Genomic DNA, 64,670 nt, shown 5'->3' with positions numbered 1-64,670 from the left:
CAAAACAAAGAAGAACAAAAATCACGGGTGGGTTTCTATAGAGACCGCGGGTGGTTTAGGCCGGTGGGCGGGGCGAAGAGAGCCTATGGTCCAGAAGGGCCAGAATCCTGAGCCTGGAGACATCAGTGCAGAGGTTTGGTGAACACCCAGGGGACACTGGGCGGACCGAGGAAAAGGACATGAAAAAACAAAAAAGGATGAGATTCGATTAAAACATCTTTTAGATGGAGGCCGGCCTAGTGGGATCATAATGATGATAGTGATGATAGCATCAATCACTTACATAGCGCTTTATACGTTCCAGACACTGTTCTGAGCTTACAACAATTCTCTGTAGTAGGTAACTGTTATGTCCATTTTACACATGATATTAATCATAATAATTGTTGCATGTCTCCTATGAGCACCATCTGCATGTGTGTTAGCTCATTTAATCTTTGCAAAAGTTTTGGAGCTTGGTTTTTCATTTTACACGTAATGAAACAAAAGCTTACAGTGTAGTGCTTCTGGCTACCTGGCACATGTATACCTAGGATGTGAGCTCTTGTGACTATAACAGAGGAATAATCACTATTCTTTCAGCCTCGCTTTCATTTACTTAACAAGTATTTATTGTTACAATGTCCTAAACGCAGCGGATACAGCAATGAACAAAACAGATGATAAACAAGGAAATAAATTTCTATCTCATTCCACGGAGGAAGGAAGAAGGCTACTTAGGGCAGAGAGAGGCCCTGCAAAGGTGAGGAGGAGGGATATTCCAACAAAGACAGCAGTTTCAAGGGAGTGAGGGTGGCATAATAGAGAGACTGAGACAAAGCCTGTTGGGCCAGAGTAGCAATGAGCAAGGAAAACAGACAAGGACTAGGAAGCATATAATAAGTGTATGGGGCTTGTAGGTAAGCAGGACATTTGGATTTTACTCTTAATATAAAGGAAAGCCTCCAGCCCTTGCTGGTGTGTCTCCGTGGACTGAGTGCCCGCCTGCAAACGAAGGGGTCTCCGCTTCGGTTTCCAGTCAGGGCCCGTGCCTGGGTTGCAGGTCAGGTCCCCAGTAGGGGGCGTGCAAGAGGCAACCACACACAGATGTTTCCTTTTCTTCCTCCCTTCCCATCTCTCTAAAAATAAATAAATAAAATCTTTTAAAAAATAAATAAAGGGAAACCTATAGAAGGTTTTTAGTAGAAGATGATGGAATGTGACATGAGATTTAAAAGAATATGTGTAGATCAAGTTTCTTGTGTAGATCTAATTCTCTGTTATTTTAATAGGACACGTTTATAAAAAAATATCTATTCCCCTCTTATGGGATGTTTTTATTTACTTACTCAATACATATTCATTGATCACAGAGTGAAGTTGTGAGCCATGTGGGGTGCAAGACAAGAGAGAATTTTCACTCTAATAAATGAGGTTGCTGGGAACCTCCTTGTACATATCTGTTGGAGGCTGTGTAAAAGTTTTCCCAGAAGACTAGATTGCTGGTTCTTGGGTATCACAAAGGGAGTAATACTCCAGATATTCCACTTGTTCCTTCCAATCCGCTTCCCCTCATGTCTCCATCCCTTGCGGTCAGGCAGGACCATGTGTCCAACCCTGGCCAGTGAAATGTCAGCAGGAGGCTTGTGAGGTACTTCCAGCTGGAAACACTGGGAGGCTGACTTGGGAATGTCCTGTCTCCTCTACTGCACCAGCAATTGTGGAGGCTGCTGCCGCCTCTGTCAAACTGGGTGACTATGGCTCAGAAGCCTTGCTGACCGGCTGGGATTCTATCATGTGGATGACCAACTCTAATGTTAGCCACTGACCTTTGGGGTCAAACATTATGCAGAATGATCTTGCCTGCCTAATACACATATGAAACAGATCCAGTAAGATATATACAGGTGGTCCCTGACTTATGATAATTCAACGTATGATTCTTCAACTTCACGATGGTATGAAAGTGATACGCATTCAGTAGAAACTGTCCTTCAGATTTGAATTTTGATCTTTTCCTGGGCTGGAGATATGTGGTATGACACTCTCTTCTGATGTGGAGCAGTCAGTGAGATGATTGTGCCCAACTGTAGATTAATGTAAGTGTTCTGAGCAAGTTTAAGGTCGGCTAGGCTAAACTATGGTGTTCAGCAGGTTATGTGTATTAAATACATCTTTGCCTTATAACATTTTCAACTTATGAGGAGTTTACTGTGATGTAATATGTCCTGACCTGCTGTCTGCAAGCTGGAAACCCAGGGAAGCTGGTGGTGTCATTCCAGCCCGAGCCTGAAGGCCTAAGGACCAGGAAGCCAATAACATAGATCCCAGTCTAATGGCAGGAGAAGACCAGTGTCCCAGCTCAGCAGGGGGGCAGGGAGAAATAAAAGGAGTGAATTTCTCCTTCCTCCACCTTTTGTTCTATTCAGGCTCTCAATGGATTGGATGATTTCCATCCACATTGAGGAGGACAGTCTACTGAATCTATCGATTCAAATGCTAATCTCATCCAGAAACAATCTCAGACACAGTCCAAAATTACAGTTAACCCTGTGACCCAAAATAATTTTATAACATAATCTTATTTCTGATCTATACAATTAACCATCCAAAGTCCATGGCAGACACATTTTCAGTTTTACCATACTTTTCAGGCTCCTTCTCTCTTTCTGACCCTCCATCTCCATGACCAATGCCTGGTTTTTTCCACCCACCCCTTGGGCATCAGCATTCCCTAAGGGTCTGTCTTTGTTTCCCTTCTCTCTTTATTCTATCCATTTTCCTTGACTAATATGATCTGTGCTGTGGCTTCAACTCTCACCTCTGTGACTATCCCCTGTATCCATTATGATTAGATCCAGTTTCAAAAACTAACAGGAAAAAAATTAAAAATAAAAGAGAAATGGTGGCTTAAACAAGAGAGATGTCAGATCAGATTTCTCTCATGTTCATGTGATGACTAGAGTTGAGTTGTATTGAAAAGCCTAAAATTCCATGTGCTTTGAGACTCACAGGGCCCCAAAGTCCTAACCATTAGTTCCTCTATTTTTGTCAATAGTTCCCCCCACCTAGTGGGAAAGTCTCCCCACCTGGCTAGTTCATCTATCACCCAATCTGGTCCTCAACCTAATGGTTTTTACCTCTCTGTCAACCTAAGAAATTATCCTAAAGAACCAATCACATCCTGCCATGGGAACCAGAGGTCACCCCACCCGTTTGTCATTACAAAGCTTGCCTCCCACAGTCCCTGCTTTTTGCCTTTGCTCCAGAGTGCACCGCCCCTGTATGCCTTTGCATGGGTGTAGTGTCCTTCTCTGAGCTGTGAATATATGTGACTGATACCTATTTCTTCTATCCAGTGTTAGGTGTCGTGTGTTTGACCATCTTGTACTACTTAGGGCATGTGATCCCCTCCTTCACCAATGGGGTAAATAGGTAGTGATCAAAACACTGGTTAAGCCAAGGATGGCACAGCCTTCCATGGTATGTGAGACTCAGGTTGCTTCTATTTTGTTGCTATACCATTCAATGCCTTTATTCTCAAGTTGACGTCATGGCCCCAAATGGCTGATTGAGTTCCAGCCATCACATCTGTGTTCTAACAGTAGGAAAGATAAAGGCCCCCCATTTTCCTCAAAGTTGTACATACACTTCTGCTTACATCCCATACCTAGCTGCAAGGGAGGCTGGAAGGTGTAGTTTATTTTATTCCAGGCAGCCTATGCCCAGCTAAATAGCAGTGATTTTATGGATTGGGTCCAGATCCTGAAAGGCCTGTGTCTTGAGGTTGGATGCCAATCAGAGGATGAAGAGAGGTGGGCCCAAGGTCAGCCTTAAGGTCATTAACTGGTTCTGAATTAAGACCCCTCCTTTTCTAATTGGAAGATTACACTTCCCATCAGCCTCTCACTCCCTCCCACATCAACCACACTCTCCTTGCCCATGGCAACCAAAATGTGACCAGATTCCTGCAATAACTGCTCACAGTGTTACTGCAACTGTCCCTGGTCCCCCTGACTCTATAGTCCTTCCTAGTCTGAGATCAGAGCCTCAGGGTAACTGAGAGACACCAACACTCCCTTCCCATGCAAATCTCACATGTAAGACAATTCTGCCTGCATTCCATACAGGTGTACTAAATGTTAATTGTGTCAGGATCAACATTGGTCAACCACAGTCCACCTCTGTCCTACAGAACTTCCTGCTTGGCTGGGCAAGGAAGGATAGGGCAGGACACATCGGGTTGGACTGGGAAGACCTGGGCTGGATTGGGTAAAGGAAGGGGAGTTTGTTGCAGGGAGATAAGGCAACTGGGTCATTTATAAGATTGATGGTTAGGTGCCTAGACAATCAGCACATTCTATCTCTCTGGCCACAGGGACTGGTTCCAGAGGACCATGTGACCAAAGCTAGGTCAATGAGATTCAAGCTTGGGGGTTTCAACTGGACTACAGCTGGAGATATCTTGGCACTGCACAGAGAGGCCTGCTGGTAGAACAGAGAGGTAGAGAGAAACTCCATTGTAGGATGTCACTTGAGCCCCTGGATTCAGCTATGCCTGAAAAACACCTCCCCCAATATTTTGTTCACAAGTTAACAAATGCTATTGTTTGCATTCATTAATTTGGTTTGGGTTCTCCATACTTTGCCAGTGAAGGAGCAGTACTGCCTGCCAAGAACTCAGGCAGCTTGGTTCTCATTGCTGCTTCTCTGGGGCTAGGATCCATGCAGTAATAGAACAATTTCCCGCTAGGACTGACCCCCTTATTCTTCTACACAATGTCCTAAGTAGTGGCCATCAGTACCACATGGAGAAGTTAGGGTGGGGCTTGTCATTGTTCTCTTCTGACCCAGGCTAAGACCGGCCTCCTGCCCCAGCCCTGAGGTGCTCTGAGGGCCATCCCCCTCACAAGACCACACGGTCCTGGAAAATGTGGGCAAATGATCACCCTTTGGGGCTAGGGTTCTACCTCTGTGGAATGGAGGTTAATAATACAGATATCTTGCTCCCTTCTTACCGCCCACCTCATGTACCTTACTGCCATCTCCCCATGGCTGGACCACATAGTCTCCTATAGCAGGGACTACCTGGGATCTTCCACGTCCCCTGGGCCTCACCATGAGGCACCTAAGTATATCTCCTTAGAACTAGGGTCTGCTCTACCCAAAGTGCACTGGAATTCAGGCCCCTTGGGGGCAGCCCTCAATCAGTGATTGATGGAGGGAGCTACAGGATCAATATCCCTGCTCCCTTGCCCCCCAGGTGAAAGACTGAGGTGTGCGTCCTACACAATCTCCTAGTGTTTCCCAGCACAACAGAGCCCCAGTTGCCTGTTGCAGGAATTGCTTTATAAGAGTAACCAATCCACCAAATTTGTCCAGGTCTAAAGGTTTTCTGGGAAACAGGATTCTGAGTGCTAAGACTGGCAAGTTGATAACCCCAGTGAAAGCTTATTGATTATTGACTGCTCCCTTCCTTCCTTCTGTCATTTCCCCACTTCCCTACAGCTTCTTTCTCCAAGACAAAATACACTCAATCCTTGTCTCTGCTCTGCTTTCAGGGGACCCTGACCCCCTTCATGCCCTTCATACAGCCCACCACCTCAGCCACTGAGCACTTGTGAGGGTCAGATGTGGTCTTAGAACATCCTGTCTGCTACTGATTTTGCCTTGGGACAACCCTTTGAGGAATGGTCTTCTGTCTTTCCCATTTTATATGTGGGAAATCTGAGGTTGGGGCGGAAAACTGATTTGTCTGAAGTCGCCCCACCAGTAAGTGGCATGTTTCAGGGATCAGATTGGTGGTGAAACAGCACCAGAATGTTATTGGTGATTGGACCTCGGTTCTACAACCTCAGTACTTAAGCTCTGGCTAAGAAAGCATTCAGAACTAAGACTCAAATACAAGCAAAAGTTTATTTAAAAAGTCACCGAAGTTGAAGAAGTGAGCCAGCTGGGCTGCATGGGCTCAGCGAACAAGTCAGAGAGGCAAATGGAGGGCCTTTGGAACCGAGTAGAAAGGCAAGGATATACATGCCTAGGATAAGGAAAGGGGAAAGGCATAGGCGTGCTCTAGATAGAGAACTGGAGAGACAGCTGAGCTGGGTCCTCCGTCCTGAGAGATTTTATCCCCTCTCTAAAGGTGGGGAATCTTAGGGGAGGTCCCAGGGGAGGATCTCCATAGAATACTCATTAGCTTTTCCAGGTGTTTCCTTTCAGGGCCATGGTCTCTACTGATTGGTCAGCACTAGGGGAGGGAGTCATTAGTCATTGCAGGGTGATCCTGATGTCAGCCATGTCCCCTCATCCTGGAATTGCTGCTTTTCTGGGCCTGGAGCTGAGACAGAACTGACGCCTACATGTTATCCCTAGGGATTAATGCTTAAGGAAGTGGTTGTGTAAGGGCCCGCATGGGAATCACATGAGGCTACTCTTTGGCCCGTTGTTCCTCCTCCAAGGGGGGCCTACCACATGACTAGTGACAAGCCAGGGGAGGAAGGATCAGAGGAGGGTCTGAGACACGTGCCCAGCTATGTGAAAGGTCAGGGGGTCTAAACTGCATAACTAGCAATATGCTAGGGTAGGAAAGGTTACCCTGAGGGTGAGGTCCTTGTTTTTCCAGTTTTGCCCGTTGCTAGGCACTCAGGGCTTTCTGCCTTGGTGACCTTCTGTACCTGGCCCATCATCCTTGCTCTGCTAAGGCTGTCTGCCTGTCACAAGACCAGGGGCAGATGGGCCCTGGTTTCTTCACCTGGTTTCTTCACCTGGTGGCACACGCTACATTGGCATTGAGGGCATTGAGGGCCTGGGATGTGTTGGGTACTGTCTTCCCGCTTCACAGGCATCATTTCATTTAATCCTCACACCCATCCCGGGAGATGAGACCCCCTTTCCCTTGCTTTGCAGAGTGGGAAACCGAGGCCCAGGGAAGCAGCTGAACCCAGGTTCATGCCCAGGCAGGCTGCTGCTGAGTGCACATCCTTAACCACCAAGCTGGTGCCTCCATACGTGTAATTTCCGTTCAGGCGGCAGCTGTGGCTATTTGGGGTGGGGGTGTGGCTGCCCCCCCCAAAGGGAGGCCAGCTGGTGGTGGGGGAGGAGGGGCCCAGATAGCAGACCTGGCTGAGAACCTCCAGGTTGGTGTCTGGGCTGGCAGGCTGAGCACAGGCCTGCCCTGACCCCTCACTGCCAGCCTCAGTTCCTTGGGGACCATCCAGCGGCCCAAAGCACCCCCCACTCCTCTGCCTCCACCCCTACTCCTGCGGTTGGCCCAAATACCATACAGGGTGAATCTCAGCTTTCCCCCAAACATTCCTTGCTCCCGTGGCCTGGCCCAGGCTGGCTTAGGTTACGCAAGCAGAGCTGGGGGGGTTGGGGCGAGGGACCAAGGGGACAGGCTGGCCTTTCCTCACCTCCCCACTCAGCAGCCCACCCACCCTTCCCAAGGCAGGCAAGGGGGTGGGCCAGTTCTCTTGAGCCCCTGGGAGAACAGGCTGCAGGGAGCATGTCCTGTGCCGAGAGATGGGGGGCGGTGGCGGCCAAGACAGAGGCTCCAGGAGGTGACCGCCTGGTTTCCATTAGGAAGCCCTGGTCGGCAGTTCGGGCAAGACAGCTGAGCTGGGGCTGGCTATGGTGAGGTGGGGTGGGGGAAGGTATGAGGGTGGGGCCTGCCGGCCCCTCCCCACCTCCCCCAACCCCCGGGATGCTCCTGTCACCATGGTGGCCCCCTGCCAAACCTGGTGCCACCCTGACCTGTCCCTCCACTCCCAGCTGCTGAGCCTGCTGCTGCTGTTCCTGCTGCTGCTGGGCCCCCTGACCACCCCCGGCATGGAGGACGCGGCTTTCCCCCACATGGGGGAGAGCTCGCAGCCCCTGCCCCGGGCCTGCCCCCCACGCTGTTCCTGTCCGCGGGCTGACACAGTGGACTGCGATGGCCTGGACCTGCGGGTGTTCCCCCACAACATCACCAGGGAGGCTCAGCAACTCTCCCTGCAGGTGAGGCGGCGGGCGCTGCAGGGTGGGGTGAGCATGGGAAGCGCTGGAACTCAGAGTGCGGGTGCGGGGTCCACATGCAAGGGGGAGGCGTCGGGCATGTGGGTCTTGGCACTGGCGCAGGTTGGTCTTGGTGAGTGTTGGAGGTGGGGGGAGAGCTACTGGATGCGGGAGGGGCTGACGCTTTGGGGGTGCAGGGGGGTCAGCATCTTAGCAGTTTGGGGTTGTTTGAGCTGGAAGTGATGGGTGTCAGGAGTCAACTGAAGGGGTGGATGGGGTGTTGGAGATCAACGTCTTTTTGGTTAAGGGGTGATGAGGCATTTGGGATCAACTATGGGGGTAATGGGGGGTTGGGACTCTCTTCTTAGGATGATGGGGAGCTGAGAATGAGGGCTGGGGGCTCTTGTTGAGGGCTCAGGGTCATCTGGGTCAGAGGCGTGAATGCTCCCCCGCAGAATAACCAGCTGCAGGAGCTCCCCTACAATGAGCTGTCCCGCCTCAGCAGTCTTCGAACCCTCAATCTGCACAACAATCTCATCTCCTCGGAGGGTGAGGGAGACAACAGAAGGCTGCCCCTCCCTGGCTCAGCCCCAGCAGCCCTCTCCCTCCCCCATGCTGGGTCTGTGGGCAGCTCTGTGGCAGTTCCCAGAACTGCCCTTTGCTGAGCAGGATGGAAACTCAGGGGATGCCGGGGCGGGGCTGGGGGGGGGGCAGGGGGCGGGGGTTGTGGGTTTTGTAGACTGGGAGGGGGGTGCCCGGAGGAGCTTCTGCCAATTCCTGGCCAGGAGCCCCAGGGCGGCGGGGAGCACAGACCCCCCGCCCCCCACTAGGCCTGGGGTCCCCTCAATACCGGCCCCACTCCCAGGCCTGCCCGACGAGGCCTTTGAGTCCCTCACCCAGCTGCAGCACATCTACGTTGCCCACAACAAGGTGAGCCCCCCACCAACCCCCGACCCCACCCCACCGCAGCCAGCGCACACAGCACAGAGCGCAGAGGGGACTGCATGGGGCTGGAAGGTGCCACCAGGACCAGCGCACTGTGCTTCCACAGCTCTCCGTGGCCCCCCAGTTTCTGCCTCGTTCCCTCCGAGTAGCGGATCTGGCTGCCAACCAAGTGACGGAGATCTTCCCGCTCACCTTTGGGGGAAAGCCGGAGCTCAGGTAGCCCCTGGGCCGGCCCAGCCCCAGGCCTCAGGCATGCCCAGGTCACTCCCCACAGTGGGGTCTGAGGGAGGCCATGGGCCTGCCCTGGGTGGTCGGGGGAGACAGGACCCTAGATGCTCTGTCTGGAGAACTACACACACACACACACACACAATGACGGCAGCCCTGAGCTGGGGTGCAGAGCGGGAGTGGTGGGGAGCCCAGGGGCAGGCTGGTGGCCGGAGCCTGGCTCCCCTTAGGTCCGTGTACCTCCACAACAACCAGCTGAGCAACGCTGGCCTGCCCCCCGACGCCTTCCAAGGCTCCGAGGCCATCACCACCCTCAGCCTCTCCAACAACCAGCTCAGCTACCTGCCACCCAGCCTGCCACCCTCCCTGGAGCGGCTCCACCTGCAGGTGCCCCTCCTCCCCTCACCGCCCTCCCGGCCCCCTTCACCTCTCTCCTGGGAGACCCCTCTGCCTCCTCAGATTTCCAGCAGTCAGAAATACCCTTCTCTGAGTCTCTACCACCGGTGCAAGCCCATCACAAGTGCTCTTTGAGCAGCCTTGCTATCTATAGCCAGCTCCTCATCTATCACTTCCTTATTCAAGAGCCTTCTGGGGCTCTCCACTGCCCTCTGCTCCAGACCCTGGGGGTCATTCTCTCCTCCCTTCCCAGAACAACCTCATCTCCAAGGTACCCAGAGGAGCCCTGAGCCGCCAGACCCACCTCCGTGAGCTCTACCTCCAACACAACCAGCTGACGGACAGTGGCCTGGATGCCACCACCTTCAGGTGGGACCTGGGACAGGGTGGGATGGGGTACAGCCTCGTCCTGGCAGTAGGGGCCGAGGATTCAGGGCCTGGGGCCCTTACCCTTTGCCCCCCTCCTCTGTATCACTCCTAACCCACAGCCTCATTTGGTGAGCACCTACTGTGCACCAGGCTCAGCCCAGCACCTGGTGGCCATCCTTGCGCCCTAGCTACCTTGTTCGGTCATCTTGTTGTCCAACGTCACAGCTGCCACACGCAGATCTGGACCTAGAACTCTGTCCTGGTCACCCCCACATCTAATCCTCAGCCAGAACCAGCCTTGATCACCCCAAGTTTACCTCCCACCCAGATCTCTCAGCTCACCACCCAGAAAAGTGGAATTTCCAGCTGACATCTCAGCACCATTCATCAGCCCTCCTGCCCCCACTCCAAGATCTACCTGGTCCCTGATGCTGGGTGCCCAGATCAACACCGACCCTCTCCCCCACCAGCAAACTGCACCGCCTTGAGTACCTGGACCTGTCCCACAACCAGCTGGCTGCAGTGCCTGCTGGCCTGCCCCGCACTCTGGCTGTGCTGCACCTGGGCCGGAACCGCATCCAGCAGGTGGAGGAGGCCCGGCTGCGTGGAGCAAGGGGACTGCGCTACCTGCTGCTTCAGCACAACTGGCTGGGGGCAGGCGGGCTGCCTGCAGGGGCGCTGCGCCCTCTGCGGGGCCTGCACACGCTGCATGTCTACGGAAATAGACTGGAGCGTGTGCCCCTGGCACTGCCCCGCCGCCTGCGGTCCCTGGTGCTGCCCCACAATCGCGTGGCCGCACTGGGAGCCCGCGACCTGGCCGCCACGCCTGGCCTGGCAGAGCTCAACCTGGCCTACAACCACCTAGCCAGTGCCCGCGTGCACCGCCGGGCCTTCCGCCCGCTGCGTGCCCTCCGCAGCCTTGACCTTGCTGGCAACCAGTTGACTCGGGTGCCCACCGGTCTGCCCGCTGGCCTGCACACCCTGTGGCTGCAGCGCAACCAGCTGCGGACCCTAGAGCCCGAGCCGCTGGCTGGTCTACACCAGCTGCGGGAGCTCAGCCTGGCGCACAACCGACTCCGAGTGGGTGACATCGAGCCCGGCACCTGGCATGAGCTACAGGCCCTGCAGGTCAGGGGTGGGCTGGTTAGCCATGCTGACTGTCCCCATGGCCCCTCCACCTCCTGCCTCACCAGCCCCTCCTCCACAGGATCCTTGGGTCATAGTACAAAAAGAGCTTGTCTGCTGAGGAATGCTAACCTTGGTGTGGCTAACGCAGGCCCAGCCTCCAGGTCTTTAGCCGAGCTGTCCCTGCCGCCTGGTCCTCTGAGACACTCCCTCCACCTCCCCTGTAAACACTGGCCTCTAGCTCCTGACCACTACTGACTCGAGAGTTGAAAGCTTCTGTGGGTGTCAGGCACTGTTCCAGGCATTGGAAATGCCAATGGGCACAGCAACACGACCCCTGGCCCCGGGCACAGACACCCTGGTTAGGGAGACAGCAATTGGTAACAATCATAAGTAAACGACAAGTGCTAGAAGGGCGTGAGGAAGTGCATTAGGTGCCATCCCCGTGAATGACTGGTTGAATTGATGTCTCCCACAGTAGGTGGGGACCTGTCTGTGCCTCGAGCACCTATAGCAGGGGCGGCCTCAGAAAGGACTCAGTTCACCTCCATCAAGGGGAGAAATCCAGCAGAGCCACGAAGAGGGTCCAGGGGAAGGGGCGGAGGGACTGGACTGGGCATGGAGGGGAGGAGGGCTTGGGAAGAGGAGGTCTGGGGCTTAACTGAGCAGTGAGCCCAGGGCCTGGAGCCACCACTGGGCCGCCTCTGCCCCCACCCAGATGCTGGACCTCAGCTACAACGAGCTGTCCTTCGTGCCTCCCGACCTGCCTGAGGCCCTCGAGGAGCTGCACCTGCAGAACAACCGCATCAGCTCCGTGGGCCCTGAAGCCTTCCTCAGCACGCCGAGCCTGCGCGCCCTCTTCCTCAGGTGCCCTCGGGTAGCTGGGCAGGTCCAGATGGGCAGGGGAGGGCCACAGTGGGTTGTGGGGGGCCCTGGGAGTCTCAGGGGGAGTCAGGAAGGTTGTGGCCCCCTCCGTTTGCACATGCCCTCATGCCTGCCTCTTGGTCCAGGGCCAATAGGCTTCACATGACCAGCATTGCTCCTGAGGCCCTCCTGGGCCTCCCACACCTTCGCGTGGTGGACACGACGGGTAACCCTGAGCAAGTCCTGATCCAGCTGCCACCTACAGCACCACACCGGCCACGGGCAGGGGGCCCCTGACCTGAGGGGCCTGTCAGAACGGTCCGGCCTCTGGGGTTCCACCGGGCCGTGGACTCAGGAGGCAGTGCCCACCTGGGGCCTCAACCTGTCTCTCCCAGGCCTTGAGGGCTAAGCCTGCCTGACCCATGCTGGCCAGGAAGCTGAAGCTCCTCACACACAGGGAGGGACTGAAGCATGCAGCTCACACGCCGGGTGCACAGACCGTGCCGGCCCCACTGGCCAAGTTCCTACTTCCCGCCCAGATGGAGACAGCACCAATAAAGCCTAATTCTTTCGAGTGCTCACCACCAATCAGGTACCCTTCACTCTGTGGGACAGAAGGGCTCTTGCCATCCTTACATCCAGTTGGGGAAACAGAGGCTGTAGGAGGCTAAGTCCAGGTCCTGTGGCTAGTGAGTGGCAGGGCTGGATTTCGAGATCCTGAGACACACATGGGTCACCAAGCACCGTCACATGTGGCCCGACCACACCTGTAAACCCAGATATCCCTAAAGCCACCAGGCATATCTGGGTTTACATGTGAAGATGAAATGCACAGTGGGGTGGACGCCCTCAGGCAGGTCACAGACCCTTTGACTGCTGCACAGCCTTTACGGACACTCCCCGTCCCCGCCAGCTTCGTACAGGCACCTCCCCTTCCTAAGCCCAGGGGAGGGTGTGTGTGTTGGCAGGAGAGACCCAGCCCAGCCCTGCCAAGGAGGGCGAGAAACAAAAGGCAAGAAGGAGAGCAGGGTGTGGCCCTGGCTGTTTATTCCGTGTGTCAGCCCTGGGGCCTAGCTGGCCCAGGGCACCCCCCTGGGGAGCCAGCCAGCTTCTGGCTGGCCTCAGAGGCTTCTTTGGGGTGTGGGTGGGCTTAGGGTTAAGGCCAGGGAGGGACAGGAAGTAAAGTGCTTGCAGGGGCTCTTAGGGCTTGGTCCTGCACTCTCCCACCTCTGGAACAGGACAGGGGCACAGGCTGGCTGGCGGGCACCATCCCCGATGCCCCCTGCCAGGGCTGGGTGGGCCCAGCAGGGGACGAGTCCATCCAGAGCTGATTGTCCGCTGATTGTCCGCTTGTCTGGTCTGAGGCCGTGGCAGTGTCAGCTCTCCCAGCACCGGGGCCTTGAGCCTGCGCCCCCATTTCCAGGGGCTGCCAGCGCCGTCGGCCCCTCACCTACGGAGCCGCTGTAGCTGCAGGAGAGAACGCTGGGGTGAGTGGGGGCCACGGTCACAGCTGCACGCCCCCCACCCCAATGCCTGAGCCGCTCACCTCATTCTCGACCAGGTTCCGCCTGTAGAGTGCCTCCTTGGCGGGTTCCTGGGGACCCAATGGGAGGTCAGAGGAAGCCCCTGGCAGCCCAGCCCCTAGTGCCCACCTAAACCCCATCCAGCTCACCCTGCTGCCTTCATTGCCAAGGCGCCGGGCAGCCTCTGTGTAGAATTGCAGCTGACGTTCCAGATGGGCCATGTATTCTGAAGGTGGCAGAGGGTCAAATTGGGGCCACTGCCACTGCCCCTCCCCCATGTGCCTGTCCCGAGCCCCTACCCCGCCGGATGCCTGGGCCCCCCTGCTCCAGCTGTGCCCTCTGCCACTGGCTGCGATACATGATATCCTGGTACTGCTGGGCCACCTCTGGGGGCACTGGCCGCCGTGCCTGCCTGAAGGCCAGGATCTGGTGGGTACAGAGAGGACTGTGAGGGCCCTGCCTGAGCCTGCAAGGCCCCCCAGTCCTGCCCCACCAAGCCCACTGGGTGGGAACCCACCTTCCGCTCCAGACGCTCTTGGTCAAAGGCCAGCACGCTGAGACTATGCAGGGGCCGGGCAGATCTGCGGGGTGGGTATAGGGATGAGTCTGCGAGGATCCCAATCCTTGATCCCATTAATTTGATGACATGCTGGGCACTGGGGAACAGCCAGAGACAGGCCAGGCCCAGCACAGTGTTGCTAAGCCCACAGCCTAGTGCTGATGATGTACATCTAAGCAACTGCGATGCCAGGCAGTCAAGGAGGGCTTCCTAGAGGAGATGACAGCCAATTTGGGACCCATAGGAGACAGTTGGGAAGAGGAGTGGGGAACAAGTGTGTGGGCAGAAGTACTCAGGGCATTGTAACACAGAAGCCGAGAGGACAGTAAAAGCTAGCTGTGGCCATGAACCAGGAGGAGTGAGGAGAGAGAAGGTTGGATATGCTGACAACGGTCAGATCAAAAAAGGTCTTAAAGACTAAGCTGAAGAGTTTATACTGAATCCTCCAGAAGAAGGGGAGCCAGGGAGAGACATGCTCCAATTTGTGCCTGATGAGATATTGTCCACGAAGGGCTGAGATGAGAAGAGGCCCGGCCCAGCCACCTACCTGTTTGCTGGCTCCCTCGTAGGGGCAGGAATGGGAGGGGCCTTCCCTTTGGGCCCAGCAACCTGCTTCAGAGGACAAAACCAGCCTTCTGAGTCTTGACTCCCTTGAACCAAGCCCCCCTCCCTAGGGTTACTGCTGGGTGGGGTCTCACTGGGGGCACAGCTGCTGGCACGGGATCGACGACCAGCCACCTCTCAGTTATTGTCTCCAATTGCTGGGCCGTCAGTGGCTCTCGAATCCGGACCATCACCTCCAGCCGTCCTCCTGTGGGCCGGCGACCATCCAGGACCTGGGTGGGAATAAGGAGGGGCTACTGGGAAACACACAGCGGTTGGAGTCCCATGGCTAGGATCAGGGACAACCAACGTGATTTACTCAACATGATCCCATGAGTATGACTGAGATGCCAACTGGTCATCATGGAACAGGGTGCTGGGGGTATCTATGGCCAGATGTAAGGTGGTCTTGGACTTCCAGGGCAGAGGCTGGGTCAGCAGAGAGGACCCTTGGGAGGTTCAGGGCAGGGAGCACTTAAGTGATATTAATGAGAGACATGGCCTTACTGGAACATTCAAATTAATGTCCACCTCTTACCTCAAGGATCTCCCGGACCTCACATGCTGTCTCCAGGGCATCCAGCTTCAGCTGGGCTGTACCCAGGACCCGGTCGGTCTTGAACAGCCCACTGTGTATGTGAGGTGGCACAGGATGGTTGGCCCAGGGCAGCTTCCCCTTCCCCAGAGCCCATGCAGTGCCTGGCCCCCCAGCTCACCCTTTATGGACCACTTCGAACTTGATGCCTTTGGTCTGTATTGCCCTTCGAAAGCCTCGGTGGCTGCGGTTGATGCAGAGTTTGAACTGCTCCTTGAACTCTGCCCAGGGAGGAGAGAGGAGTCAGACTCACGTTCTTGCTGCAGGGGGCGGGACTACCTGTTGTGCTACCACTGTGTCTCACCAGGAGAGTCTGTGTTCTTGATCACACTGGTCTTGTCTTTCTGAGCTTCTTCCTGGGACCGGGCAGGAGGCAGGAAGGCTCAGGGGCTGGGGCCTGGCCCGGGACCCCAGTCTGACCCACTACCCATCCCGAGAGGGCTTAAACCCATCCCTCCTTGGCTCTCCACATACCACGTTGGGATAGGGGAAATCGAACCGAACGAAGACATCCAGATCGCCAGGGGAGAGCCCTGTGGGCAAACAAGGGTCACAGCTGGGCAGAGAGGTGGTCCCCACGGCCCTGACCCCTGCTCGGTGCTCCCTCACCTGGAGGCGTGGGCAAGTTGATGCCCTTCACAACGAACAGGAGCATGTCATTGCTGCTGAGGTCCGGGAAGATCCTTCCGGGAGGGCAGGTGGGGAGACAGAGGCACCTCAGCCCCACTGCCTGCCCTTCTTTTCCTTTGGTGGGGGCAGGGAACAAACCCCACACTGGCCTTTGGGGGTGTCTCAGCTCCTGGGCTCCAGTTTTAAAATTAGACAAACTCGAGTTCTCTGTCCGGTTCTGCCGATGACTGACTTTTGGGTCCTTTCTTTAGTTTGCACATATTTATTTAGTACCTACTTTGCATCAGCCAGTGGCCTTGCTCCTGTGGGACCTTCCCTTCAATTAACAGTATTTCTGGAGCCTCCTAATATGTGCCAGCCAATGCCTTAGCTATTACGGGGCCTTCTCTCACTTGACATTACCTGAGTACCTACTACGTGCCAGCCTGATGCCTCGTGGCTAGGGAAACTTTCTTTCACTTAGCAATATTTCTGGAGCCCCTACTGTGTGCCAGCCTGTGTCTTCATTGCTGTGGTTACAGAAGTAAATGACAGAGACCTGTCTCTGTGCTCATGGAGCCTGAGCTGGCTGAGTGGAAAGATGACCAATGAATATATAAAGCAACAAGGCAACACTGCAAAGAATTAAAATAGGAGAAAGGCTGAAGTGTGCTCAGGACGGGCTGCTTTAGACAGGGTGGCCAGGGAAGGCCGACATCATCAATGGCGCTGGCTGTCAATTGGGGGTGCGACACGGAGACCTTGGGAAGAGGGTCTGGGCAGGGTAAACCACAGGGGTGATGGCCCTGGGTGGGACAGCCCTGGGCGGGAACATGCTTGGTGTGTTTGAGGGACCTAAAAGAGGTCTGTGTGGCAGGAGATGAGCAAACGGGCCAACAGGTAGAGAGGAGATGATGGGGAGCCAGAGATGCAGATATGGCAAAGCCGGGGTAAATGGGGTGGGTTTTCCTAGCTGGTTATCCTAGGTTTCCACAGTGGCTGCACCTAACCTCACCTGTAAGTGAGAAAAATGATCCCAACTATCCAGGGTGTGGGAACACTTCACTGGAGCAGGACCAACAACCGCCACCCTGAGGGCTCACTTCTGCACTTACTACATCTTCCCCGTTTCCAAGTGTGGCCCTGCCAACACCCCCTCACCTGCCATCCCTCACTTGCACCTCATGCCTGCCTCAGGACCCTTATGTGTGCTATGCTTCCACCACCCGCCAGCTTCTGGGGAAGGAGAACCCCTTCTCAAAGGGACATGTGAACCAGGGGCCATTGGGGGCCTTACTTGATGACGCTGAAGGTTCTCTGTTCAAAGCGGGCACTAGGAGTGGGGAGACCCCGGGCAAAGGCCTGCTTCAGGGTCTCCATGCTCCGCTTACAGTCCTCTGCCAGTTTCTCAAATCTGCAACAAGAGGGCCCTGCTCAGGTCCCTGGTCCCAGAGGGAAGCAGGGGGCGCACACCCAGGTAGAGGTGGGTGTAGGGGTACTTACTTGCTTGTTTCTGCAATGTTGCCCAGGTGGGTGAACTGGTTAGAGTGATTCAGGCACATCTGGTGAGGCAGAACACAGTGAAAGCAGTGTTGAAGGACCATGACCCTGGGGGAGGCCTGCTGGCCCAGGCTGGGATCCCCTCACCTCATGCTGCTGCCTTAGGAGCTTGGTGAGTTCACCATAGCGCCGGGCTGACTCCTGAGACAGACCAGGGCCAGGCCGCTGGACCAAGGCAAAGTCATCCTTGTTGACAGGGGCAGGCGGCACCTGGAAGATAAGGCTCATGGGGAGAGGCCTGCTGGTCAGTAAAGAGCAGGCCTGCCTAACCCCTCCTTGGAGAGGCCTTTCCTGACCACTGCTTTGTCCCCACCCCTGCTCTTTCTTCTTCCCCAAAGAGAAGAGTGACGCTTAGAGAGCGGTAGATGGTTCTAACCAGTGGCAGAACCTGGTAACTGTTTATCCCAAATCTGATCCACGTCCTCTTTCCTAGTAATGGAGATCTGGCTGGGAACATGGCAGCCCCACAAGAAAATGTTCCAGCCTCCCTTGCAGCTAGGTGCAGCCATGTGACTCAGTTCTGGCCAATGGGAGGTGAGCAGGAGTGATGGCAACTGCATGTCACTGTCTTTAGAGGAAACTACTTGGCCTGCAATTTTTCTTCCTCATTGCTTTGCACGGACTGGATACAGACAGATTAGTGGTCCACTTGGACAAGGATGACCTCCTCCGATATGACAGGACAACAAAATGGAAAGAACCTGGGCTCTGGAGGTTCTTTATAAGAGCCCAAAGCACCCTGAGTGTTACATGCAAAAAGCATAGACATCTTTCTTGTATAACCACTCTCAGAAGAGATCTATTTGTTACAGCAGCTTAGCCTCCACCCTGACTAATATATTCCAAGTCACGTGGCTGTGAAGTGGCCAGAGCCCAACAGGCAAGCACCTGGGAAGGTCTAGCAAGCTTAGAGGTTTCACCTTGGTAATATCCACAGGCAGCCCATTGCGTGAGGCCTCCAGCATGGGATCCAGCCCCTTGGCCTGGCGCAAGTGCATCTTGGCACCCTCCACATCGTTCTTCTGCTTAGCTCGCAACGCGGCCTGCAAGAGCTGCTTCTTCCGGCTCTCCAGGAAGGCCAGCTGCTGCTGGGCTGTGGGCACAGGGGGATCTGCAGGTGCTGCCCAGCCCATGGCCAGGTGATGGGCATCCAAGGTGAACAGGAAGCACCTACCTCTGGTGGATGTACCTTTGGGGGCTGCTTTGGTTGCTGAAGTGGATCCTGGCTGGGGTGCCTTTGAGGGTGGGGCCTTGGGCTGGGCTGTGGGGGCTGCAGGGCTGTTGAGCTGCTGAAGGATGGAGAAGATGTCAGAGCTTTCCCAGCACCTACAATAAGGTCATTCCTCAAATGGTCAGGGCCTGACACAACAGTGACCAGCCTAGTTTCTGTTTCCTCAGCACTAAATACAACATACAGTCCTTTCCTGTTGAATCTTTGCAGCAGCTCTGAGAGGTAGGGGCTACAGCTATGCCCGCTTTATAGATGAAAAGACTGAGGCTCAGAGAATAAAATGACTTGCCCATGGCCACATGGTCAGGAGGTGGCAAGGCCAGGACAGGAGGCCAGGTCTTTCTGGCTCAAGGCTTGAACTGTCAGAGTTTACTTTGTTGTCACTCCCTGCCTCACCCCAAAGGGCCCTGCCCCTCACACCTTCTTAGGCTCCTCATCCTCTTCATCCTCTGGGCCTTCATCCTGGTTGGCCAGCTTCATGGCGGTCTCCAGGACCCCCACCAGGCTCGGCTGGGTGGACTCGGAGGCCTCTAGGCCCTGGATAGGGGGAAAGCCTGGGCGGCCAGTTGGGATCGGGTCAGGAGGGAGACACCTGTGCCACGATGGTGGAGAGATGGGTTCCTCCCCCTTCCAAGGACTTAGGCCTTTGAAGTCACTTTAAATGTAGGAAGGAGCTGCTGATGGTTTGGTATAGACACCAGACCATGACAACCTCCCTCCTGTCTCTTGCCTCCTCTTGCCTGACCCTGGGCCTTGACTAGACTCCAATAAGGAAGCACTATGAGGTGCTGTGCCGAGTACAAGGGGTGGGCCCGGCCCTGGGGGCATCCTGGGGGACCAAAAAGCAGAAATCATTGCTCTCAGTGGGGATGCACAGGAAGCTCTGAGAACCCAGAGGAGGCCTCAGACCCACTGGGGTGGCTAATGGGAGGCTGAGTAGGTATCCGTAAAGTTAAAGAACTGATGACTAGGAAGGAATGAGTCAAACAAAGAAGAGGAAAGATCAGTCAGCAGTGGGTTGGCCAACAGGCTCCTCAAATAAACCCCCCTGATTTTTAGTGTTTGCCAGTTTTCATGGTGTAAACACTCTCCTCATACTGATATTATGGTACTGACTGTCTAACAAGCTTGCAGAATTCCTGAATGTGTAGCAATCGACTCCCAAAGCCTGTACAATCAGAAGGGACAGCACCAGCAAAGGCTCAGAGGCTGGAGGGGGAGGGGCGGGGGCAGGGCCTACCTGGGGGCACAGGCAGCTCAGCCACGTCCACAGCTCGGCCAGCCTTGTGGGCCCGAATGGCATCTTGGTATTGCTGTGGGGGACAGAGGTGTTAGGACTCCCTGGGCACAGTCTCCAGGGGCTGCCCGCCCACCACTCGGCGTCCATGCACCTTGACAATGCGCTCATGCATGCGAGCCTTCCGCTGGTCCCCCTTGGTCTTAGCCTGGGCTGCGGCCACGTGGTAGCGCTCCATCCTCTGCTCCAATGCCTCCAAGAGAGTCCTTGGGGGTGGGGGAACCTCTGGGCCTGATGGGGTTGGGGCAGGGTTAAGACTCTTGGACAGGGAGACTGCCTTGCCCTGGTCTGTCTGCCCAAAGTCCCAGGAGCCTACCTGGTGTGGATGGCACCGTAGTGGGAGTCAGAGGCTGCAGTGGTGGTGATGGCGGGTCTGGGGGCAGCTGGTCTGCGGGCAGAGAAGTCCAGTGCTATGAGGGGCTTGCTTGTGGCCACTCCACCCCCACGCTGGTGTGGCCCAATTAGGTCTCAGGTCTGACCAGAGGAGGCAGCGATATCAGGAAGAGGTCAGTGGGGCCCTCCAATAGTCCTGGAGGGTGGGCAGACAGGGTACTCACCAGGGGGAGGGGGCAAGCGGGATAGGTCGACAGGCTCCCCCCGGCTCAGGGCCTCCAAAACAGCGTCAAAGCTCTGTGAGAAGGAAGGGGATCAGGAGAGGCTACGGCTGGATGTGACAGTGGTCTGCCCCTTCCTTTGCCCAGTCTTACTCAAGCCTCTTCTCACACTTAGGCCCATTTCACAGAAAGGGGAAACTAAGGTTTCAAGAGGTGCAGTAAATAACACCTAGAGAGTAACCAAGCTGGGATTTCAGTTTAGGCATATCTGACTCCAAGCCCATGATCTTTGCCGCCATGCAAGGCTGGAAGCACCCTATTCTTTCCACCCGACCCTGTCCGTCAGTTTGGACGCACCTTGGCCACACGGAAGAGCCTGGCGGCGGCGGCAGTATCCCCCTGCTGCTTGGCATGGAGGGCAGCCAGCTTGTACTCGCGCTGGCGGCTCTGCAACTGAGCCAGGGGGCCAGTGCTGCAGGGACCTGGAAGGAGAGCAGCGTACAGACCGTTTCTACTCTCACAGTGAAGACTGTTCTTAGGCGAGTTGCACGGATGTGAGAACGCAGGCTCGGCAGCGGGGGGAGGGGGGCGCTGTCTCTGCAGCCCACAGCCTGGAGGGCGCACGGCAGGCACGCAGCTCAGGCCCGGCAAGCTCCACAGCCACTGCTGCTTTGCTCCCCAGAAAATTGTGGAAAATTTTACGTGCCCTTGTGCATTTTTGAGTTGGCATCTAAAATGTTTCATGTTAAGTTTCAAGAGTGGCCAGTGTTGTCATTCCCAATATCTTGCAAATATTGACATTTGAAAAAGAAAACCATCGCACCACTCTTTTAAAACTAATGTATTTTAACTACCATGAGGATTTGGAACTCATCAATATTCATTTAAAAAAAAAATGGCAAAACCCCTATAAGGCCAAATCCACCATCTTAGCCATTCTGAGGTATGCAGTTCAGTGGCATTAGGCACACCCGTTAGTTGTGCAGTCGCCACCGTCCATCCACAGAGCAGAACACTTTCATCTTTGCAACTGGAACCCTGTCCCCATTAAACACTAACTCCCCATCACCTCCCCCAGCCCCTGGCACCCACCATTCTTTCTGTCTCTATGAATTTGACTCCTCTAGGGATCGCACATAAGTAGAATTGGACAGTATTTCTTCTTTTTGACTGGCTTATTTCATCTACTGTAACATTCAATGGGTTCACCCATACTATAGCATGTGTCAGGATGTCCTTCCTTTTTAAGGCTGCATAATATTTCATTATAAAGATATACTATTTTGTTTACCCATTCATCCATCACTAGACACTTGGGTTGCTTCTACATTGGTCATGCTTCTATGAACATGGGTGTGTAAATATCTCTTCATGTCCCTGCTTTCAATTCTTTTGAGAATATACCAACATCTACTTATAAAATATCTCCCAGGGGTCACTTTTGCAGTTGGGAATTTCACATCTTCCCTTCTTTCTATCCATGTCCCCCACGGAATTATATCCTAACATGATCCATATGGGTACTTGAAAGCCTTTTTTTGACCACCCTCTCTTACATTTGTAACCAAAATACATTTATGTGGTGTGTTGGTAAAGTTGGGAAACAGAGGATTAAACTACTTTTTAAATAGTAATTTAGTTTCAAATATGCTCAAGACATTTTCAGAGGAAGTACGTGTGTCTCTAAATTGAAAGCAACAGGTACAATTGCTGGTATGAAAGACACAGCACAACAGATACACCGTCCAGTGACCACAAAACCTAGAAACACCTGGGAAACATCCTGCGTTGTACTTTTTCAGATGGACAACTGGACCCACTGTTTTAGGTTCAGGGGCACTCACCTGAGATGGTATCTATAGGCTGAAACTAAACTCCTTGATATTTGATTGAATTATTATCACAAGTCTCTCCCTGTGTTAAAATTTTTTCCTTTTGGGATTGAACAACTGTTACAATTACACTTAGCACATAACTGGATATAATGTAAATACTCCAAACTTTCTGATAAATACCTCTTACAAACCAAGAGTAAAATTTTATTGGCGAGGTACCTCTTGCTGTCACACTAAAGGCTGGGTCCACCTCCTAACAGTCCCTGATTCCCATTCATTCCTTTTCTACTTCCTTTTTTCCTTTAAAGTGCTTCACACCAACAAATAGATGGGAAAAGAGGGAGTCTTGTCATTGCGACGTCACATGAGTCTCTGAACTCCTGCTGAGCTGTATGCCAAAAAAGCAATCGTGAAAATTTGGGCTGGTTTTAGCCAAGAATTTCAGGTGACAATTTCCAAAGGTCCTCCTTGTACTTTGCCAAAAACCATGGCTTAGAGACCAGCCTGGCCTCAGAAGGATTTAGAGACCCAGTGTCCACGTTCTCAACGCCAGGCCAGCCTTTTATATTTCATTGGTTCCTGCCTGTCCCTGGAGCAGAGCCCCGAGTTCAGATTCTAGAAGGGAGTGGGTGGGCACTCCTTTCCTGAAGTGGGGGGAGGGCGACCCAAGAGGGGAAGGTTGGGAAGGAAAACCTCTAGGTAGGTGTGTCTTCCAGCCAGGTGAGTTTTAGAAGAAAGGACATGTAAGCTGAGCCCTTGAGAATTTTTCATTTAAAACTCTGAATGGGGGAATGTTACTCAACTTTAAAAAAGAATCAAGTGCTGACACGGGCTGCAATGTTATCCTAAGTGAAGGAAGCCAGACAGAGGACAGATAGTGTATTGTTCCATTTACATGAAGTATCTAGAAGAGGGAAATTCATAGAGACAGAAAGGAGAATAGAGGCTATTGGGAGCTTGGAGAGGGAGATGGGGAGTTAGTGTTTAATGGGGACAGACTTTCTGTTTGGGGTGAAGTTTGGGAAATAGAGGTGATGGTTGCACAACATTGTGAATGAACTAAATGCTACTCAATTGTACACTGAAAAATGGTTAAAATAGCACATGTTATATATATTTTACCCATCACAAAAACAAAAAGGTATCAACAAACTCCAGGGGCATGTGCACCTGGGAAAGGAGTATTTAAAATATCTCACAATCAGTACAGGGCTTTCACCCTCAGAGGAGCCAACCATTGAATATAGCCTCTGACATCCCATGTCAACAACCCTGTACTTGGCCTACCTGGGGGCAGCTGGGGTTTAGCCAGGCCCAGTGACGAAGCTGGGGCAGTGGGAGGAGGACCCTCTACTGTGACTCTGGGTTCTGGGGCTGGCGGGTTCACAGAAGCTGGCAGGGTGGGTGCAGGAGCGTGGCTGGATGTGGCCATTGGGCCCTTCCCCACAGCAACTGGTGGTGGGATGTCCTCTTCGTCGATGGCATTGCCCTTCCGGACGGAGGTCAACAGGTTTTCCAGTGTCTGGAGAAGGTGTAAATGTGGGTTTTGGCAGAGCCTGGAGCTAGGCACAGGGGCGGTGGTGGGGTCCCGGCACTTTCCTGTTTGCCCACTCACCTTAAGTCCCCGGTCGTAGCGCCGCATCTTGGCGCTGTCTCCAGCTTGCCTAGCACTTTCGACTGCTGTCTGGTAGAGGGCCAGCCTCTCCTGCAAGGTGGCCTCCAACCCTGGGCTGGGGGCTGTGGCTTTCGGCTGTGGGAGGGGCCAGGGGCATGGCATGGGTGAGTGATGACCGAACTCAGCCCACCCTGCAGGTATCCTTGGTTGAGCGCTTACTGCATACCTGGCATGTCACCCCTGGGCCAGTTGCCCTCATCTTGGAGGGGCAGAAATTATCCCCTTCCTTGGTACAGAGAACTTGGGCTCAGAGGTGTCCCATCACCTCCCTGAGGTTGCATGGCTAAGAGGTTCAAGGGACGGTCTTGAACCCTGAGCTATAGGGAACGGGGTTGTCAGACATACCTGGGCCACAGGAGGGTGGGACTCCAAAGTCTTCTGCTCCTCCCCAAGGACCTCATTTAGTTCTGCCTGCAGGGACACAAGGCCGGGGGACTGCATGAGGGCCCGACAGACGGAGCAACAATGGGAAGAGAGCCCCCTGCCCCGCCTGGACACTCACAAGCAGGTCATTATCAGCCTCCACATCCTCATCGTCTGTGCCCTCCTCCTCATCCGGGTCTCTCATGCACAAGCTGGCCATCTTCTCAATGGCCTCCATGGGCAGGGGACCTGGCAGCAGGGGGAGGTACCAGCTGGACTGGGATCCTTCAAGAGTCCCCAGCTTCCCATCCTGATCATCCATGGTCCCGAAGAATATGGTAGCAGACAACGGGGTGGCATGTTTCTCTCCTGGCACTTCCATGGCACCCCACTGCCCTCGGGCCAGCAGGCATGATCCCGCTTCCCAGCTGACCTCACCGGCCTTATCCCTTCCTTAAAAAGCCTGAGTTCAAACTCTGGCCCTGGAACTTCTTCACTGTGGGATGCTGGGCAAGCTGGGTGACTCAAACTTTTTGTGGCTCTGTGCACATCCAAGAACGACTACAAAAGAGCTGCATGTATTGATTTGGGGTTACAAATGAATTTCAGTCACTAGGTGAATGCACAGATACAAAATTTGTGATATGAGGATCACTGTATTAGCTAAAAAGTGTAAAAGCTATATTTGCCCTCTGGGCTCCAGCCCCACGTGACCACTTTGGAATCCTCTGCCCACTCCCATCTCTCCCAGAGCTTTTGCATGTGTTGTGACCCTTCCCAGAAGTGTTCCCCAACTCTTCATGTGGTTCCATCCTTCATGGGTGCCTCCTCCATGAATCCCTTCCCAGGTCATAGGTCTCCCCCATTGATCTGTGCCTCCTCCACGCCAGCCCGTATCAGTGGGCTGGACGATTCACGAGGTCCTGTGTGAAGTGCTTTAAGAACACTAGACGATTAATTCTGGTGATGTAAGTGTGGCTTATTCCCATTTTACAGACGGGGAAACTGAGGCCCACACAGATGGTAGGACTCATTAAGTTATAGCCAATAAATGGCAGAGTTGGGATTCGAACAATCACTCTGAATTAAGAGTTAATCTCTTAACCTTTAACCCAGACAGTGGGTTTCAGGAGGGCAGGGACCTGCTCTATCTCCTTTCCCATCTTCCTAGCACCCAGCTCTGAGCCTGGCCCACAGTGGGAGCTCAGGAAATGTCCCAGGGGTGCGCTGAGGGTCTCACCTTTGCCTTTGAGCTTCTCCAGGGCTTGGGGTGGGCCCCCAACCAAAGCCAAGAACTCAGCCTCCAGTTCCTCATTGTTAACTCCATCCTCAGGGATCATCAGACCATCTGGGGAGAGATCAACCAGCAGGCCCAGCTGCGGGAACAACAAGAGTTCAGTCAGATGTTGGGATGCTCCTCACCTAGCCAGAGGCAGCCACGATGGACTCAGAGTCCCCTTGGGAGGAAGAGAGCCCAGGCAGGCCTCTTGGTAAAGTCATTTCCCTGGGGAGTGCCAGAAGTCTGGAACAGGCCCAGGATGCAACAGGTGTCCCAAGACGGGCCAGGCCCTTTGGCATAGATCAACGTGAGGCAAAGGACAGGCAGAGAGACCCAGCTTCCTGCTCTGAGTCCATTCCCACGATGTGCTGCTAGCAGAGAACGGTGGGGAAAGCAGACCCCACACCCTGCCCAAAGCACAGCCACTCTGCACACCTGGGCATTTCCTTCCAGCATCCTTAGCAAAGGGGGATATGCAGGAAGGTTGGAGGTGTCAAAAGTAAGTAGAAGCCCTGACAGTAACATGATGTTGAAAGTGGAGTCTTTGCTGTGTAACAGATCCGTCTTCCTATCCATTCTATCCTGGTTAATGACCCATCATGACGTGATAATATTTGGTTGAACTATACAAAATTGCCCTTTCTGTGGATCAAAAATGGCCCCATATTGGCAATTACGTATGGTTCCTTCTAACAGTAATAACAATGATAGTAACACTTACTGAGTGCTATGTTCTAGCACTACCCACAAACTATCCCGATGAATTTTCATAACTGTCCTATGACATAGGAACTCCTAGGGCCTCCATTTTACAGATGAGGAAACTGAGTCTGAGAGCTGTGAGGCCAAGCATCCAATGTGCAGAGGCCAAAAGGGACCTTCAGGTTGGCCAGACTCTAACACCTGGCACTAAGCAATGACCTGGGCTCCTTCCATCAAAGCTGAGAAAAACTACTCTTCTGGTGCCTGGGATAGAAGAGATGGGAGAAGGGGAGAAGGGACCCAGCTCCAGCCCCGTGGACTGACTAATGGGAGCAGTTCTGGATTTGTCCCTACCTCTGGCCAAGGTGTTAATTCTCATGACCACAGGCAGGTGTCTTCACCTTTCTGGGCCCCGGTGTCCTCATCTTTACAATGGGAGTAAAAAGAGTCTGACCTGGCCTGGCTGAGGCGAGGGTTCAAAGCGAGCTCAGGCGAGGGGAGCAGTAACTGTCCTTAACCCAGGTCTAGGCCTTCCCCCCACCGACTGGAGCTACTGCAGCAACAGGTGGCCCTGAGCCTAGGGCGGGGCGCCAGAAGCTGGGGAGCCAAGTAGAGTAGGCCGCATTTTCCGGGTCAAACCTCACTTGGGGGGCGGGGACAGGGGCTCACCTGGGGGTGGAGATTGGGTTCCCCTGAGGGGTAGGAGGGGTTGCCTTGGTGGGGCCGCGGGGCACAGACTCACCTGGCGGGCGGCGGCGGCGCCTCGGCCCGGGGGTCCCGGGGTTCCCTTCCTCTTGTGCATCTTTCAGGCTAGATGCTCCGACCACGGCCCCCTCGCCTGGCCTTGCCCTGCCTCCTCCCCCGGGGCCTATCGTCGCGTACGCGCTCTTCCTGAGCCCCGCGCCCCTCGTCGGCGCCCCGCGACCGCAGACCCAGCGTCCTCGGTCTCCGGGGTGGCCGCCCTACTTCCGCCTCGTCCCTTGGGCGTCGCGGCACCGGAGAGCAGCCTCTCGACTTGCCGTGCCCACCAAACTGAAACTACAACTCCCGGCAGGCATTGCGCAAGTGCACATGCGCGCCTCCGTACGGTGGGCGGTGCCGGCAAGAGGTGGAACGTACGCGGGTGTGAGCGGCAAAGCTGGCGTCGCGCCTGCGCGCGGCTGGGACTCGCGAAGCGCGGGAAAGAAGCAGAGCGAGCGCATAAGTGAGGGGCGGCAGTGGGCACCAGGCTTACAGCGTCCGGCGTGGTGGTCCAGGTCTGGGCAGTCCTCAAGTTTCGGTGGTCGTGGTTGGATCAGTGTGGGCCTAGTTACCGGAAGCCAGTCCGCAATCCTCGAGCCTCAAGGCCTCCTGGCCTTTCAGCTCCAGACCCTGGAGCTGCCCGGCCTCCGGTAGGGGTCAACTTACCTTTCATTTCCTCCAAAATATTTTACGCAAATAATTTAACGCAGTTGTCCCCCAACAACTCCAGGCAGACCTACCTACTTCCTGATAAAGACAGAGGGTCCTCAACAACCTTTCTGGCTCAGGTCAGTTTGGGCTTGTTCGGCCCCCAAAGCTGGAAGAAATTGCCTTGTGGTAACTCCTGTCCCTTCAAGGCCCCAGGCGCCCCTAGTAAAGCTCCCACCCCTTGAAGCGCCCCACCTGGCCCCTCTAAAGTCACCAGGTTATTCTGAAGGGCCTCCAGCGTGCCCTCGAGTCCTCGGTTGTCTCTAGAAGGTTCCCAGAGCCCCCAGCCTAGAGGGAGGGCCTTTGCACAGGCTGCCCCAACTTAGGGGCAGAGTCCCCAAGACTTTCCACTGAGGACACCCCCTTTCCCACTCCCACCCATGTGCTCTCAGACCCTGGGCAGAAGATGGGCAATTCCCTCTCTGTCCTCTGCAACATGGAGGAGGCTTGAGTTCTTACCCAGCCAGTGGCCCCAAAGTTGCTTTGATTCCCACCCTGTGTCCTCTTGGGACCTAACTGACCCCTCAGGGCAGCCACATGGTCTGAGGGTGGGAGGCTTCTGACCCCAGCCAATGTCACTGAGTCTGTACCTGGGGAACAGTGGCTGCTTGTAATGATGGGATTTTGCTCATTTTCAGATTTCTCAAGGGAGGGATAAAATGAGTAAGAGGAAGAGGCTTCGGACTTCAGGTATTTGGACACTCAAGCTGATCTTTTTATTGCTGTTTCTGCTCTTAGGAGGAATTTGGCTTTATTTATTGCAGAAGTGCTAACATGACCACATCAAGCTCCTTTTAAAAAAAAATGATTTAATACATGCTGGTAAGAAAAGTATAAATTCTGGAGGAACATATACAGTAGGAGGTGAAAGCTTTGTGGAGCTTCCCCCAGCCTCTGGTGGCGTCTACAGCTGAGGGATGGCCCCCAGCTTCAGGGCAGGAGTGCAACCTCCAAGCAGACCCACTCTTAGCGACCACTCCTGAATATAGCGTGACATGTTTCAAGGCCATCTGGTATATGGCTAAGTGCTTTACTCTCAAACCAAAAACCTGGGTTCCTCACAATTCTGCTACTCACTGTGTGATGGCAGATGACTTTGCGCCTCACTTTCCCCCTTATGCAAAGAGGGGATAATAAAAGCACCCCCAACTTTTTTTTTAGAACAGTGACTCTCAACCTGGCTGGTGGAGGAATTTGCCCTCCAGAGGATATTTGACAAGGTCTACAGATATTTTGGGTCTTCACAATAGGTGTGTGTAGGAGGGGTGGTATGGGCATTTAGTGGATCTAGGCCAGAACGCTGCTCAAAACAATAGAATGCTCAGGACAGCCCCCACAACACAGAATGGTGCAACCCCAAATGTCCATAGTGCCTCGAATGTCAGTAGTGTCAAGGTTGAGAGCCATGCCCTAGAGCGCAGATGTGGATTAGTAGTTGAAAAACACCAAGAAGAGATCCCTAGGTAGTACACAAACATAGCTGCTGTTATGATTGTCTTTCCAGGCTTTTAAAGTTCTTTACTTTTTAAAATAATTTTGGGTTTACACAAAAGTTACAAAAATAGTTCAGACTTCGGTGTACCTTACCCCAGATCCCTTTAATGTTAACATTCAGCAAAACCACAGGACGAGGATCAATCGTATAGTACACCATAAAAACAAAAACAAAACAAAACAAAAAACAGGAAGTGAACCTGACTACACTGCTTCTTCCAAACTTTTTCTATGTATGAGAAATATAGTGTTTTTATTGGAAAATAGAATCATCACACATTGGTATGCAACCTTCGTTTTTTACTTCATGGTATATTGAAACCATCTTTACTTGTTCATATACATATAGAATTTCCTTGTTCATAGAGAACAACAGCCGAGGCTGGTGTGGCTCAGTTGGTTGGGCGTCGTTCAATTCCTGTTCAGGGCACATGCCTAGGTTTCGGGTTCGGTCCCTGGTCAGGGCATGTCGGAAAGGCAACCAACTGATGTTTCTCTCCCACTCTTTCTCCCTCCCTTCCCCATTCTCAAAAATAAAAGATAAAAATAAAAATAAATTTTCAAAAAGAAAAACACCCAGTATTACAGTGTAGCTCCATTTTCCTGTCTATTGTCTAGGGTATCTCAAACTTTTTAAAAGTTTAGAAATTACTTTTTTACTTAGTGCTTAATGAACTTAGGGAGTAGCATTCATTTTCCCCCAAAACGTGGGACTGAAAAGAAACTATCAATAAATTGGAACTATTTTGTGCGGAAATGAGCAACAGGCTGTTTGGAGACGAGAATTCCTTTGACCTTGCAGGGGGAAGCTGGGGACAGCCAGGCCCACCCACAGCAAGTCATTTGGGGCCTCTCTTGGCCATGGACTCCCCAGCTCATTGAACCCCTAGGCTACCCTAGAACAGCTGTTTCTGTGTGTCTTGGATGGAGTAGGGGGAGAGGAAGACAATTCTGGCAGTTGGTGAAAGAAGCCCTTCCCTTCCCAAGGTCTTTTTGGCCTTTCGTGCTGAAAACAGGGTTTTGCCTTAGTTTTTCTTAGATTAGTCCTGTGGGGACAGATCACAGGAAGGAAATAGGAGGCTATTCACTTCTGTTGATAGTTTTGCTTTTTATTTGGTATAAATGTCCATTGGCTTAGCAAAGCAAGCTAGTGTTTGGGCATCTTAAAAAAACCAAATAAATGAAGCTGCTGTATTTTGTGTTTTCTGGCAGACCACAAGGTAGGAATATGTTTGTGTAAGAAATTGGTTGGAGCCTGGCTCTGGGTAGTGTTGTGGCAGGGGGACACCTAGGAGAGGGGTGGGAGGCAGGGCAAGGAGGAGATCAAAGGGTGCAGCAGACTTAGTTCCTCCCCTGGATAGCCTCAAGGTCAAGTCAAGGAAAACAGAAAAATGCTTCTCATGGAGAGAGCTAATCAAAATAGTGGAGGGTTATAGTTCTGAATGGGCACTCATGAACCGTAACTCAGAGAATTAGAAGAAAATACAGGAAAGTTGCTGTGGCCTAGTGGAGTGCGAACAGCTAAGTGAGTGCTGAGGACCATAGCAATTGGCACTGGGAAGGTTGCGGGGTGGGGTGCTTATTCAATGGATTTATTTCAAGGTGCGTAAAGAGCTGAGGTTCGAAAGGCTCTACATGACTGAACTCCAGGAAAACTAGGCCTGGGTCTGGTTTGTCCTTTTGTCTTCACTGCCTGCTCAGAACCGTGGTACGTAGGAGGGACTCAGTAAATGCTGAAGCACGCTTAAGTGTGAAGACTTTGGAGTTGGATGCCTAGATCCCAGTCTGGATTCCTGGGCTTCCATGTGCTTTCTCAGCTGTAAAACGGGTATAACAACAGGATCCTACCCAAGTTCGTAGGACAGTGTCTGGCATGGAGCTCACTAGAGCCAAACCTTATTCATCGAATAAATGATTTAGCTGGGGCCAGATGTGGGGAGGTTTCACAAGCCAGCCACTATTGGCAATTTCTGTGTAAGGGAGTTTCCGTCATCCAACATGGTGTTAATAAGCACTTTTGGGCTCTCAATTGCTCTCAGGGATGGGGAAGGTATTGCAGAGATATAAAGGACTAAGTGGCAGCTGAGACATCCCTTCCTTAGCACTTAATGACATGGGGTCCAAGTTTTCCCAGGGTGGATATTCTTCAGGCTTCACGGAAAACTAGAGTGGTACATAATTAGTTGCATCTGCATTTTCTGGGAAGTGATATGCATTTTCTACATGTTTATTCAGTTATCTACCAAGAATTTATTGATCCCTGACAGTGTACCAGATGCTCTTCTAGACACTGGAGGCCCAGCAGAATGAGACTAGATGTGGCCCCTCTTTGCACGGAGCAAGTTGTAGTGGGTAGGACAGAAATGACCCAGTACATCGGTACTTGCGAGAAGCCTTGAAGTGAACAAAGCAGCATGGGCAGAAAGTGGGTGTCTATGGAGAAGTCAGGGAACGGCCCCTCTGCAGAGGTGTTTGAGCTGAGACCCAAGGGAGCCGGTACACACCTCTCACCACTTGCCCAGAAAAACCGTCAGCTGCGTCCAGTTGTCTTCTGTGGTTTGGAGCTGAGCCAGGCCACCTCAGGATTCAGCCTCAGTCATGACCAGTCCATGGGTAAAAAGCCTTTGAATCCCATGGCCACATAAGCTCCTGGGTCCCTCCTGGACCAGGTTCCATCCTACCTCCCGCTCTCCAGACAAGTGTCAGAGCAGGGGTTTCCTGTCCGTGGAACAAACGTGCTCACACTGCAGCTGTGGCCCTGCCAGGCTGGGTGTTAGCCACAGCAGAGTGCGCTCTTGGCATCTCCCACCCCTTTGTCTTCCTTTGTCTCTAAACTAGGAGAAGGAGTCCGTCCACCAAAACCCTCAAAGAACTCAAGACTCAGAGACTCTGACGGGCCCCCCCACAGTTTGGAGTTGGGCCCTTTGCATCACCCTGAAGAATCAGAAAGCAGGTCAGAACCTGCTCCCTCTGCAGAAGAGAGTGGGGAGGAGCCAGGACAGGTGGCCTCCAGGTAGGTGGCTCAGAATATTTCAGCACCTCCCCATTGACAGTGGGGCAGGGCACAGCCACCCTGTGAACAGGATGCCAAGGGGAGGGGATTCATGCCTCCCCCTGGGGACTCAGGGCCCTTGAACTGTGCTTCTTGATGCTTTCCTCCCTGGGACTTTCTATCAATAAAGGTCAATGTTACAACTACGGGCAATAAAAATCTTGAATTTTTCAAGATCATTTAGCTTCAGAATGTAGCTCATCCTTTCTGCTGGTCAAATCCATATTTATCCTGTATTCCTTCTTGATGAAGAAAGTATGAAAGGAGTAGGTCTACAAAATAGTAACCCATAAAAGAAAATAACAATAATTATATGGTAGGCAGTGCGCTAATAAACATTTTACACGTATCAGCTCATTTAATCCTCATGGCACTTTAAAGTAGATTTTTGTCCCCTTTTAACAGGTAAGGACCCTGAGGCTTCTAGAGATCAAATGACTTGCCCAAGGCTTCTGAGCTGGTGCCAGGCAGGCTGGGGTTCTGGCTGTATCTTGCTCCTGTGCTCCTAACTACCATGGTTTCCTAGTCCCATCCCCCTGCCTCCGCCCCCCCCCCCTCCGCCCCAGGGAATAGGTAATTAAGCAAGGTGGGGAAAAATAAAAATCTGGAGAAGAGTTTAGTCTGTCCATGGCATTAAGCCACATGTAACTACCTATGGCAAAGTAGAAAGGGTTAGTGTGAATTAGGAGAAGGAAGGCTCCTGCTACCTGAAATCTTCAGAGAAGGCGTCATGGCTTGGACTGCCAAATTTTCTGAGTAAAATATTAAGGCTTGTGATCTCTGACAGAGTTTTCTGCGGGGTGTGTGTATGTGTCTGATCTCAGGTCAATGCAGTTTTAGGATTAAAGGCAGCCCTGCTCTGTGAGTGAGAGGAAGAGAGGGCCGCGTGCCACACCTAAGCCGTTTTCCCAGGCACGACAATGTCATTGTGCTCCTTATTCCTGGAGAGGCCAACAGGGCTGACAGGGTTACAGTCGCTATCCACTATGCCTTCTGTGCCCATGAGAATAGTCAGAAGCAGGTTCCCAGAATTTTCTCTTTTTTTGTTTTTTAAATGTTTTATTAAGAAGTACTGCGTACACAGAAATATAACAGAAAGCAAACAAGCTTAACACATTTATATTGAGAAATGAAATCTTGGCAGCACCCCAGAAGCTGCCCAAACAACCCACCCCAATTAAAGTTTTCTGACAGGCTTTTGCTACCAGTGTCCAGCCTTACTCTGTCTCCAGAACGTCCCCAGCACAGTTCAAGCCCATCAGCATATCTTCACGCTTTTTCCTGTTCCACTTCCAAAGTTGAAATCATAGGAAATTCTGCTTCCAGATTTTGGTCTTGTTTTTTTTTTTTTTTTTAACATCGTACATCTCCACATTTATTTAAATACAAACATAGTTTCACCAATTTTTAAAAAATGGTTTTATTTTTAGAGCAGTTTTAGGTTTACAATAAAATCGAGAGGGAGCCCCAGAAATTCTCCACACGCCCCTTGCCCTCACACCTGTGCAGCCTCCCCCGTTATCGCCGTCACTCGCCGCAAGGGTACTTTTTATTTCTTTTAACCAAAGGTGAACCTGCACTGACACATCATCGCCCAGAGTCCCTAGTTTACCTTAGAGTTCACTCTTGTTGTACATCCTATTTGTTTGGGCAAATGTATAATAACCCGTATTCACCACTGTAGTATCACGCAGTGTTTGCGCAGCCCTAGTGATCCCCTGTGCTCTGCTTGTTTTTCTCCCCCCTCCCCCTGCCCCTGGCAGACACTGATCTTACTGTATCCATAGTTTGCCTTTTCCAGAATGTCATATAGTTGGAATCATATAGTGCATGGCCTTTCGATTGGCTTCTTTCACTTAGTAATATGCATTTAAATTTCCTCTATGTCTTTTCGTAGCTTGATAGCCCATTTCTTCTTAGTACTGAATAATATTCCATTGTCTAGATATACCACAGTTTGTTTATTCATTTACCCACTGAAGGCCATCCCGGTTGCTTCCACATTTTGGAAATTATGAATATACCTGTTTTTTTTGACACAGTGTTTCCCATACCTACCAATCCCCTTCCTTAGAATTTCCAAAGTTGGGGGCTGGAGTGTCAGTGCAAATGAGAATTCCAGGGCTTACTTCAGGAGCCAGTTCCTGGGATTATATGGGTAGAGCGCTGCCAGAGCAAGCAGCTTGGATTCTAGATGTGGGACTCAGCACCGTCCTGGGACTCAAATGTTCCCCAGGACACCGCTCCCCTCCTCCATCTCACCCTCTCTCAGCAGGTGCTCCAGGGCCTGCCCTCCAGGAGACTTGGAGCACTACTTTGCCTTTGGACTTCATTCTCTGTCCCACTAGGCACACCGAAAGCCTTGATGACCTTAGAACCTCTTCTGTTTTGTCTTTCTCCATCCAGCTCCCTGGATAAGGAAGCAGGAGCTCCCTCCAGGCTCCTGGTGCAACCAGAAAAGGAGCCAATTGCCTGTCCTCCTTCTCAGGTGAGCCTGTCTAGTAGCTTTTCCTATGTGCATATAGAAGCCGCCTCCCTTCAGCCTGCAGGGGCTGGTTTGCTGTGGGGATGGAGGGCAAAGGCCATGTTTGAGACTGTAAGACAGAAAACATTGGGGGTATTTGGTTTCTTTCTGAGACCTCATTCCTCTCTTATATTTATTGCTCCTTTGTTCTTGTATCCTGTTCACAGATCTCAGTTGGGAGGTTTGTCCCCCAGTTCGCAAAACCCAGGAAAGCAGTGACAAGACTAGCAGCTACAAGGGAAGAGGACCTTGGGAGAGTGGCCTTTAGCTTGGTAAGCCCCTGAAATCAGCAGGCGAGCCCCATAGATGTGCAGCTTCTTAGCCCAGCTTTGGCAGCTGAGTTTAACCTTGGCTCCCTGTCCACATCCCCATTTTCAGCACGTTGCACTACAGATGTCTCTGGACTGCAGGTGCTATGCAGGCAGCTCTCAGGCTTGTGAGAGGCACTCAGGACAGCTGTGCCTAAACCAAAAGTGCCTGAGACCAGAGTCCTCTTGCTTACCTTCTGTCCCTGAACCCCTTTGCTTCTCAGGCTTTTGTGCAAATGGGGGCTGGGATGGGGGCGTCTTACAGCGTGCTTTCTTGTCCTTGCCACCATGAGCCCCAGGGTGGCCAATGTCTGGTAACATGTGTCCCTAAAAAAGTGAGTGGTTGGCATGCCCAGCAGCTGCATTTCTAATCACCCCCAACTGGGAACACCCTTGATATCTTTCAATGGGTGAATGATTGAACGAACAATGGTCTTCTCTCTACACCATGAGCACAACTCAGCAATGAAAAAAAGGAACAAACTAGTGCCACAGGCAACCACCTGGATGGATCTCTGAGCTTTGGAGTAGGAAAAGCCAATCCCAAAAGGTTATTTGCTGTTGGATTCCATTTACAGAACATTATTGAAATGACAAAAGCATAGACATGTTGGGTGGACTCGTGGTTGCCAGGGGTTGGAGGCGGAGTGGGCAACATGGGAGAGACGTGAACGGGGCCACAGTTGGCAGCACCAGGAATCTTTGTGTTGCAACTTTTCAGTTTCTTAACTGTTGGGGTGGGGGCACAGCCTCCACCAGTGAGAGAACGTATATAGAACTTAGTATACACATGCAAGTGGGAGAGCCCAGAAAGGTCAGTGACTTTATCAGTTTCAACATCCTGGTTGTGATAGTGTGTTTTTGTTATTTAAGATGTTAGTATTGGGGCAAACTGGGTAAGGAGCACAAAGAATCTTGTTATTTCTCACAACTGCACAAGAATTCACAATGATCTTATCAAAAGTTTAAATTTAAACAAAGGAGGGGTGATAACTTTGTCTTCCATGCAGAAAAGGCTGTCAGTTGCTCAGAAGGCTGGTTGCCGGTGACTAAACTGAAGCAGTATTGACACGCCGCAACCTTCAGTGGTCTGGCACTTACAGTGCAGACCCTCCTAGAAAGGTTGGCTTTAAGGTGCAGGGAGGTAAGTATGGAGGAGGTGTCCCCCCAAGCTCTGATAACTGTACAAGAGAAGTGGGGGGGGGGGCAGCTGCTGTTTATAGGCACCCATAAATGCCAACCATAGTCCCTAGGTAGTGAATTTATTTGCAGTCCAATTTGAAGGGAGATCTGATGGCATGGGTGTGAAAGGAAGAGAGATGCTGGGTTGACTCCCTTGTTTGGGGCCTAAATAAATAGCTTGCAGATTGGAGTTGCTGCCAGTTGGGACAGGGAGACTCTGAGGCGATGCCCAGGAGCTGGTGTTGGTTGTGTCACATCGGACATGACCAGGAAATGTCAGGCAGAAATGTCAGATACGTGCATCTAGTCGGGGGAGATCTGGGCTGCATTGACGCCACAGGTTCAGGCCTGAGCACCTGGAGGATCGGGCTGCCCTCGCCCTAAGGACAGTGCTCCTCTGTGTCCCAGCTGGGACCGTGCTCTCACTGAGCCTGCTCTGGTCATCGTCTCCTACCACGTTTCGGGACTTCTTTAAAAGTAGTTTGTTTTTTGTAATTTTTTTCCCTTACCATTTATCCCCCTTATTACCCTCTTCCCCCTCTACAGGCCCTCCTCCCTTAGGGACTTTTCATTTCTCTCTCTCACCCTTTTTAAGCATTTTATCTTGGAATAATTGGAGATTTATAGGAAGTTGCAAAAGCAATATGGACCCAGGTGTCCATTGATGGGTGAATGGATAACAAAATATGGCATATCCACACAATGGAATATCATTCAAGCTTACAAAGGAAGGATATACTGAGGCTGCAACATGGATGAACCTGGAGGACATTATGCTAATGAACAAGCCAGTCACAAAGCAACAAATACCATACAGTTCCACTCACATGAAGCCCCCAGACTAGTCAAACTCCTAAAGACAGTAGTATGGGGTCATGAGGGGCTGGAGGGAGGCGGAGTGGGGACTGAGTACTGTATTTCGCCATGTATAATGCCCACCCATGGTTTTGTGCACATTATACACAGCATTATTATACTCATGCCATGTAATCATGATACCCATGTAGTGATTTTTTGCCAAAAATTTGAGCAAAAAAGTGTGCATTATACATGGGAAAATTCAGTATTTAATAGGGATAGAGCTTCAGTTGTACAAGGTGAAGGAGCTCTGGGGACAGGTGATGGTCATGGTTACGTAACAGTGTGAAGGTACTTAATGCCACTGAACTGTGCACTTACCAACTGGTGAAGGCGGCGAATCTTACGTTGTGTGCATCATACCACAATTTAAAAACAAAACAACACAGAGAAGTCCTGGTGTTTCCTCCCCTAGCTTCCCCCAGTGGTAACATCTTACTTAAGTGTAGTCCATCACTAGTCCATGCAATTGAGGCTGGTGTGACCCACAGACCCCCTTGATATTTATGTCCTTGATCTCCACATGCCTGGTACTGGTGGGAAGAAGGAGCTGTTGGAAGGAAGGATTCCTGTGCTTCCACGTCCCCCTCCAACCTTTGGCACAAAGCTCTGTCCTGTACTAGCACAGTAGTCCCCCACTTATCCACGGTCTCGCTTTCTGTGGTTTTAATTACCTATGGACAACCACTGTCTGAAAATATAAAGTGGAAAGTTCCAGAAATAAACAATTCATAAGTTTTAAATTGTGTGCTGTTCTGAGTGGTGTGATGAAATCTTGCATAGTCCTGTCCGGGATGTGAATTGTCCCTTTGTCAGTAGCTCCATCCTGCACATGCTCTCCTCCCATTAGTCACTTAGTAGCCATCTCAGTTATCAGATTGATTGTTGTGGTATCTCAGTGCTTGTACCCAAGGAACCCTTATTTTACTCAGTAATGGCTCCAAAGCCATTCACAAAACTTATTACAGTCCTATTTTATTAATTACTATTGTGAATCTTTTACTGTGCCTCATTTAAAAATAAAACTTTATCATAGATATATATGTATCGGAAAAAACATTGTGTGTGTGTGTGTGGTTTGGTACTATCCGCAGTTTTAGGCATCCATTAGGGTCTTGGAATGTGTCCCTCATGCATAAGCGAGGGTTACTGTACTGATCCCTTCTGGCGTCTGCACAGCATCTGAGTCTTTGTACAAGGGCAGTAACAACTAGAAAAATCTTCAAAGTGGTTGATTATTGAAGGCCTGAGGCTGAGTCTTTCTCTTTGCACAGGAAACAGCACCAGAGCCCACCACCCAGCAGGCAGGAAGCCAGTTGTGGGAGGAGTCCCCAGGGCTCACTGTCTGGGAGGCCAGGGAGCCAGGAGGCCAGACCCAGGCAGATGGCACCCGCTACAAGCACAACATCCAAAACCCTGTGACACCTGTGTTCAGCAGAGGGGATTCTCAGTCTGAGGTCTCCAATGACGTTTCTCCAGAATGTGGGATGGTGCCCTTGGCCTCAGAGGGGGCCGGCCAGAACTACCTATTGGAGCAAGGGACCAACTTGCCAGGTGGTGGAGGCACAGAGAGGGGTGGGATTCCTGGTGATCTCAGCCAGAAAGGGCATCTACCAAGCTGTGGCGCTGAAGAGCAGGAGCCCGACCGAGGAGCCCCACAGGAGGAAGGTGCCCAAGGGGGAGCAGGGGGTGACCAGGGGAAAGGAGAGAGCGCCCTGGGCCTGGCCACTCGGGGCTCAGAGCCTGGATCTGCAGCCCACGGCCCCTCTGAGCCCATGCAGACACTTAGCAGGGTTGGCAGGGAAGCAGGAGGGAGCTGTAGCAGCCCAAGACACCCCTCCCTTAGGATCATTGTCATCACAGATGAGACCACAGATCCCGCCAGGTCAGAACAGAGGGCTCTGGAGGTGGCTGAGCCAGGTGGGAAGCCTAACACCAAGGCACCTGCCTCTCCCAGCGGGAAGGCCCCTGATGGCGACCATAGTGGGGCCCTGCTTAGAGGTATACCCCTCACGGGGGAGACCATGGGAGGCAGAGGGGAGGCAGAGTGGGAAGCTGAGCCCCCTGGTGATGTCCTGGAGGGCCCTGCAGCCTCCCTGGCTCTGGCTCATGGGATCCAAGAGCCCACAATAGGTGCTAGAGATTCCAGTCCTGTAGCCTCAGAAATGGGCCCAGTTGTTGATCAGACAGGCTGGGATGAGGAACCCCTAGGAGGTGTGTGTGTGCTGCCTTTGCTATCACAGCCTTCGGGTGAAAAAACACCAGAGTTAGGCAGCCAGAGTCATGAACAAGACCTTGGGGGGCCCAGTCTGTCCTTGAGAGCCTCTGCTCCATTGTTGCACAAAGAAGCAGTGGATGGTCCTCCTTGGGATGCCAGGGCCCAGCAGGGCAGGCCAGGGGCCCCCACAGGCCCGGCAGGCCAGCCCAAGCACCCTCCTGACTCTGCAGACCAGCCTGTGTTGGAGGGGTCCGCAGCCATGGAACTCGACTTCCTGCCAGACAGCGAGATACAGGATGCCTTGGAGGCCACCGACTTTGAAGCCCCACCTGAGCAGGTAAGAGTGTCCTTAAGTTACAGGCAGTCCATCCCAGGACAGGCACCAGTGTCCACAGGCCTTCACCTGAGCCATCCAGTGGAGGGAGAAGATGGGGCATGTGGTGGTCTGTTTATATGGCGCGCAAGTCTAAGAACCTGAGTTGCAGCTTCAGTGGGTTGGAGTCTGTGATTTTCCAGAAAGAAAAGACCTGCCTTTCCATGAGGGACCTGTCCGAAACACGTGCATGGAATTTTGTTTTTCTGCTGGATTTTGTAGAAACTTTGCTTCCTTCAGGGATCTCCTGCCTGACAGGCAGTGGGAAAGTTGCCCAATGAGCCTCTGCCAGCCATGGCATTCACCTGTCAGGGCATGTGACAGCCTTGCTCTGGCCTCATTCCCAGGGGAAGCACCACATCCCTGGCTGGTGACACACCTAAGCTGGGCTCAGTGCTTTGCAGTGTTGCTCCGGTAGGTGGGTGGTTCTGGTTCTCCTTCCGCCAACTGGGCACCTGCCAGAGGCCACACTGCCAGGAGGGGAGGAGGCTGGGTCTGCGCCCAGGTCGGCCTCATCCTACAGCTGTGCCTCAGCCACTCCATTCCAGATGCAGAGCCCAACTCCCTTGACAAATGTTGGCATGCTTTTTCCAGCTGTCTCTGTTGAGGTGTTTTTTTCAAAATTTATTTAATACATGCTTGTCAAGAGCCTGCTTGTGCCAGGCATGGAAACATAAGGTGTGATTCCTGCCCCCCCCCAAAGGGTTTTGGTAGCATTGTCCCCACCGGCCTTTCCCAGAGTGAGCGTTTTTATACCCTATCATTTTGGAACTTAAAGAGTCTTCATGTGACACAGCTCCGAAACAAGCAACAGGACTTCATCTGGGGCCCAGCTGAAGAAAGCCAGCTGTTCTGAGTGTGGAGGGGGACATGGCTGGGTGAGCAAATGTGGGTCTCCACTGCACTACCTTCTTTGGGGACAGCTGGGGGCATTTTTGACCCTCCACAGTGTTCACCTGTGGCATGATTTCAGACCCAGTCCTCCCTGCCCCCTGCAGGCCCTGGCTCCTCTTGCCAGCCGTTTAATGACCACAGACAAGTGAGTTCACGGAAAGTAGGTCACGGTGCAAGTAGGGGTTCAGGTGCTGGGACCAGCTGAAATTTTAGAATTGGGGCCTTATTTCTTGGAAAATGCAAACTCCTCACTTGGAAAGTAATGATGGCTAAGTTACTCCCAGTCTCTGGCCTCTTGGGCATTGGCTAAGGGAGAAGCCTGGGGAAGCAGTTGGGACATTTGGTGGCACCCAGCAGGCAAAAGAGTGAGCCCTTCCAGACAGGCTGCCAGAATGGCTGCCAGTGCCTCACCTTGGAAAACACCAGGGAATCAGCAGCGCAGGGCACCTGGGCAGACAGCCAGGTGGTCAGACCGGGCAGGTCCTCCGTGGGAGCAGGCTCTGCCTTGACAAAGCTGCCAACACCCGGACGAGGTTTGTGTTGATACTGGGTGTTCCCAAACAAGTTGGGGTGACCCAGGCACAAGCAGATTCCCAAGGGAACAATCCGGGTGGCCTTTGGTAGGAAGGACAGTTGGGCAGGAACACTTGGGAACAGAGCACAGATGGATGGGAGCAGCAACACGGCCTCCCCTTGACTGGTCCCCAGCCTCACCGGGCACAGCCATGAGCGCCATTGCAGAGACAGTCACTCAGGCTCACGGAGGTTGCATAGCAGTGACAAACCAGTTCAAACCCGTTTCAAACCCAGCTTCCTTCATGGGAAAGTTTGGTGTTTTCTTCTCAAAACAGCTCTCAAAACAGTATCATGGGGTATCCCATGATACCCCAGAGCTGGTGGAGCCTCTGTACACTGTTTAAGGAGCATGATATAAAAAGCTGATTCCCATGTCCCTTTCAGCAGCCTATAGCTGTGGCCCTGGAACGTTCAGGACCACTTTTGTCATGATAAACATTTACACAGTCCTGGTGGATGGGAGGTTATTCCTCATGGCCAAGAACAGTGCAGTCAGTTTGATGGATATGTGACACTGAATTGTGTTTTTGAATCAGTTGCCTACATGAAATAGCCAGGTACCGGAAGACACTGTATTGTCTACAGCAGAGATCCCAACTGGCACCGCTGACGTTTAGGGCCAGATTGTTCTCTGGTAGGGACTGTCCTGTGCACTGTAGGGTGTTGAGCAGCATCTCTGGCCTCCAACCACCAGATACCAGTAACACCTTTACCCCCAGTCATGATAGCCAAAAATGTCCCCAGGTGAGAACCGCTGGGTCACAGGCAGTTTTTCATGTGGTTCAGGTACCTCTTTGCTAGTGTAGCTGAGCCTTTCACCCCATTCCCTACCCCATTAGGGGAGAGGATGTCCCTAGAACAGGACCCTTTCCAACCCCAGGACTTGGGTCACCTTAGAAGAGGCCCTGGGCAGGCCACCCCGCCTCAGCCTCTTTTCCTCTTTCCGAGGGACGTATGTCACCTCCGTGATTGAGCCTGACATTTTCCACAAAAATTAAACCACTGTTGACATTTAGAGACTTGAGCTTCTCGGGGTTATCTGGCTCTCTCCCCTATTAAGTATGAATTTTTCCTTTGCATTATATTTGCAAAATTTTTCCCTGACAAAATGAGTGGCTGATCTCTTTCCTCGACACCAGAGCCCACCTCATGACAGTCACCACCCCAGGAGGGCTTCTCTGCACCCTTCTAGATACTCTGGGAAACGCAGGAGAAAGCACTGCCCCTCAACTGTTAGGAAGAGGGAATGAGCCACCCCCAGGCATAGGGCATGGACCAGCCTGTTGGAAGGTGCAAGTCCCGCGGTTACACTGGCCGCTCTTTTTTTGGGGGGGGGGGTGGCAAGAGCCGCCTAGACTGGAGGCCCCCGGGTCTAACCCTCACTTTTCCTCTGCAGGAGTTCCAGCCTCAGTGTTCCCAGCCTGGTGAGGGGAAGGGAGGCATTCCCTGCGTGACTTTTCTTTCCTCCCGATGCAGGGCTCACCCAGCTAGACTGTTCATGCATGCTCTCTCTTTTCAGTTTCCTGCAGGGGGCATGGCAGGCCCTTGCTGGCCCGGCACCAGCCCAAGTACTGATGGAGGCCCCCTCACCAAGGCCCAGCTAAGGTAGGCCAGGTGGGAGGCCGCCCCTGGGCCCTTGCGTTGGGGTGAGTCCGCCCTTCAGAGGGGGAGTGCCCTTGCTTTTCTGGCACTGGTGCTCCCATGGTCTCTCCCCTCACCCCTGCGAGCTTCCATTTTGCCAGCGAGGGGCACGAGGGGACCCTGGCTGACCCTCACTGGGCCTTGCGTCCTTCAATCCAGTAAGGGGCTGAGCCCTGTCTTTCCAGCTGCATGTGTCTCCGGCCCCTTGCATGTGGAGAACTGGTGACCAGCCATCTGTTCCCAAGCAAGCGTCTCTCCCCAGGAGCCCTGGGTGGTATCCCTGGTTCCGTGGGTTGTCTGGATTCAGTATGTGCATTTTTCTGGAGAGAGGGTCCATAACTCTCCCAGAGTCTCCTCAGAATGAGATGGCTAAGAGCCATTGGTCTGGTGGATCTTGGGTGGTCCCAGGTTGGTCACAGAGTGGGCTCTCCAGGGCTTCTGACCTGTCCTGTGTCCTCACTTCCCACTTGGCTCTGTGGCCCCAGAAGAGGCCATTACTCTCCTGCAGGCCACCAGGTTCACTGTCCCTCTACTCGAAGATTATGTACATGTGGCGGGGGCTGTCCTCTCCCCTTACCCCAGAGTCTCTCATAGTCCATCATCTCTCTCCTGTCCTTTATCCCAGCCGTGCCAGGGGCAAGCACTGGCCACCTGTCCTTTCCTGTTACCTCCTGCTGGAACAGGCCTCTCTAGAGGTGTTGCCTTATCAATTATTTGTGGTGAAGTTTCTGTTTCTGTCTAGCAAGTGTGGAGGAGGGGCTGGGTTGCAGCCCTTGGCGAGTTTTTCTGCTCCTCCTCCTCCTCGAGGTGTGAGGTGGAGTGTTTTCACCTTCTTCCCTTGCACTAGTCACTAGTGCAACCACCCGTTGCACGACTTGTACACACACCCCACCCCTGCCCAAGGAACAGAGGCAGTTTAGTTAAAGTAGCCCCACCATTGTTGGAGCAAAGAGAAGGGAGAACCGTGTCTGAATCTCTGATGGTCTCACTGGGCCAATGTGGCCCCAATGGGCACCAGGAAGGCTCAGGGCAGGTCCTGAGGTCCGTGGCTCCTGGTGAGTAAGACACAAAAGGAGCTAAGTCCCGGGTCACCCAGCCATCTTGGGTGACTGAGGAAGGTGGAGCGGAACCAGAGATTTCTTAGTGACAGCCCGGTATATTCTGCCAAGCCTGGGGTGTGGTAGGCTTTCTGGAGCGCTGTTGACCCAAGGTTCAGGGGATGACCCTCTGCCAGCACCCACAGGCCACACATTAGAGACAGTGGGTGCTGCGGTGCATCCACCCCTCCCACAGATGTTCATGCCACCCAGCGCTGGCTCTTCCTGGAACGGCTCTGGGCACAGAGCAGGCAGCACACAACGCGGGGCTGCGATCTAGTGTATGTTGGGTGGGGCAGGCAGGAGAGAGAGACAAATTAGTCAGATGGCGGAGTGTTAAGGAGAGAAAGACAGTGGGGAAGGGGGTAAACTTTTAACTGAGTAATCAGGGAAGTCCAGTTTCCCCACCCCTCAAGGAGGAGACATTTGGGAAAGAACATTCCAGAGCCCTAAGAGGTGCACAGGGAAAGGCTTCACTGTGGCTGGAGCGGGGGGAGGGAGACAAGAAGAAGGAGATGGGGTCTGGAGGTGCCAGCAGATGGTTCGGTAAACCTGGTTTCCATTTTCACAGCCCTCCACCCCATGCTGTGTGGGAGACAAGCTACAGGGGCAGGAGCTGGGGGTCCAGGTAGCTCATGGCAACAGCTCCCCAGGGGTGGCTGTGGTAGGGAGAAGGGGCTGCATTCTGGGTGTGCTTTTGGCAGTTGATCCAGCTGGGGTGGCCGTCAGAGCTCTGCCCATGTCGCTTAATATCTGGAAAAGCAGACAGCTGAAGGCCCAGCAAAAGCCCCCCAGAATGGAGTTTAGTGGAGCTGTCTGCTGAAGTCAGGCCTCTTACCTTCCTTTCCCTCCAGTGGCCACAAGGGGATCAAACCCTGCGAAGCCAGCAGGATGGAGGATGCGACAGATACTGTGCGTGGCCTCATTGTTGAGCTCTCCAACCTAAAGTAAGAGCTGGGCTTGGATCCACAGGGGATGGATGGGACAGGCAGCCCATGGAGGGCCCAGGTGGGCCCCGGGAGGGTGGGATTGGGGGGAACAAGAAGGACAGCAAAGAGGCCCCCCCACAGTGGCTAAGGCCACCCGGCAAGCAGCCTCTAGAAAGTGTCACTTCCTTGCCCTCACCTATCCTGTATAGAATTTTTTAAGCCCTAGAGAGGGGCTGGGATAGTCAACAGTCTACTCTGTAACAGGTTGATCCTGATTGTGTGTGTGTGTGTGTGAATATGCCTCTGAAGGAGTGTGTGAGCCTGTGTGGTGTGAGACCTGAGTGTGCATGAGTGTCTGAGCCTGTGCGAGCAGGAGTGTGTGGTGCGTGCTGCTCTGGCAGATAGGTGATGCCAGCACTTTCCTGCAGCCGGCTGATCATGAATGCCCACCGGGACCTGGAAGCATTCAAGCGCCTAAGCTACAGGAAGGCGAAGCCTGCAGGGAAAGCCCCCACGCCCTACACATCAAAGGGGGCTGGGACTCTCCCTCGAGGGGAGCAGTCCTGGAGTGATTTGTAGATGCTTCCAAGTGGGGAAGCTGAGGGACCACATGTGCAGTGCTTGCCCCGCCCATGGATGTGTGTTTTGTTCACACCCTGACCCCCCGGGGGGTGCCTAGTGTTCCGCCAGAAGGCTGGCAACAATCTCTCCGCACACCCCGGAAAGCCTGTAGTCCTCGATGTTGCTCCTGGTGTCCCAAGATGCTCCAGTGGGTCCTGATGGGCCCCAGAAACTGCCTTGCAGCCCACCTGGAAGTCATCGTCCCCTAGGAAACCCTGAAGACCTCATTGGAGTCGCAGCCTCCCCCTGGGGCCTCTATTGGTGGGGGGGAGCCTGCTCCTCCAGGGGCTGAGGCTACAGTTGGGAGGTGTGGGAGGGCTGGGGCCTGGAGGGCAGGGCCCAGGGCCACCCGGATGCTTATCTGGGTTTGCAAATTTTGACCCCTTTGCTAAGGTTATGGCAGGTCTGGAATTTGTTTCTTTGCTGCAGGAGAAAAAGGCTCTTTGTTTGTTGTATGCTTGTCTTTCTCTGGATTTCCATTTTATTTATTTCCGGGAGACCATTAATAAATGATCGCCTAGTGAGGCTTCAGGACCTCTCCTTTGGGTGTTGAAGCCTTGGAGCTCCTTGTGTTCTGCCCACAAATCTCCCTAACCGCCTCTTTCCCCTTTCACTTCCCATCCTCCCTAGGAAGGCAAGTAGGGTTACTGCTGAGACACAGGTCAGGGGGGTCCCCACAAGTTCCCAAGCATGCGGCATTCACACCACTCATACACACCAGCACCTGAGGTTGTGAGCCCACTACAGAGTTATCCTCAGCACTCAGGGGCCCTGTCTGTTCTCTGAGGGACACACTTCGAAGGCCCAGCCTAGAAGGAGGCCGCCCCCAGGGGTTGCTGATTCTGACTGGATGCCAAGGGTAGTCGCCGCATACCTGGGCCCACACAAGCCTGATCATAGCCTCCATGGTGGCTCTGGAAGCAGCCTCAGGTGTTGTCATCAAACCCACTTCACAGGAAGAGATACTTCTGTTAAATTAGTCACCACCAGGTGGGCCAAACCTGCTCCTTTATTAGTGGCTCTGCCTGTGGCCTCCACAGTCAAACTCCTAGGGCCATCTAACCCTAACCCTTCCCACTGCCTTCTTACACCCTGGGAGGCCCCGTGCAAGAGGGGAGCCAGTCGGGTCAGGGTCCCCTGACACCCCTTCTTCCTTGACCCCTCCAGGACATGCCGGTTCACCCATCCCCCTGGGTCTAAGCCCCAGCAGCTCCGGCTGGTGTCCTTGGCAGTTTGCGGCAGCCAGGATGTTGTGTCCCCAACTCAATTTGAAGATATGTGGGGCTGCCCCTCTGTCTTCTTTGTCCTCCTCGCTCCCCTCCAAGCCTAGACAGCAGGCTGTCTTCAAGGACAGGCTTCCACTCCTGGCTTTCTTCCTGGGTGGCCTCAGGGCCCAGTCCAAGGGCCGAGGGGACCCGTAAAGTCCACCCTGCCTCCACCCAACCCTGTGAGAGAGACCGTGTGGGTTGGGGATAGAGGCCAGCCCTTAGCTCAGGGAAGGAATGTGGATGGACACTTGCCACCTGCTCTTCCCTGGAGGCCAGGGGAACCAAGCTCTGGCAATGGAGGGGACAAACGGGTGGGGGTTCCTCTGAGTACAGCCCCCCAGGAGAACCAAGTCACAATCCCTGAGTGTGTGTGGGGGGGCCTCTGTATCTCCCTCGCACTCTTGCCCAAGCAGACCCAAATCGCATCCACAGCGTCCTTGGGCAATGCCTGGGCCGGCTGACCGCCCACACCAGGAAGGCCTGGCACGGGATTCCATGGCCCCAAGTGCTGGGACATTGTGGGGCGATGTAAACATCCGCTGAGGGCCTCTTTGGTGAGGACAATGTGGGGAGAGAGGCTTGGTCTAACTGTCCACTTCCCCCATTAAACCAGGCCCCTACCCGCAGTGTAGGGGATTCCACCTGTTTAGCATATTGATATGTAAGGGGTCCCTGAAAGGGAGTTTGAAAACACCAAACGTCAGACAAAGTGCCTAATGTGCTAACCAGGCAGCAGAGGTTGTGCCCAGAACTGCCAGGAAAGGGGCAAGCGCTCAAAGCCCCAGAGCCACCCTGTGGTGCCCACTCTCGTTTCTCAGCTCACCCCAGGGCCCCAGGGTGAACCAAAACCCAAACAGCAGTCAGGAAAGTGGGAACCAGAGTAGCGTGCGCGGGCCAACAGCCAGGAGAGAAGAGGTGCCCCAGCCCCTCCAGCACCGGTCCAGCTACCGGTCTCAAGACCAGCCTCATCAGACTGGTGATCCACTCACAGCATTTATTGAGTGCTGACTGGGTGCCCCATGTTGGGGAGGGAGGGCGGGGTGTCCCGGAACCACCTCCTTCTTCACAGGGCTCTTTTGGCAGTGTTTCCAGACCTTGCTCCCTCACTCAAGCCCCCAGGCTGGGGGAAAGGTTTGGGGGAGGGTCCTCGCCGGATGCTTCTTCGAAATCCAGCCTTCAGGGAGTCAGCGTCCCCAGGCCAGGCGAAGCCAGCATCCCGGACGTCCTCCCCGCACTTGCCTCCTAGGCAGAAGTGGAGGGGCAGCAGGAAGAGGGTGAAGGTCCAGACGACTTCCCGGCACCTTTGGAACCTGGGTTTTAAAAGCGGAGGGGAAAACACAAGGCGATGATTCCTATTGTCAGAGTTCCAATTCAACCGGCAGGGCTGCCAGGGCTCTGGCGCCACCCGCAGGCTACTTGTGAAATAGCACACCAGCCACATTCTTGAACTAGGGCAAACCCCAGGTGAGACCCAGAACCGGACGCAAGCGCAAAAACTTCACCTCCGGCCTGCAATGCTGCCTCCTCGTGGCCGTAGGGCTCCGGGCTCCCGAATTAGTGATGCCCCAGAGCGTTACCAGGCAGGCTGGCCTCAGGCAGCCCTTCCGTACCAAGGGCGGGCTCCCTCACTCTTTCACTTCATACCCTAGGAGGCAAGTTTTCCTACTCCTTCAGAATTAAGGTGAGAAAGGATTCTGAGACCATCATCTCTGCGTGTCCGCTCAGTTTCCTGCACCTCCCAGTGGACCTCACCGAACCTCACAGCGATACAACCTTCTGGAGGCAGCATCTCACTTAACAAATACTCACTTCCCAGCTGCGAGGGTCGGGCGGGGTCCTCCTGCGGGCTCACCGCCCTCAAGGGGCTCACAGTCTGATGGGGAGGCGGTACCCACCCACAGTACCCAAATAGACAGCAACACTGCCCCCACAGACCCCCCTCCTCTGTTGGCTGACTATCCCGTGGTGTCGCTAAAACGGATTCGTCCTTTAAGACGGCACAGGAGCTGTCTTTTGCATCTATAAAAATAACTGCTACCAGTTAAGCCCAAACTACTCACAGGCTGAATGGTCCCTGGCCTAGAAGCACAGAGGGCTCAGGGGGAGCTGGTTAGAATGCAGGTGCTCAAGCTTTACCCAAACCAAACCTGGAGAATGGAAACCCCCATTTCGTGAGCAAGATCGGAGTGACCTCACGTGGTGGGCCATGCAGGCGAGCAGAGCAAGTTCAGACCCAAGGGAGGCTCCGGCTGCAGGTCTCTCCTAGGCTGCGGCTCCAAAAGCTCTTCTGGGCTGCTCCCCACATAGCAAACTCATGGGGCTCTCCTCCTGTCTGACATTTCCCTGGGTGCTGGGCCATTCCCTGCCCACCTCTGGCTGGAGAACCAGCCCCTTCCAACACCCTCACATCCATTCCCATGGTCCAGCTGCTTAGCCACAGTCTAACACATTCTCAATACACAGCCCTGGTCTTGCCTCTTTTTGTGGCTCCCTAGTGTCCAAGTCCAAACTCTTTAATGTGACCTACAAGGCCCTGCAGGCCCCTTGGCTGTCCCAAAATCACCTCCTCCTCTTCCAACATACAGGCATACACACTCCCATTTGGTCCCTAAGCCGCAGTACCTGGGCCATACCTCCAACTGCCCACCAAACTGAATTAGGCTTCCTACAGTCACTTCCTCCAGCAAGCCCTCCTGAACCCCCTCATCTGGACCAGGTGCTTTCTCTAGACTTCCCTATTCAGCGCCACGACCCTGTGTTTTAACCGCTGCTTTTCATCTACCTTGACCACCACTGGCCCAGGCCAGTGCTGGGCACAGAATGGCACAAAATATTGGCAAATGGATAAAGAAATAAGGAAGCTGGGTGGGGTTCAGAGAATCTGAGCAACTTCTCTCAGGCCACACAGCTCCTCAGTGCCAAGCAGTGTCAAGCCCCTGCTGTCCCTGTCCCCAGACCTCACCACCTGCTAGTCCCTATAGCTTCCCTGCCAGGTCACCTGTTCCTGGAAAGGGGTGGCATTTTCCCCAAGGGCCCAAAGAGGGAAAATCCCTTGCCCAAGACCACACAGCAAAGTCAAGCCCCAGTTTACCCACATTGGGCAACACTTCTAGAATACTGTTCTAAGGTTTCTACACAAATTCTCTGCACCCCCTCCCTCAAGTAGGAACTTGGGTTAATTCCACTTAAAAGGAGAAGGCCCCCCTCTACAGCAGATTTCCCCAGCCACCTGCACTGGCTCCTCCTCCTGCTGCTCCTCCTCCTCGCCGGTGACCAGAATCCTGTGTCCTAGCCTTGTCAGGCCGGGCCAGCTTCTTGCCTGCGGAGTTCCTGGTGGTGTAGCTGTAGACAGAGGTGTAGCCTTGGCCGGTGAGTGGGCAGAAGCGGCGGGTGTGGGCACGATCTCGAGTGGCACCGCACTGAGGGCACACGTAGTCTCGGAGAATGGGGCACAGCACCCGGCCTGCCTCATCCTTGAGCATGTGGGACTGGTAGATGGCCCGGGACTCGCCGTTGTGTTTGCAGAAAGAGCACAGGCGTTCCGGAGCTGGTGAGGGTTCCGGGCTGGATCTCTGATCCTCGGGTCCTGGCGCTGGTTCTGGCTGGGAGTCCAGCCTGGTCTCAGGCTCTTCTTCCCCACGCAGAGCCCCCACCAGACGTGCCAGACCCAGGTAATCTGTCCACAGGTCGAAGGTCCCCATGGCCCGGTAACATGTGCCAGGCAGAGGGGCAGAGACAGAAGAAACCCTGCCTGCCCCAAGCTTGTCCTCCCCTGCCTCCCTGCCCCTCCCTTTCCCTCTCTGGAGCCTAGGAGTCTGGGCTGTCAGTTCCCTCCTTATACCTCCAAGGGGTTTTGAAGGGGAGGGAACAGGCTGTGGGAGATTCCTTATTGTCACAGGGGGGCTTGCTGCCGCTTCCTGTAAATGCACCTGCCAAAGAGATGTATGGTCTCTGAGTGGGGCAAGGGTTGGGGGGGGCGGTGACAGGAGTCAGTCTGCAGGGAGCACCTGCAGTTTGGAGCCATGCACTCCACCCAGAAGGCATTGGAAGGGCTATCCCCCACCACACCTCCTTGGAGGAGGCCAGCCACCCTGCCCCACAGGGTTTTGGGGTGGGTGGGAGACCCACCCTCAAGACAAGCATTGATATAACCTGTAACTTAGTAACTGCTTCCTTCCTTCCCTTGGGCTGGGGGAAGGGCCAGGTGCCCCTGGGCCTTTTGGGGAGAGGGGGAGCTGCTGATTCTCCAGATGGCCCTGGATGGAAGGGGGATGGTACCTGGCTCATGTGACCAAGGCCCCAGCTCTGGTCTCCCTCAGGGTGTTTTCACACCCATTGTCTCAATGGAACCTCCACTTAATGGATGAACAAACTGAGGTATAAAGCCACCTTCCTGTAGGGTTATTCACAGAGACTAACACAAAAGCCTGCCTCCCCCTTCTGGTTACTGGAGCGCTCAAAGTCGGTTCTGTCCTTGGGGGATGAGGGGGTGAGATTCTGTCCTTGGGGGATGAGGGGGTGAGACGGGGAGTTTGGGGAGAGCAGAGGTGCAGGTTGGGCTAATAAGGGGACCCCCAGAACTCACCACAGCCTTGACCCTCCCTCCCTCCAATGAGACCTCAGCTCAGTCTCAGGATGGAAGAGTGTGCCCAGGAGTCACTCAGGTGGGGCACAGACATGCAGGTGGCGCGATCAGCCAGCACCAAGGTGCTAGACGGGCAGTGGAGGGTCTGTGCAAGGAGGGTGAGAGCTGAGCCCAGGACCTGGACACAGAGAAGTGGGGCTCTGCCACCTACCCAGCCCATTCACTTATTCATTCATTCAGGAGACATTTATGGAGCCCTCAGGGAGCAGACTCATCACTCCCTTCTAGAAAGGTTTCTCAGCTGCCCAGCTCCCCCCCACCAACCCTCCAGGGTTTCCTCCCCAAATCCAGCTGTGTCCCTCAAGATCCCAGGCACCAGCCCTCCCCAGGTGGTGAGAAGCTGGGGCTGGGGCCAGGCACAGGCTGAGAAATTTGGAGGGAACCCATGATGGGTCTTGTCCCCCAGCCCACTCCCCTCAGGCTGTGTGTGGCCCAGCCACAGTGACATTCATCCCTCGGTGGGTCTGGCCTCTGTTCTCACAACCCACCGACAACAATGAATGTTGATTGTGACCTTCGCTGTGGCCTAAAGGAGGGGATGTGCTCAGGTAGGACCCAGCTCCCCAGACCTGGAAAGTGGGGGGTCACAATGGGTGGACGGCAGTTCCAGGCCTCGGGGTCCACTCAACGGTCGATGGTTTGCCTGAGCTGCCCAAACTCACCGACAGGTTGAATGTTCCCCCAGGCCCTTGGCAAGTTCTTGAGGGTGGGAGAGGGTGGGGGGGGGGCAGAGAACTGGAGAGGTGAGGGAGGGACCTATGGACTCATTAAGTCAGCCAACAGTAGGTGCCAACTGTGTGCTCCAGAACCTGGAAAAGCACAAGATTAATATAAATAGTTGTAACAGTAGGTATTTATGTAGACTCTGTTGCATGGATGTAGCAATAAAGGGTGCTGGGCTTTACTCAAAAGGGACCTGGAAGATGCAAATGTAGCGCGTTTGTCAGTTTGGGAGACTGAAGCCAGAGAGCATCACTCCAAGTGGCCTCAAGATGTGTCTGACTCCCCTGCTGTTCTGGGGTGTGGGGGGGACATCATGCCACAGAGATAAACAAGTAATTTTAATACAATGTATACCTTTTGTGAACCTCACCCTGTTCCTGGGCAGGATTGTTTATGAATCACAACAACCCTTGGGGGCCATCACAGTCTCCACTTTGCAAATTCAGGACCCACAGTGGGGCCGCTACCAGGCCCACCCATAGGTCCACTTGCCCACTGGACAGGGGAGAGGTGACAGGACCCCAGGAGACACCCGCTGCCTTCCTGCAGGGGATCAAGCGTCTGAACTCAGGCCCTTGGTGATATAAGAAGGGTGCGAAGTCAGTCACCTTCAGACCTCGTAACTGACTGTCGGCAAATAGCTGCTCAGACTCCGACTGTGGCAAGATGCCGCTCCCTCCCCATTTCCTCCCGGTTAAACAGGCCTCCAGTCCCTCCCTCCAGGGGCCTTGCAGAATTGGGTGACGCCCCCTTGGCTGCTCCCACCTGGGTTTACAGACTGAGGACGACTTGGAGAGGGTTCTTCAAATGTCCAGCCCCCTCCCATTTTACTCAGGGGAATATGGAACCCTAACGGACCCCCTTAGCATAGTCACCCTAAGGTGAATCAGCGACCCCAAGTGTGCTATAACCTTCAATAACCCTAAAACGTCCCTGTTGTGGTCAGCCTGAGCCAGCACAGCCCTCCAAACCCTTCCCCCGAGACCCCACACAGATCCTGCCCCAGGGCACCCATCGTCCTGAAGTCCCCAACCCTGGCTCCTCCCCAAGACCCGTCCCCTTAAAGCCCACCCACTTACTCCCAGTCCCTAGGATCCTCCGTCTAAAGCCCGCCTACATACATTCCCATGGAGCCCGCCCTCAAACTCAACCCCCCTAACACCTTTCCCCTAAGCCGGTCCTCAAGGACCCCAGCGCCCCTAAAGGTCTCCTCCCAGGCCCCCGAGCCTAACCCTTGCGGCACCCCACATTTTGCCAGCCGCAGGATCAACCAAGGTCCCAGAGCGCCCCCACCCCGACCCTCCTCTAGAACCCGCCTGCCTAGATTCTCACAGGCCGCGTCTCTACGGAGTCCCCAAGGCCATCCCCGTGGAGCCCGACCCCCTTAAGGTCTGTCCCGACAGGACCTGCCCCCAAACCGGAGCCCCTCGAAGCTCAACCCCCGCAAGACTCGCCCCATTAAATTTTCCCTGCTCATGACGCCCCCTCCCCAAAGCCCAGCCTCTCGTCCCCGGGCCGGGGTCCAGTCACACCCCCACCCCTGGCGGGAGCTCCGGGTGGACGCTCTTTTCTGGCCCATCCGGCCCGGCCAGCGGGGCCCCGTTCGGGTTCAGAGGTGGGTGGGACGCGGCCGGGGCTCCTCCCTCCTCTTCTTGAGGGCACCCGAGTTCTTCCTTGGTAGAACGCCTGCCGTGGGGCGGGTGGTGCCGGCAGAGGTAATGCCTCGAATTCTGGGGAAGGAGAGTGGGCTGGGAGGGCGAGATAGTAATAATAATAAAGAACTCCTTTTGCATATTATTAGGATACCCATCTCATCGATGAGGAAGGTGATGTTCTGAGAGTCTGGTTTACAACTCAGAGGTTCCTCACAAGCTTTGTGCTTGGGGACTATGAAGCTAGAGTGCGAGGTCACCCAAGTCCACACTCAGGGGCCCCCCTAAGACACCCCTTCTCCTGTGCCTTCTCTCCGCTAGCTTCCCGGAGGACGCTGATCTTGACCGACCACGGAGAGAGGTCCCTGCAAGTGGTCTCCCCCAAATCGAGAAGGATGGCCTGGTCGGAGCTATCAGGGAGGCCGGGCTGAATCGGTGGGCGGGACCTGGCGCTGAGGGGCGGGGCGGGAGGCGTGCAGCCCCGCCCCATCCTGTGGGGGAGGGGTTATCTGGGGCCTGCCCGGGGTCTGTCTCCCCTTTGTCTGCAGTGGTCTGCGTAGGATTCCCGCCCTTGCCCTCGGTGTCTGTCTGGGTCTGCCTGTCTGGGTTTGCCTGTGCCCCTCGCCGGCCTGTATTTGTCTGGGTCTCCCGCCCTGCGAGTGCTTGTCGCTGGCTGTCTGGATTCTCCTGTGGTTGTCTAGCTCTTTACACCTGATCTGTGTCTGTCAGCCTGCCCCCTCACCGTCTGCGCCTCACTGCCGGGACTTGGACCTCGGCGGGTGTGGAGCTGACTGTTCCTCCCGGCAAGTGTCCCGAGGCCTTCTGGAGGGCCCACTGGGCTTCCAACTGACTTTGAACCCCCGCAGGGTGGGTGGAGCTGTCTCCTCCCACTCTCCACCATAGGCCCTGGTGCAAGGCAGGGGTGCTCTTCCGAGCCAATTTGGCCCCCATTCCTCTTCTTCCTGGGACCCCTCCCCTGACAGCCCCAGGCTGGGAGGGTTTGTCTGGGCAGGGGGCCTTCCAGAAGCCACACTGGCCTAAGGCCCCCTTCGCCACCCCACCCCCACGCTGAGCTCCAGGAGGCAGGGCAGCTGGTGCATGTCTGGAGGTCAGGGTCAGAGATGAGAGGGTGATGGATGGAGGCAGCTCTGCTATCAAGTTGAAGAAGGGGGAGTGTGGGGGGCGGGGGTGTCTGGAAGCCTATGTGCATCTCTATATGTATGTCCATGTTTGTGTTCCCATGTTTGTGTCCTTGTGTGTGTTCCAGTGTGCATATGTCCTTGTGTGTATGCATGAACCTATGGGGACCAGGGGGTGGAGGTGATCTGGGCCTGGCAGACAAAGAGCCCATTATGCGGGTATGGTAACAGCATACATGGGGGTCCCCAAGCGGGGTCTTGTTGATGACCCAGACTGTCTAGACTGGCGGGCAGGGGGTTCCCAATTTCCCCCCCCCATTCCTGCATGGCCTCTTGGGCTCCCACTCTGCCCTCCGCATGCCAGCTCCCGGTTTCCTCTGGCGGTGCAGGTCTTTCACGCAGGGTCCAGAGAAAAGGGGCTCATCTGTCCCACTCAGACCTGGGGCTGGCCTGAGGGCCAGGAGCCCAGCTTCCTTCCCAAGCCCACGAGGGCTGGGGTAGGTGAGAAGGCTCTGGCTTCTCTGGGGTTACGGCTGAAGGCTGTGGAGGGAACTGGGGCTGGTTGATGGGAAATTTAGAAAACAGGCAGCAGCTGCCTAAGAGCTGATATTGGGGAGCTGCAGTGGGCTTGGGGTCCCGGCTACCTGGGTGGGCTACTTTGGAGGTCTGTGGGTGTCTGTAAACCCAAGTGGGTGTGTGTGGTAGTGGGTCGCTATCTCTCTGACAGGTGTGTGTGTACATGTTGGCATGTGTGTTGGTGCTTCTGTGGGCTTCTGTTTGTGTGTGGATGTCAGTGTGACTGTGGGTGTGTGTCAGGCTAATTGTGGGTAATTGCAGGTCGATGTGTGAGCCATTGTATGTGGGTGTCTTTCGTATCAGTGTCACTGAGGGTGACTGTAGTCTGTGTGTCATCCAATTGTGGGGCCCCCCACCCCCTAACTAAACTGTCTGCTCCAATAGGGCAGAGATTTTGATCTGTTATATCTCAGAGTGTTAGAATGGTACCCGGTACATAACAGATGCTCAATAAACAAGCACTGGATTTATGGCCACCCAGCTGACTGGATTTCTGAGTGTCCCTGTGTTATTTTTCCCACAGATCTGTGTATGCCGTTGTGCATGTGTCATTTTATCTGTCTGTGTGTCAGTATTATTGTAGGTGTCCAGGTGTATAATCAAGTGCTAGGGTAGGTACTACTGGAAGGTTCACATCTGTTTGTGGGTGACAATGTCATAAGGGAGGCCTAGAAGGATCAGTTTTATCATGGGCAACAGTGTGTCAGCATGTGCAGCTGTGATATGTGTGTCTGTCAAGATGACTATGACCTGATGTCAGCGTCTGACCAGGCCTTGCACCGTCTGTGTGTATGTGTGTCAGGTCTCCTGGGTGCCTGCGGATGTGTCCTCGCTTAGGAAGGCACATGCATGTCTGTGTATGTGTCTCTCTGCTCGTGTCAGGCTGTTTAAAATATCTGTTGTTGTCACAGTTATCCTGGGTGACAGCCTGCAGGTACCCATGTGCAACAGTGTGCATCCGAGTGTGTGTGTGGGAGAGAACTACGTGTGTGTCAGTGTTCTAGACAAGGCCACAGTCACTGTCAGCGGTGGCTGCATTTTTGTGTCCATGTTTCCATGGGGTGTCCCCATCATTGTGGGTGATGTGTGTGCCCACGTGGCAGTGTTATTGTGGGTGATGTGTGTGTGTGTGTGTGTGTGTGATCAGCGTTCCTGCAGATGATTTGAGTAATGGGGGTGCTGTGTGTCTGTCTATAGTGTGTGGGTTTGGGGCTCTGCATCGGCGATTTGGGAATATGTGTGGCTCTGTAAATGCGTCTGTGAGTAGTGCAGGGCAGTGGGACGTTGGTGAGGTGGGAAAGGAGATGGGGGGACTGAGTATAGTGGGGTTTGGGGGGTATTTTACAGCTCCCATTAGTCCATGAGAGGTCTTCTCCATCTCTTCCACCCTCAGCATGCCTTCTAGGGCAGTTTCCTGTGAAGGGCTCCCTGTTACTTTAAAAGGACTCCCCAGCAGTGGGATTCGGGGCCATTTTTCCTTTTTATGGCCAGTTTTGGAGGGCGTGTTCCTGTTAGCAAACCTTGGCCCCAGTAAATACCCTGCAGCCGTCTCCGGTAATGACAGGCCGGCGGGGAGCACGAGGCGGGCGCCGCTGCAGCCCGGGACCGCGGCCGCAGCCAGGCCCGAGCAGGGCCCCCGCGAGGATCTGTCTCTGCAGGGCCCGCGCAGGCCCGCGCGCCCGTGAACTTGGCCGGGGCGCCCTCCGGAACGCGCGCGCCAGGCCGGAGCCTCTACCGACCCTTCATTTCCGAGATCCCCACACACTCTGCGACCCCAAGAACAAAGCTTGCCGCCGCCCTGTCCCAGGGCCTCCCGGCCGTCAGGTGTCAGGCGGCCCGGGGTTCCTACCACCCCCACCCCGCCAGCATGCGTCCCCGCCCCTCGGGGGCATCTTGGTCCGCCCTACCCCCCGTGGGTGACCCCTGTTCGGGGACTTGAGGGCCTTTCCCTTTGGGGGCGTCCGGTCCTCCACGAGCCCGTGCTCCCGAAAGGCGAGACGCAGAGATGCCGCCGGGGCCTCCCCGCCCCCCTTCCCCAGCCGCCGCAACAATGGAGGGCCGGGCCGCAGAGGCCGGGGCCCCCGCCCCCGGGCCGGCAGCAGGTGCGCGAGGGGGCTGCGGCCCGGTCTCGTCGCCGCCCCGCCCCGCCGCATCCCCAACACGCGGGCCGCCCCCGGCCCGCCCGGCGCCCCCACTCACCTCGTTTTGGGTCGCTGCCTCGTGTCCCCTCTTGTTTCCAAAACCTGCCCGGAAAAGCCCCCCGAGCCAAGGCTCCGGCACGGGAAATTGCATTTCGGCGGCTCCGGGGCTGGGCGGGGGCTCCCCAGGACGCGGGCAGGGGGAGGGATCGCGGACCTCCGGCGCCGGCTCGAACCCGCGGCCACCACCTCCCGCCAGCCCGCCCGCCCGCCCGCCCGCCAGTCTGTCTCGGTGACGTGCCCGCGCTCCCCGCCGCCGCCGCCGCCGCCCCCGCCCTCCTCACCGCGCCGGGCGGTGGGTCCTCCAGCTGTGGCCTTGTGCGCCCCGAGGCTTCCCGCCGGGCGCACGGGGACTCACGCGGGGACGCCCACGGGTGCCAGGACGCAGCTCCCGGGAGCCCCAGCGGGGGACACGGGGGCGCAAACGGGTACAGGAAGGGACTGGGACGCACACAGGCCTCTAAAGCGAATGGGGAGCACACGCGCACAAAGGCACGCGGACCACAAACACAGGGGAGGGCGTGGCGGGACGTGCAGGGGCACTGAGGCACTGATTACAGGGGAATGTCCATAAAAGCGAGTTACACTCATAGGGACAGACATACACATGCAAGAAACAGGCACTACATCCAAGGGGCAGGAGGAAGGGCCTCAGAGAGGAACACACGGGCACACGCAGAAAATACTGACACACACAGGGGTGGCCACAGAACACAGACACTTAGGGGCACACACAGCACATACGAGATACACAGACGCACAGGCATACACATAGAATACACATACCTCCCCACCCACGAGGTGCACAGTTGTGGGAACACCTGGACACAATACCCCAGCATACATGGATATATACACAGATACAACATACGGATCTATACATAGACTAGGAACACACCCGTAGAGACATGCCAGGCATAGTCTTGGGCACACACCGACACACAAAGTTTACAAACACACATATATATGCACAATCACTCATGTACAAAGCGCAGAGGTGCCTGGAATTCAAGGAACCAATACCCACACCCACAAAACCCCAGGTCCACAGGGGTCTTAACCAACACAAGGTCTTTACAAAATACAAGGACAGTTGGGGACATGTGTACCTCGGACCATTTGGCGTAGGTACGCACTTGCTAGATCCACAGGCTGCACACAGGAGGGGCACTTTAAACTTGTACCTGGGTTGGGATTCTCCTGATCAATCAGAGGTGCTTACACAGAGCCCCGCATTCACACACAGGGTACACAGAAACACACAGCGGGGATTCTGCATGGGCAGACACTCCGTTCAGGGACCCACAAACAGATTCTCCCGTATACTTCCCAATACACACACACCAGCCCCTGCCTGTGCCACTGGCTGGTGGAGAGAGGGCACCTCAGGGCAGACGGTGGTGCCAGGCAGGGCCTCCCATTGGCCAGGGCTGAGCCGGACTTCTCATTCTGTGCATTTCCCATCCCCATCTGAGAGGGGGTCAGAGAAGCTCTGGAGCCCCCCTCCCTTAAGCCCAGGCGTTAACCTTTGTGGGGGCCTGGTCATGCCCCACATGACCATGCCCCTCCTTTTCTGTCCCCTCACAAGAGTCCTGCCTCAGTTTCTCCATGACAAGTCCCCTTTCCCTACCCCTGTCCCCTTCCTTCAGGCCTCAGACCAGAAAGCCAGCTGGCCCAGGGGGATAATGTCCCCAAGACCTCCAGACTGGGGTCCAGCCCTACTCTGTACCTAACACAGCTGCCCCCACCAGTGGAGTATAATCCCCTGGGGGGAAGCTGGAAGGAAAAGAATGGGAGTAAATAGTAATTGAGCCTCCTTGGGTGGAGTTAGGTTTATTGTTGTCCTTCTTGTGCCTTCCCCTTTCAAAATAAAAACGGGGAGGGGAATGCTCTGGAATATATTCAATTCACTCACTCATTCATTCATGCATTCATTCCCAATGATCTCGACTCTTCCCAGCAGGCCAAAGATGAGAATATTGTCTTTCTTACACATGGACAAGTGAGGCCCAGAGGGGCTGCCCTTGCCCAAGGAGGCAGAGCTGGTGTTCTGTGCCAGGCCTTTCCACGTCTTCGCTCTGGGATGGGCCTAAAAAAGCACTCCGGCGGACTCTCCTGCCCGCTGAGCTTCCCACCGGCCACCAGCAGGGGTCAGCAGACTCCAGAGCCCTCTGTGCTGTGGGGGCGAACTGGAACTCCGCTCCCTTTTCTTACCCGGACTCCCGCCTCAACACCCAAGCTAAGGACGCTGCCTGGCGGCCCCAGGCTGAAACCTTCAATGCCCAAATGCAGAGGCCTCAGAAGGAAGGGGCTCTTCTTAAATACAGCCTCCCAGAATTGATGTTCCCACAAATACTTCACAGGCATTTTTTTGTTTCTTAAATTTTTATTTATTGATTTGAGACATCGATTTGTTGTTCCACTTATTTATACATTCATTGGTTGATTCTTGCTTGTGCTCTGACTGGGGATCGAACCCACAACCTTGCCATATCAGGATGTTGCCCTAAGCAACTGAGCTACCCAGCCACAGCTCTGGCCAGGGCTGTGGACCCACTTAATGTCTAGCTCTACTCCTTGCTGCGACACATTGGCTGGGTGGGCAGCCTCTGTATTCCTGAAGTGGGTCAGACCAGGAGAGAGAATTTCTGGAGCCTGGTCCAGTGGTCAGTCCTCCTCCCCCAGAGTCCTCTGAATATCCCCCCTGAGCCCAGCACAGGATGGGAAGGGCAGCGGGGGAAGCCCCAGCGCCCTAGCAGCCTGGTTCCTTTGGGCGTGGGAACAGCTTGCCCTAGCCCCCAGTTCCTGGGGCCCTGCCAGTGCTGACTCATAGGGGACCCACAGCTGTGACTCAGCAGCCGTTCTTCCTGAACCTCTCCCCTAGAGAGTCCCAGCCCCAAGTCACCTCTTGTCCCCTTGGGAGTCTCCTCAGGGACCCAGAGGGTAGCTGGGTGGGTGTGTGAACCAAAAGGCTCTTCTCAGTTCTGTCAACCCAGAGAGAGCCTCAGGCCCCAGGGCCCCCAAGGGTGTGACATGGATTGCGTGCTGGGTCAGGAGGCCCTGCGTGTGCCCAGATGTGTTTGTAGTTTGCACACCCGGAGAGACCTCAAGAAGGCAAGGCCCAGGCTGTGAGGGCACCTTCTTCTGCACTCAACTGGAGCCTGGGCAGGGGCACTCCAGGGCCATATGAGGGCCTGGGCTGAAAGCTCATTCCCTCAACCACAGACCAGCTTCGCCGGCCATCTTCCCATCTCCTGAAATGGCAGCTGCAGCATTCCAGCCCCCGGGACCAAAACCTTTCTTAATGAATGCAATCTATTAACAAATTCAGTTACTATCTCTCCGAATGAATCTAAAACCGTACCCTCTCTAGGGCCCCCACACAAGTCCAGCCGCCATCGTCTCTCTCCTGGGCCAGTGCAGTTGTCACATCTGTGTTCTCCAGGCTTCAACCTCACAGTGTGTTCCACAGCAGAGAGCCCCTATGAGCACCCCAGTCAGGAAATGTTCCTCCTCTGCTCAGAACCCTCCCTAACCCCAGTTTTTACACCAAAAGCCCAAGCCCTTCCCACAGCCCTGCACATTCTAACCCATTTGCTCCCTGCCCTCACCTCCTCTCTCCCTCGCTCACCCTTCCAGCCTCGCGGGCCTCCTTACTGTTCCTCACACACACCAGGGCCTCCCAGCCTAGTCTCAGGACCCTGGCACTGGTTGTTCCCTCCGCCAGCCACTCTCTTCCCCCAGATACGCACATGGCTGCCTTCCTTGTTTCCTTCTGGTTTCTGCTCAACTATCACCTCCTCAGTGAGGACTCTGCCCCCCATTTAAAGTTGTACGTCCTTGCTTTATCCTGCTTTATTTTTTCCACTGCCCTATTGCCTTTGACCACTCTATATGTTTGACTGCATATCTTGTTTCTTGTCTCTCTCCTCTCACATTGCAGTTCCTCCAAGGCAGGAAGCTTTGTTCTGATCACTATTATGCGCCGAGAGCAGAGCCTCAAACAATATCTGTGCATCTGTGTATTGATAACTACCTCATTCCTGGCATGCTGGGGAAAAAATAGGCATGGAACCTGCCGGCCACTGTATGATGAGGGGACAATCACGTAGCTTGCCTAGTGCAATGGAGAGTATTCAGTGCTGAGAGCCAGAAGCACAAGAGAGCACAGGGGAGGCGGGGGGCCAGCCTGGAGGATGGGGTGCAATCAGGAAAGGCTTCTGAAGGAGATGAGGTTAAGCAGGGCCTTCACAGCCACTGGGGAATTTGGATTTAAGCAAGATGGAAAGATCTAGAGGGTTTTTCTTTTTAGTCAGGCTTGTTGAGGTATAATTTACATAGAGTAAAGCTCAGCCTTTATATAGTTCTATGAATTTTGACAAATACATACAGTTGTATAACCACTGCTGCCTGAATCATCAAATAATAGAGTCCTTGGGAGGTTTTAAGCAAAAGTAGGAGGTCACATGCACTGGGCCATGCACACAGCAAAGAAGACAAGGCTGGAAGCAGGGGGCAAGTGGGGAGACCAGTGTGACTGTCCAGATGAGAGAAGCAGGGACCTGGCGGACAGGTGGGAATGAGCAGCTTCAGGAAGTAGGGCCCACAGTTCTTAGAGATGGGTCACATGCGGGGGCTGAGGAGCCAAGGAGGAAGGGTGGGGGTCTCCTGGGGCAGGGTGAGCTGGAGGCCCCTGTGGGACACCAGGGAGTACGTTTAAAGAAAGGGTCATAGTATGTGGTCGCTAAAGCTATGCCCAGGGAGGATAGCATTTGAGAAGCATTTGATAAAAAGACTGAGGAGGAGGAGGGACACCAGGAGAACAGAGTCCTGAGACCAAGGGGGAAGTAGGCAGAGGCAACAGATACACAGAGACTGAAGACAGCAACGACTGAGGAAAGTGGTCTGGCTTGATAGCCTGGGGTCTGTGGTGGGATAGCGCAGCCCCTCGAGGAGGACACAGGAGGGAAGGGAACGGGGCAGTGAGCCCCGCACAGTGCTCCCCAAAAGAAGTTTGTCGTCGACCAGAAATGCCAGCCAGCGGCAAGTGTGTCATTTTAAAAATTTTTAGTAGCTGCATTTTAAAAAGCAAAAAGTAGGGAACACAATTTAGGTTGCTACCTGAATCTGTCTCCCAAGCTGCAGCTTCTTTTTTTGCTCAAATAAATGCTTTTATTTATTTATTTATTTATTTTTTAATTTTTGATTTTAGAGAGAGGAGAAGGGAGGGAGGAGGAGAGGGAGAGAAATATCCATGTTGAGAGCGGAACATTGATTGGCTGCCTTCTGTGGGTGCCCCAACTGGAGACCCAACCTGCAACCCAGGCATGTGCCCTGACAGGGACTCGAACCCATGACCTTTTTGGTTTGTGGGATGAGGCCCAACCAACTGAGCCACACTGGGAGGGGCTCAAATGAATGCTTTTTAAAAAAAGTAACAGGTGAAATGACTGTTAATATTTGATTTACGCTGCTGTATCCAAAATAGTCTCATTTCAACATGTAATCAAGATAAAAAGTATCAATGAGATATTTCACATTCTTTTAAAAAACATTTATACTTACAACATCCCTCAATTTGGACTAGCCACGTTTTGGGTGCTTAATAGCCATGTGAGAAGCAGCAAACTGACTGGAATGTGCAGGTCCAGACAGAACCTGATTTTGCTTTTGTATGACTCATCTCGTTCACCTCTCCCTAATCCCAGCCCTATCGGACCCTGCCTTTATTTTAAAATTTAACGTTTTGTTCTATCTGAAATTTTTTACATTAATTGTGATTTTCAAAAATATTGCACTCAAATATTATTTAATTTCCCCTACAAAAACTTGTACACAAATGTTCACAGCAGCATTATTCATATTAGCTCCAAAGTGGAAACAATCCAAATGTCCATCAACTGATGGGTGGATTTTTAAAAATGTGGCGTATCCGTGCCACGTATTATTCTGCAATAAAAAGCAATGAAATAGTGAGACATGCTACAACATGAATGAACTTTGCAAAGTGTATGAAGCCAGTCACAAGGTACATTGTATGAGTCCATTCATACATAGAGATGAAGTAGATTGGGGTGCCGCAGCCGGTGGGGGGAAAGTGGGGGATATGGGGAGTGACCGCCAGTGGATACTGGGTTTCTTTTGGGGTGCTTATGTTTTAAAATTGGTTGTGGTGATGGTTGCAGAACTCTGAATATACTAAAAACATTGAATTACATACTTTAAATAGGTCAATTGTGTGATACGTAAATTTTATCTCAATAAAACTGTTCTACAATATTTAATCTTGATTACAGAGTGTTTTGGGGCCCACTTAAATTTTGTGGCCCAGCTTTACTCTCTTCGCCCCAGTCCCACCCTGCTGTCCCTTCCACACCAAACTAAAGAGAGACAGCTAGGGTGGGGAGAAGGAACCGGGTAGGCGGGGACGGGTGGTAAAGCCAGGAAGAGGCGGCCAGTGCGCCCCTCTCACCTCGCACCTCTTTTCCTGCCGGCAGTCACTGCAGGAGCGGCAGGCTCCCCCGTGCGAAGAACGATGGCTCCTTCTGAGGTGTCTCCGAAGCGTGATTCCAAGGGGCCCAGACTGCCTGCCTTCCCAGACAGCCTGACTCAATTTGCCCACTGTGTGCGTGTGACCCTCCGCTGTGCCCCGAGTGACTCAGGCTGCCTGGAAGCCCCCTCCTTGGGGATGCCCGGCTGCCACAGTGACTTTTCAGACATGGCGGAAGAAGGCCGGCGCCTCCCAGACCCGAGCGCTACTCTTGGGGGCAGCCCATCCTGGCCTTGGCCTCACAACCCACCCAGCAGAGGGCCTAAGGGCTGGGGTGGGCCGTGGAGAGCTCTTCTCAAAGGACCTTTGTGGGAACGGCTGCGTGTGGAGGGGGGCTGCGGGGGGACGCCGCCCTGCGTGACTCAGGCCTCATTGCTGGGTGGTGACTCACGCCCAGGCCTCCTTCCCGCCGCTCGCCCG

At 54.0% G+C, this 64,670-nt stretch overlaps 4 protein-coding genes across 8 annotated transcripts; 2 read left to right on the top strand and 2 right to left on the bottom strand.

The window, feature by feature from the left end:
- The first annotated feature begins 7,695 nt into the window (after window positions 1-7,695).
- Window positions 7,696-12,195, top strand: PODNL1 (podocan like 1). Its single transcript, XM_054563545.1, has 9 exons — window positions 7,696-7,974; window positions 8,427-8,520; window positions 8,837-8,901; window positions 9,023-9,132; window positions 9,375-9,531; window positions 9,794-9,909; window positions 10,380-11,037; window positions 11,753-11,901; window positions 12,045-12,195. Exons 1-9 carry the CDS (start codon window positions 7,696-7,698, stop codon window positions 12,193-12,195), a joined length of 1,779 nt encoding a protein of 592 aa, XP_054419520.1.
- A 979-nt stretch (window positions 12,196-13,174) lies between these two features.
- On the bottom strand, window positions 13,175-27,290 carry CC2D1A (coiled-coil and C2 domain containing 1A). Of its 5 annotated transcripts, none has more exons than XM_054563512.1 (29): window positions 27,026-27,290; window positions 25,543-25,678; window positions 24,442-24,551; window positions 24,285-24,350; window positions 23,880-24,014; window positions 23,552-23,786; window positions 20,787-20,911; window positions 20,433-20,505; window positions 20,192-20,263; window positions 19,970-20,106; window positions 19,819-19,891; window positions 18,999-19,132; window positions 18,522-18,636; window positions 18,268-18,440; window positions 17,435-17,557; window positions 17,291-17,349; window positions 17,085-17,201; window positions 15,788-15,861; window positions 15,653-15,711; window positions 15,483-15,534; window positions 15,300-15,399; window positions 15,122-15,212; window positions 14,679-14,816; window positions 14,528-14,592; window positions 13,939-14,002; window positions 13,721-13,847; window positions 13,571-13,647; window positions 13,445-13,492; window positions 13,175-13,365 (listed from the first exon to the last, which is right to left on the bottom strand). In XM_054563512.1, the coding sequence occupies exons 1-29, from the start codon at window positions 27,083-27,085 to the stop codon at window positions 13,345-13,347; spliced, it is 2,859 nt and encodes a 952-aa protein (XP_054419487.1). In that variant the 5' UTR covers window positions 27,086-27,290; the 3' UTR covers window positions 13,175-13,344. The 5 variants fall into 5 exon arrangements, with proteins under 5 accessions (XP_054419487.1, XP_054419489.1, XP_054419488.1 ...); XM_054563514.1 differs by having other exon boundaries at window positions 14,528-14,589; XM_054563513.1 differs by having other exon boundaries at window positions 18,522-18,633.
- A 311-nt stretch (window positions 27,291-27,601) lies between these two features.
- BRME1 (break repair meiotic recombinase recruitment factor 1) lies at window positions 27,602-45,457 on the top strand. The gene is made up of 9 exons (XM_054563509.1): window positions 27,602-27,674; window positions 28,371-28,422; window positions 32,065-32,239; window positions 34,685-34,766; window positions 34,970-35,074; window positions 38,425-39,705; window positions 42,731-42,816; window positions 44,804-44,896; window positions 45,307-45,457. Exons 2-9 carry the CDS (start codon window positions 28,392-28,394, stop codon window positions 45,455-45,457), a joined length of 2,004 nt encoding a protein of 667 aa, XP_054419484.1. The 5' UTR covers window positions 27,602-27,674; window positions 28,371-28,391.
- Window positions 45,458-48,009: 2,552 nt separating this feature from the next.
- Window positions 48,010-50,536, bottom strand: NANOS3 (nanos C2HC-type zinc finger 3). Its single transcript, XM_054563525.1, has 2 exons — window positions 49,997-50,536; window positions 48,010-48,077 (listed from the first exon to the last, which is right to left on the bottom strand). The coding sequence occupies exons 1-2, from the start codon at window positions 50,466-50,468 to the stop codon at window positions 48,010-48,012; spliced, it is 540 nt and encodes a 179-aa protein (XP_054419500.1). The 5' UTR covers window positions 50,469-50,536.
- Between the last annotated feature and the right edge of the window lie 14,134 nt (window positions 50,537-64,670).

This window comes from Pteronotus mesoamericanus, unplaced genomic scaffold, assembly GCF_021234165.1.
Source record: "Pteronotus mesoamericanus isolate MK-2021 breed Mesoamerican mustached bat unplaced genomic scaffold, CSHL_Meso_final scaffold_827, whole genome shotgun sequence".
Classification (NCBI taxonomy): Eukaryota; Metazoa; Chordata; class Mammalia; order Chiroptera; family Mormoopidae; genus Pteronotus; species Pteronotus mesoamericanus.
The sequence above is the reverse complement of the archived record's forward strand: the minus strand, read 5'-3'. Positions and strand labels throughout refer to the sequence as shown.

Coding starts and splice junctions, on each gene's coding strand:
- BRME1 (XM_054563509.1), top strand. CDS start 28,392: ATGAGTAAGAGGAAGAGGCTTCGGACTTCAG. Junction 34,767..34,969: donor TTGCCTGTCCTCCTTCTCAG/GTGAGCCTGTCT, acceptor TCCTGTTCACAG/ATCTCAGTTGGGAGGTTTGT. Junction 42,817..44,803: donor CTCACCAAGGCCCAGCTAAG/GTAGGCCAGGTG, acceptor CTTTCCCTCCAG/TGGCCACAAGGGGATCAAAC.
- CC2D1A (XM_054563512.1), bottom strand. CDS start 27,085: ATGCACAAGAGGAAGGGAACCCCGGGACCCCCGGGCCGAGGCGCCGCC. Junction 25,679..27,025: donor GCGCCGCCGCCGCCCGCCAG/GTGAGTCTGTGC, acceptor TTGTTCCCGCAG/CTGGGCCTGCTGGTTGATCT. Junction 20,506..20,786: donor GGCTCTTCCGTGTGGCCAAG/GTGCGTCCAAAC, acceptor TCCTTCTCACAG/AGCTTTGACGCTGTTTTGGA.
- NANOS3 (XM_054563525.1), bottom strand. CDS start 50,468: ATGGGGACCTTCGACCTGTGGACAGATTACCTGGGTCTGGCACGTCTG. Junction 48,078..49,996: donor AGGAGGAGGAGCCAGTGCAG/GTGGCTGGGGAA, acceptor TTTAAAACCCAG/GTTCCAAAGGTGCCGGGAAG.
- PODNL1 (XM_054563545.1), top strand. CDS start 7,696: ATGGTGGCCCCCTGCCAAACCTGGTGCCACCCTGACCTGTCCCTCCAC. Junction 8,521..8,836: donor CAATCTCATCTCCTCGGAGG/GTGAGGGAGACA, acceptor CCCCACTCCCAG/GCCTGCCCGACGAGGCCTTT. Junction 9,910..10,379: donor CTGGATGCCACCACCTTCAG/GTGGGACCTGGG, acceptor CTCCCCCACCAG/CAAACTGCACCGCCTTGAGT.